Genomic DNA, 56,054 nt, shown 5'->3' on the forward strand with positions numbered 1-56,054 from the left:
CGCTTGCCACCCTACTGAAAGGAACATGCTCCTCCAAAATACAAGTACTCTCCTGATGCAGTTAATTACACCCCAACACAGAAAGCCAACTTTGACAAGAAGCAGAAAAGCTTGTGAAATGAGCATGCTGCAGAAGTGGCAAGAAGCAGGCTCTCACCCAAGAGGTTTCTTTAAGCTCTGCACACTGCTCTTTGAATAAAACACCAAGACCTTTTGCAGTAAAACAATAGCCAAAATGTTACTCAAACTTTATTTAAAAACAACAAAAAATATCCACTCAAAGAAGGGGGTTTTAGCAAGAGCTTGAGTGAAACAGCTGCGGTTCTCTCATGGCCCATAAGCCTGCAGATTATATACCCTCCTTGCTGTATATAATTTATAATTTCTTGTAACCTTTCATACTAAAGTAAATAAATAAATCTTATGATGTAAAAAAGTGATATTCAGAATCATAAAGAGTAAAAAACAGTCTGGCAAGTGCTCCACCCCTAAAGGTATAGCGTGGCATAGTTACAACCATAAGTCTAAAGCAGTGTTTTATATTTAACACAGTAAGCTAGAAATTTTATTATTATTATTATTATTTTGTATCTGCAATTCAGGAACCACACTGTAGGTAATAATAGAAGAGTGTTATCATATTTCTTTCTGCCCCTTGGTGATAGCACATATATACTGAGAAATAAGTCCCAAGTGTCAGCTGTAGGCCAGAAAATGGGTATTTTTGGTGACTGGTCTGTGAAACAAAGACTGTGGAAATTGAGAGAGACGATACTAGTTTCGTTACTATTAGAGCAGCTTTTCCTTTTTTATTTTTATTTTTTTTAAATAAAAGATGGGTTGGTGCACAACATATCTAGCAAAGAAAATGTCTGAATTCTGTCCCATCCCAGAAAGTCACAAACTCTTCCAGAACTATCAAATTCTAGAAAGGTGAGATCATAAAAACACGTAATAATACCTACCATGCATGGCCTGTGTGAAAGCATCGTTGTGTGAAATGAGGTGTCATATTTTCATCCGAGCCTCAGGCAGACTGGTCTAGGGTGTCTGAATAAAAGCTTGATGCCGAAGAGCATGTGCAGGGGCTACCTGACATAGCCTGATAAAGGCGGCCCCTGCAGCTGCTGCCCGCTGCAACAGCCTGAATGAAATACATCACTTCAGAGACCTCCTTGGCAGGTATGTGAAAACAGAAAAAAAAATAAAATAAAATAAAAGCATATTTCCAAAAAGGCTGCAAAGCTGGGGAAACGGTCCTCTGGAGAAGACGACTGGCAATGACATTCAGTGTTCCACTCCTCGTCAGTATGCCACAACACTCCCTTGACTGCACTGATAAAACAGTTTTTAGTCAGTACTGCCTAGATCCTCAATGGCTCAAAGCATCATGTGGTTTGTTGCTTTTTTAGCATCTCATTGGCTTGAATAGAAGTCAGGAACAGAAATAAGGGTAAGTCATCAGCACTGATGCGGACATGGGGAAAAGAGGTTAGACAATCACCTTCTTCCAAGAGGCCTCTACCATGCTAAACATTCCCCACGTCACTTTTAGCTCTGTGGAGTTAATAACATTTCCTTTTCACTTATGTTGATTCTCCTCCTCAACAAATTTATAAATGGAAATGCTCTTTGCATCTGTCTGACTTAAAGCCTGTTATTCGATGTCATGGTACAATTATTCATCTAGGGGCAAGCTTCCAACACATGCTCCCTGTGGACTTCCACCATCACCAAAAAAGGGAGTATTCATAAAGCACATTTGGTCATCTTAAAACATTTTCAGTCCTGTCCTGCCAACTGGCGTGCTGGGGGAACAAATGTCAATCGCGGACAGAAGACAACAAAATGCAGACCGCGCAGAGTTGACGCAACTATTAGGGACATCAGAGCATGAACAGAGCTATGCACTTGATACACAGTGCAAGAGCTCCCTCTCCCTGCTTGCTTTAACACTTACAAAGCGTTATTTGATCACATCCACCATCCCGGTAAGAGACAAATTCCCCCTTGCTCTCCTTCAGTAGCACCTGATGGTAGGGCTGTTGCTGTCCTACAGAAACAAATCTGGCCAGGATTTTGGCAGTTGTGACTCAACAATCTGCATGAAGCTACAGTCCTGAACCGAGCACATCCGCACCTCCCCAGGCAGGCAGATTCTGGGGCAAGCCCCTACAGGGCACATCAGGCTGGTTTCAGTACAAGCTCCTCAGAGCTACACCAAGCCTCCACTGCGCTGCCTTGCACACGGCAGCTCCATTTCGATACAGCTCTGTCCACAGCTAGTGGTCCCCACAGGGTACAATGCAAAGCAGAGCAAGCCCCAGGACCACCTGGACTGTTGCCTGTGGTATAACGACAGCACTCTGATTCAAGTGTATTATTTATTTCCAAAATATCCATGGAAAATACAAAGCAACTGCTTTTCTACCATTTGCTAATTTCTGCAGGAGCAGTATAAGACAATGCATACGTATACCTTGTGCTCAGTCCTGCAGTTCTTGGTTCAATGTACAGGCCAGCTATGTGAATTGTTTACATACATAACACCTGCAAATCCAGTTCTTAAAAAGCCTTATGTATCACACTGCTCCAACTGTATGACAAGGATGTGTTTTCAAAGAATGGTGCAGTTGATTAAAATTAATGTTAAAACTGTGAGAATTAAAAGATACCAAGATTTGGATTATTTCAGTTATTTAATTCAGAAGTGCAACTATCTTACCAGAGTTTAGTAAGTTGGAAAAGCTACTTTAGTTTCCCCCTTCAGTATTACTTGGATAATAGGTTGTGGTTTTTTTTCCTCTTCCATCCATAAGCAAGCAGCAAGCCAACAGTTACTTGTAATTACATACATCACTATGTTCTGCAGCTTTCAAGATGTAAATAATCAGAAAGAGGACTTCAAAGTTAAAGACTCAAAAATGAAAAGCTAGGGACAAAAACATGGCATGAGACAAAGAAACAAAATACTGCCAGATGAGTTTATTTTGCTTTTGCTGTAGCTCCCAGAAACTTTTCTGGAACAGACCAGACTAGTTTTACAAGGCAAAAGTAACATACAACACTGAGTACATGACAGACCACATTAAGATGCATCTAAATAACATTTTAGAATGCAGTGAATATACATTCTCATTATCTTTCACAATAAAATAAAAATTAATGCACTAATTTTCAGTAAAACCAGAAGAATTTGAAGTTTTGCATATCATTTCCTCCAGAATAGTTGAATGAATAGTAGCTTTTGTAATCTTATCCCTTTTATATAAGACCTTCCAAAAGAAGCCAGGTGATCTGTGCATGACTGGCATTTCATCAACCTCACTCTTGTACGACAATCATCTGTAGGGCAAACTTCCACTTCAAGGTGAAGGTTGTATTTATTTTAGCTATGCCAGCACCTGACACGTTCTGTGTTCTTTCAACTGAAAAAATTTTGAACACAGAAAGCAGAAACATAGAACCTCCTACCTGCTCCTCCAACAAGCGGAGAAGTGACAGCATAAATTTACTTCCACATACAGCACTGCCTTTGTGAATTAAAACCCTGATGATCTCCACAGCAGTTACCAATAAAGCTTAACGTTACAGAAACAGTAACATTAACAGACATGTAAGTTAGTGGGCATGTGGTGGTCATCTCCTGTCACTGAAGACAGAATTCTGTGTCAGTTTTGCATTCATCACCTATTGACAAACATGGTCTATACTGCTTTATCATCAAGTCCTGCTGCCATGATCCTCTCTAGGGGCTGAAAGCGGAAAAGCTCTTCATTTTCAGTGTAACAAATGTCTGGCTTCTAAATGCAATATTCATGTCTAGAAAAACCCCCAAAGCATTAGGAAACTTTAAATAAGCATCTCTCTTACAGCATAAAAACCATGGTAGATGTAAAATTCCAACTGCAAAAGAATTATACTGTTTCCTGAGACCCAAGTTTTACACAAATTGCTTCTGTGCAGCACTACAAAAATCAGTCAGGACACTGTCAGCTTACTGATGAATTTAAGTGTCTAGAAAAGTTCCTCGTTACTTCGGAGAGCACAAGTCAGCTCATGTCCTACTACAAAGCCTCACGTATCTTCTTAAAAGAAGAAAGTCTATAGCTTTTGCATTTCTATTCAGAGTAAGCCCTTCAAAATAAATTAAAAAAAAAAGATTGCAGAAGTTTCCGTATTTTTACTTTTTTTTTTTTTGTAACAAGCCATGCTTCCAAAATTTTTACTCATTTATTCTTAGAACGGAATCTGATATTTTAGTTCAGATGTAAACTTCTAAAACAAGGGTTTCAAGTTGTTGCAGATTTAATAACACAGATTTCATCATCATCCTGTTTCAAAACAGCAATGGAAACCTCAATAAGCACAGGTGTGTCTGCTAAAAATCTCTTCTTTATAACATAGTTTCTTGGCACATTCTGACTGGAATATTATAATGTCTGTCATCTTCAGTTATGAGAGTCACCACAGGCCAGTCCTCCTCTGGGTCATTGGGATAAAGTGTGATGAACTCATCCGTATTATACTTATACAGTCGATACACTTGGATGGTGTACTGCAGAGCATAAGCAAGGAGAAACATTTCCACCTACATCGGAAAAAAGCAGAAATACGGCATGTAAAAATCAAACATAGATTTACAAAATAGTGCATATAAAAAATACTAATACTGATCAGATGTCATTTTAAAATACGAGAAACGTGAATGCCTGTATGTGACTGCCTCTCAATCAGTATCTTGACCATTAAAGCCATTCATAACTTGGTGCACAGATAGCTGTACTATACATGCCTTTAACATAGCGCTCTTCAGATGCAAAAATGTCACAGTAAGATACAAGTCCTTCGGAAACACTGGTTTATACAGAGAATCCCATTTCCCTACTGCCATGAGCAGGTAGGAAAGACAGTCTCTCAGAGCAGTACTCATCCCATTAAGTCAATAAACCAGACAAGGACCAGCTTCAGGCAACGACCCTTCCCCCTGAAATTGGAATTCAGAGCAGGTACTCTGAATTTCTAGCCAATAAACAGCAGATGGAAAGCCCTTACAAAGCCTGTAGCTATCAAAGGGAATTCAGAAGATTTTTGCAGCTTCTTCCTCTATCTTCTCTACTACAGCGACAAGCATACCCTGTTCTAAATAACAATTTACAACAACAAATATTACCAAAATAAATAAGTTTAGTCAGCATGGAATTATGCAACATCACTTACTGACCAAAGTGGACAGCAAAAACATCACTGCTGACAAAAATCACTGCAGTTTCATCTTTGCAAGTCATCAGCTAATTTAACAGTAGTAGCAACCTGTCTCATCTATGCCAGGGTTACCAGATTTTTAAGCCAAGAACACAAATCAAACATAATGCTCCCATGTTCTTAGTGTTTTTAAGCTACTGAATTTAATTGATGTACCACGTGGATTTTTAAAACAGATGTTTCTACAGTCTTTAAGACTATTCATCTCATTAACTGCTAGGTTTTGTTCTGGGGTGCTTTTGTGATATGCATATCATTTCTGCAACATATGAGGCAATAAGTGCCATTAATTTATCAGAACCAGCAAGTCTATGTTCTGCACATGATCTTCATCACTTGAGTGTTAGCTTTTATCATATTTTTAAACAGCTAAATTAACAATTAAGAGACTAAGACAATAGCTACTATGAATAAATACCATACTTCCAAAGCATGATGTTACTTACCCCAATGTCATCAGCCACAGAAGAAAGAGCATTTAAAAGACCTTTACAGATCCTTAGTAAAAGCAAACGGTTCTACTATACTTTTTCTAATGAAAGATCAGACTAACAAAAGCTGGACAATTTCTTAAACCACTGCAAATTCCAAGCAGAAAAATAACACTAAAAGAACACTCTCTTCTTACTTGTTCAAGGCCTCCACTGTGACCTATTTGATTCAAATGATTATGCATTAACTGACAAGGGTTGCTGGATGTATCCCGTGCAAACAGTAACCATGAGAAAACAGGAACTCTCCTTCCATTTTTATCATCATTGTATAACTCAATGGCTGTGTTAAGCATCAAAAATTTCAGAGCTTCATACAGACTGTACTCCTCCTCTTCATTTTTAAACAATTTATCACATGCTTCTTGTTTCTCAATAGGACCCTTGATTTCACTTATATACTTCCACTGTAAAAACAAACAAGCAAACACAACATGTATCAATAGCCATCACTGTGCAGGAGCTGCAAAAAGCCACTTGTGAATCATCAGATGTTGAGCATATGCACTCAGAATTTAACTTGAAAAAGGCTCTGTACCTTTTTAAAAAACAATCTAGAGTATTTCCACAGCTGTAGCTCTGCCAAGGTCAAGCTGGGTTAGTCTGTTTTTGTGTTAGTCCTTAAGAGCAAAACGGGGGGACGTTGGAAATTGTTACAAGGTGGCAAAACACATTGTCAAAAGAAAAAGGCAACAGGCTTTTTGTTTCCTGTCATAAATCCTAGATTTTTCATACTCTTTACATTTCAGTTATTCAGAATGCATATTTGTATTGGGTTTATGTGGCAAGGTTTTGGCAGAAGGGAGGCTGCAGGGGTGGCCTCTGTGAGCAGAGGCCAGCAGCTGCCCCATGTCAGATTAGAGCCAGCTCCAGCCAGCTCCAAAAGGGACCCGCTGCTGGCCAGGGCCAAGCCAGGGAGCAACGCTGGGTGGGCCTCTGGGAGAGCAGGTTGAAAAAAGGGAAAACCCGCTGGGCAACAGCAGCTGGGAGAGAGGAGTGAGAAAAAGCCCTGCAGACCCCTAGGTCTGTGCAGGAGGGACACCCCGTGGTACGGGAAGGACGGCATCCCGTGGGAGGGACCCCACGTGGAGCAGGGGCAGAGAGTGACTGTGAGGGAGCAACAGAGACGAAGCGTCAGGGACTGACCGCAGCCCCAATTCCCCATTCTCCAGTGCCGCTTGGGCTGGGAGGTGGAAGAGGTGAATGGGAATAAGGTGGTTCTAGTTCTAATTGCTCTAGTCCCTTTTTAATTGGCAATAAGTTAATTTTCCCCGTGCTGAGTCTGTTTTGCCCATGACAGCAGTTGACAAGAGACCTCCCTGTTCTTATCTCAAGCCACAAGCTTTATCATATTTTCTCCCTGTTCTGAGAGAGGCCGTGTAGTGCTTGGCTACTTCTGCTTGTTAATCCAAAACAGCATTTCATTCCAACCCGCTTGAATGCAGCCTTCAAAATATTCTTTAAAAGTCTTTGAAAAAGAGAATATGCATAAACACTAAAACATGAACAACTGAAGAGTTTTATGTAGGCTCCAGAGTTTCAGGGGGCCATGGAAAGGAAAATGGGGCTAAGTAATACACTACTATCAACACAACCATTTTTCTTATTTGCAAGTGACCAAGAACAAACAAGTACTTTTCCAACCTTTTTCCTTAGTAGCATTAAATATTCTTTTATTTCATCACTTATTTCTCCCATCTTCCTGCCTAGTTTCTGCTTTAGCTGCCACTGCTTGATCCAGTCATATTTGCTCAACAAGTTCTCAGGAAGCTGGAAGTAGACAAAAGAAAAGGCAGTTTAAGTCAAAAAAATCTTGAAATAAATACTGCCTTACACATTAATATATACATATATATATTAAATGATTTTATACAATATATTTTTCACCTTAAAATGATCTGTTTTATGATTTCCTGAACAGATGTGATGCTATGACCACAACTGAACACAACTGGCTGGATAATACTTGCTGGCTAATGGTCAGAATACTGGTCTACTGCTTACTATTCCCTCATCTAAGCAATACATAAGCAACAGAAAAAAAAAATCACCTTAAGTTACTCAAGGTTTGATGGTTTTTAAACTCCAACAGCAGAAAACAGTGACTGTGTCTAAAAGTTTCCCTGAACCAAAAGCAAAAGAGGCTAAAGAGGTGATAACATCCACCAGATAAACCAGAATTCTTTGTAAATGCTTAATCCAGAGCATGAAAACTGTTTTGTTTTTTGCCTTTTTTTTTTTTTTTTTTCAGGGAACATTAATTAGAACACCATGGGACAAGGTTTCTTGTAAGAACAACCTGAAGATGGCTCCCCAGGGATGTGGTCACAGCACTGAGCCTGTCAGAGTTCAAGAAGCTTTTGGACAATGCTCTCAGACACATGGTCTGATGTTTATTTTCTGGTTTTTGGTGGTCCTTTGGGGACCTAGGAGTTGGACTCAAGGATCTTTTTGTGGGTCCCTTCCAACTCAGATGTTCTATGATTAGTTGATGCATGAGATCATACTTTAGCCTCAGAACGGCCTTTTGTACTGCTCACATGCTACACCTGCTCACTTAAGAGCTTTTACATTCCTCTTGAAGGATATACTGGCAGTTGCATGCCCAGTTTTTGGCCCTCATTTGTTATGCGTTACCATTTCACTGCTAGAGCTTGCACAGTAATTTGTGCCTCACATTAAATTAACTGCCTGGCTAGAGCAGCATGAATACCACCAGTCATTACCAGCCAGCTTTCATTTTATCCAGACTGCAAATTAATAGTATGTTCTCTTTAATGGCAAGCAAGTACTTAATGCCAGATACGCAATCCCCCCATTCCTTCTCAGTGCTACGCTAATTTGATACATGGAACTAAATCAAAGATTATTTGCCAGCAACTCCTATAGGTAGGTATATGCACATGAATCTAAACACCATTGTCACATTTTTTTTTAAAAGGTGTTGTATTGCTAGTTGTCACCACATGTTTCTCTTACATGCCCTCTGCTACTGCCTTTGATGCATTAACAGCTTATCTTAATCAGTGCCTTTTTATTAACTTGTATGCCTTTTCAAAAAGGTGTTAGTTACCATAGTATGACATACATTCCTTCTGTGAATCACAACAACAAAATAGGTGAACATGAAAATGTATGCAACTTCTTTGAAAGAGCACTGAGAAACTATCTTCTATAGTTTGACAGTGTCTAGAGAGTTGTCAGGAGAATAATTTTACAAAAAGGAAAACTTTTTACGATGTACTGCTGCAGTATGAAACATTTCACAAATATTTTTATCAGTAATTAAACATCTGACATTTTTGTAAAGATAATGATCACAATAAGAAATTTTAAAATAGCACAGAGTTATACAGGAAGGTGATAAGCGATAAGAATATTACCCTTTGATCTTGACCGCTGGCTACAACCGAGCGTGTCAGAGGTTCATCATTTATATATCTAGCAGCAACCTGGGTAACTGGAAACTTACTCCCCTGAAGCAGGCCGCTTTCGTATAGGCAGCTTCTTACATGTTTCTTCCATATTCAATTAGCACCAATGGACTTTGCTAACACAAGACAATTTTTGGAATATTTTTCTTCTATTCCTAACAAAACGCACTGTGTTTATCCATCAATGCTCCAGAAGGACTATTCTTCATGTCAGATTGGAGTTGCTCATATACTTATTTTAAGTAACATTTAAGACACAGGTTACACACATTCTGAAAAGCCTGCAGCATCCAATTTGTTAATCCAATTTCTAGAGAGAACGTCTATGGCACACAAAAATACATGATAATTTTAAAAAGATGTTTTTCCAGATGTGCTTAGAATAAGTTCTCTATAAATTTTTTACGGCCAGGTGTTTTAGGGGGAACCTTTCACTGCTGTATTACACGCACTAAGAAGAAATCAAAATAAAGACAAGTTACATTACATTCAGCATAATAACATTCATTCATTATACACTGGAAACTACGTTGACCTGGACTCAATTCCAGGTTGAAGCTATCGCTGTAAATCTACAACACAACCGAACACTACCACTTTTCAGTTTAAGCTATATTGAGGAGTGAGCATGTAACAGAGAAATAAAATGTTAAAATTATCCAATAGGTTAGAACCAACAACACCTACTGTCAGAAGATCTGTTTGACACATACCTTGGTAAAATCCTCACTCTGCAGCCAGGTTGGTAGCTGAGTAGCTTGACTTAGTGCCTGGAAGAGAGTTGCTCTGAGAGCACAATAGTTATCACCACGTACTCTCCTTATTGACGCAAATTTCTGAGCAACTGCTTCATATCCCTAGGAAAACACAAAATCCAAATAACATGAAAGCATTAATAAAACAATTCAAGGTACCAAGATATTTCAAGGCACTGGCACCGTAAAATGTATTAGAGTAGGAACATCCAAATGAAAATATTTTTAAAAAGATTTAATCTACTAAATGTTTTGAAAGTTTGTATGTGTTTATATCAAACTATGCTTTTTTTGCTTTTAGCTCTGCTGAATAACAAACAAGAAACCAATGAAACTGAAGTAGATAATTGGTTGTGGCATTTATTTGACTACACTGCAGAAACATCTTTGAAATGTAGGTAGCTAGCCTACTTAGATTTCAAATAAAATCCAAACACACACACAAGAACGTAAACCTAAAAACACAGCATGCTTACAAGAAGTTTCAGCAGTAGTTTATGCCATTTTACCCAATACATGTCACATGTGGCTTGCTTTTGCCTTAGGGAAAATTTGTGTTTATACTGAAATACCTTGACACGTCTCAGCACATTTGTCCCCTCCCTGCTGTTCCCAGACATACATGTGTAACAGGGCGCAACATTGAAATGCAAATTCTGAAGCTTAATATGTCTCTACAGCTCATTTACAGAGCTCTACATCTCTATTCTTACTAACCTCTTGAAGATGACACATGGATATTTTGATTTACACAAAGTATTTCAGGTTAATTCATACATACCGCTAAGTTCCCCACCCAACACCACTTCAAACAAAGAAAAGAACACCAAAACCAGTCTTCTTTATTTTATAACATTCTAGCTCAAAATTAATTAAAAAAATGTCCAAGACTTACAGAAAAAGAGATTCAGGAAAAATTAAAAGAAAAAGCCTGATCCTCATCAGCTCCCCATCTTAAAAATCAAGTCATTCACCTACTTCAGTTACTTTCCTTCTGCAAAAAAATTTTGGCCAACTGCTCTGCCATCTCAATAGTCCTTGTGATTACCATTTCACAGCAATAAACCAAATTTAAGTTGAAAACAGTAATGAAGAAGAGTCTAGGGTTTTTATTTTAATATTACCATGAGTATCCTTGCCAAAAATACATTTTGAACAAGTATGAACAAAACCATCTTCCAGTTGTTAGCCACTTCCATGACTAGACACTGAAAAATATTGCTGTTGCATTTCCTGTTTTAAAGGTCTTTTGCAGAGGAAACCATCTATGAAACATAGAAATATAAACAAAAAGCCCAATAAAAGTAAGAAAGTAGAACTTATACTTTTCTCATCCTTTTCGCTACTGGTGTATTTCCTCTCCATTCTTTTCTGCAATACTCCATGATATCCATTTCGGGTGCAACACTTGGTTTATATTCTGTCAATACAGAATAGGCAAGATTACACTGAGGAGAACTGTGAAACAGAACAACATAGAGAAAGCATTATTACTTAGACTTCTAAATACATGCTATCCCTTTAAAGTCACCTTGGTGCACAAAGAGACTGGCAGCATAACTTATAACTACTATGTAGCTATTAGTATTGTAGCCAGAAAAAAAAAAGCCATTTGCTCTGAGAATGACAAGTGAACAAAAAGAAGGACTTAGTTCAACAAAACAGAGAACACTCTGCTCCTGTCTTCCAAAAATATTAACTGGCAAAGAGAGAAATTATTAAGATACTCTTCATCATCTTAGCAGAGAAATCAGAGAAAAAAAATGTTCAACAGAAACTTCTCCTCTTCTTTCAAAAGCCAGACTATAAGGAAGAAAGACAACAGGTCTTCCTGAATATGCTGGGAAGAAAAAAATATGGTTCTCTTGGAATCCCAACAGCCTTTGCACCTAAACAAATAGGAGTAAGGTTATCAGGGGTGCTCAACAACAGATGCTTTTATAATGTATATAAATCAGTAATTCTCAAACACAACAGTCATAACATAGGCTGTATCACCGCTTTCCAAAGGATTCACATTCTCTCGTAAAGTAACAATAGAAACAAAAAAAATATATACAAAGAACAACTAGATTTGCGTAAAAGTGATCTTTTTGTGAATTAAAATTGTACAATGTAATCAGTCACGATAAGTAACTTCTATTGCACAGACATCCATGCACAAAAATCATTGGAAATGAAGGTCTTGAATTGTTACAAATTAGTGCTACAGTTAATTGTAATGCTGTAATTGAAATGCCACACAACGTTCAAACATACCTGAAGAGCTCATCTTGCAAACAAGTAGTATTTTCTCTCTCTCTATTTCTTCTGCATCGCGATACATGTCCTCCTCACTACAAAAAAATTGACACGTACGTCATGTAACAGCACTAATCTTATAGTCACTTACCTTTTACCCCTTTTTATCACCACAGGCAAACACTTATGTCTTTCTCCACGTACTATATCAATTTCATTTGATTTCCATCTTACACATTTGCATAAAACTCTTATTTATGACACCAATGGTAGTAATGAAACTGTCTGAATTGCTCTTCTGCCGGTTGTATGGAGATGACAGAGTGCTAAAGCCCCTTTATAATTGTACTTTTTATAAATTAGCAAACAATAAAAGCCAAAATGCCTTATTAATCTGTATACATGAATACTGCAACCTGTGCATGCAACTAAAAACATATTACCCACAAGAGCTTTATATCTTTTCCATAGGGGCTGAACAACATGCCTAATAACGAGCAGAATATGCAACAGAACATCACGATAAACAGCAGCCGGCTATCTTCAGCTGGTTTGAATGGTACCAACTTGAAACAAAATTCACAACCAGGCAAATGTTTCTGCTGTAATATAAGCTTTTGCTTTTTGGTCGAAGTATGCTGTCTTAAGAGTTAAGAGTCTCCATGTGAACCTATATGCACATATTCAGAACTCAAGTTACAACCACAAAGGAGGAAAAGATGGCCTGAAAGCACATGGTTTCTGTGCACAGCCCAGTGTTATCAAGAAGAGATCTCAAATCTGAGGTGTGACCATTACTGTAAGGAATGGAGGCCCATGCAGCATTCAAGAAAAAAAGACAGTAAATCACACACTCCTCTAAACTTGATTGGACAATAATAACACCTAATAAATAAACTTTTGAAAATCAGTTTCACAGCTAAAATACTTGGAAAAAAGTGTATCACCAAACATATTACTAAGCCATTTAGACTTACCACTAATTGGAGAAGGTTATATTGAAAGCTTGTATTTTGGAGAAAGTACATGTGCAAAAAAAGTGTAAGATTATTATTCGTTGCCCACTACTACTGGTGATTTCTAACATGTTACTCAAAACCCCAGTTTGCCTGCAAAAGACAAGAAAGAAATAAAGGCAGTGACCCTGCCTCATCTTACACAATGGAAGGAGGACAAGCAGTTAGGAAAACCATAAGGACAGGCTGTGTGTAGCCAGATGGTAAGTTACTCTCATTAAAGTTTAAATAATACATTGGTAAATTATGGCTCTGCGTTTCCTCTTCTTTATATCCAAATTAGCTTTTTTATGAAGGGGGAAAAAAAAAGTAAAGTTCCTAACCCATTTGCATATATTTCCCTCAAGAACAAGAAAAATGTTCAACATAAAGGGAAATATAGGTTGATACCAAGAAACTGTCACCTACAGTGCAGTCCTGTGAAGGTGCAGTTTAGTTTTTACTCAAATTTCCAACCTTCAACTTTCAAGCTGGGTTTCCTGGCTGCTCAAATAGCTGCTTGAAATCTGATGTGTAACAATACTAAAAAACTATAAATTAAAAACAGAAACAATAGATGTAGTCCCCCATAAAAGACCACTATCTGCTGAGAAGTCTCAGAGATACATATCCAAAGTCCTTATCCTTGTTACAGTGTGGCATTGGGCAAACCTTAATTTCTACACCTGATCTCATTTCTCACCAGAAATTTAGGGCCAACAATGCTTGTGAAGAGTTTCAAGAATACTTGATAACCTTGAAAACACAATGAAAAAATAAGAACTTGTTACCCAACAACAAGAGTGATCCCTAGCCTAGCTTATACACAGGCTAAATGCAGTAAGAAATATTTAAAATATAATGCAACAACCTCATCCTCTGAGCATGAACCTGCTTCTAGAAGGGATCCAACGGGACTTGGGGGAGCATTGCTTTGGGATACAGTCTTGAATACATTTAGATTACTAAGAGAAAACAGTGCTCATCTTGGTAAACTGAGTTAGGTCAAAGAAGTTTGATGTCAAATTAGCAGTGTGATGTTTCCTCCTGCAGATGATACTGTTTTCTTTCTGGGAGTTGATAACATAACAACATTAGCAGTTTACTTGACAGCTAACACCCAGCACAAACAAAGCACTGCAATTTACCCGAGCTGTTGTGAAATCAAGGTAGCTAAGAGGTGCAATCCATCTGCACAGACACTTTCATTTCAGAGAAGAGCTCACATCTTTGCATTGTTCTAGCCTAGTGATTATTCAGTTAAGTAAACCTGTGGAACCAAGAACACAGAAACTAAACCCTTTCCCATTAATCATCACAATATTTGACAATAGTGAAAATAACAGATGGAAAAGAACAATTGAATGAAAAAAAAATGAAAAAATGAGAATGAAAAAAGTTTGAAATAAATTTACATCTTTGACTTCAGCCTTACTTCTTGTAAGGCAAGAGACTTACAAAAACAGTTTGACTTCTGAATAAAGCTATAACACATTAAGTGAAACAACAGGAGGAGTCAGGAACAGAATACAGTCTTCACTATTACAGAAAACAAGCAGTGGTTAAAGCATTAGGATTAAAAAAGCCTTCTCCTGTTATCTGCACTACACCTTGCAAAGTGTCTGCAACATTAAAAACAAGCTACCAGAATACCCACCTTTACTTTTTACAGTTTCTACCCTCAAAGAACTTAGTACTGGATCAATTATTCCCTTAGACAGGGAAAGACTAAAAAGCACTAAAAAACCCACAAAGATTAAAACAATGCATCTGGCCGAAGGGTGAAGGTGGCCTTCATAAATTTCAAGATTTGACATTTAGACTGATTACACCAACTCATTGGAACCTCTGAAAGTGAATTTCTTAGCAAAATTTCATAAAGTGGAAGTACCCTTTTTTATGGGAAAAAGATTCTATATTAAACAAATCCTCACCTGTCCAGAGATAACTCCATTGCTGAAGGATTACAAGACACAGGTAAATATATTTCACAATTTCTTGAAGCATCCTCATCTGTCACAAGCGATGTAATCCTATTTGTCTCCTCAGATCCCCCAGTACTTCTGTATACGTATTCTTCTCTCATTTCCTCTGTAGATTGCCCTTTCTGCTCAGTAACTGCGTTTGCTGAGCCAAATTCATTAGAAGGAACACCAGCTTCCTTTTCATGCTTCATCATCTGTATCGCAGTACTCTTTTTCTGCAGCTGTTCTGCCCTGGCAGAATGGCTGAGTGGCTCTGTCATCCATCCCTGAAAGTTATCCTGGCTTTGAAGAATGCACACATAACGTGAATCTCTCGTGGTAGCGCAAAAGCACATGTTTTAAGAAAGTTGCAATATTTCAATAGTTAACTTATACTCTGGACATTCAGATGTTACTTAAATTATCTAAAAGAAGGAGCAACATCCAGAAGAGCTTGGTAAAGATAACAGTTCCCAAACTATTTCCAAACTCCTCTCCGCAGGAGGAGGAGATCAGTTCTCACTGAAGCAGTTCTGTGCCAGTTCCTCAAAAACTACCTGGGGCTCAATCACCTGAACACTTGATAATTAACAGAAATCCCAATGAAACAAGGATCAGTCTTGCAAGAAGAGCACGTTGACAAACTCAGGCGGTGCTCTGTGAAACGCCGTATTAAGCAATAACCCCGGTGCAATGCAAAAACCAGCGCTGGCTGTTGACCCCAGGATATTTCCCAAACCGCTGTGAAATAAGCTCCTGTGACACCTTCTAATAAGTTCTCCAAAGGCTCTGGATGTGCCCTCACAAGTATTTATGTCAAATTGTTACGTGCCCCCCCCCACCGCAAAAAGGAGGGTTGGTGTGCAGTTACCAAATTCACGCGGCGGACACCCCCGACCTGCCATCACCAGCCGCTATACTTAAAACTTTATTTAAGTCCTTCGGCGCCCAGCTCACAGGCCCCCGCCACAGCCTCTCCTTCCCCCCGCCGCCGTGCCCTCACGCCCCTTTCTTTCCGCCGCCACCCCCGGCACGGCGGCCACCCCTCCTCACCTTCCCGGCGCCCCGCAGCCGCGGAGCCTCCCGGAGCCCCGCGGAGGGCAGGAGGCCGCCGCCCGCCCGCCGCTCATGGCCGCGGGGCCGGCCGCGACCCAACCGCCCGCCTACAGCGGCCGCCGCCGCCCGCACCGAGCCCGCTCCGCCGCCGCTTCCGCCCCGGCCGCCGCCATCTTCCGGCCCGGCGCCGCTGGTCCCGGGTCATGCGGAGCGCCCGCACGGAACTCCGGCGCATGCGCGCCCCCCGCTGTGTGGCCGGCCGCCAAGATGGCCGCGGCCGCGGGAGGGAGAAGAGGGTTCCTGCTGGGAACCCGTCCGTGACGGGCTGTAGGGGCTTCCTCTCTTCCCCTTCCAATAAAGCGTAAAAAGAAAAGGCTTGTTGTTACAAGAAGTAAAAGGACTTACATGAAACCCCCAATCCTTGCTTACAGCGATAGATTATTTTAAATACATGGGGGAGCTGCTTTCCAGTTGTCAGATGCCCCCTGTAAAATGCCAGCACTGTAAAAGATAATGCACAGGTGACAGCCATCATATGGAGTTTGTCAGAGGCAGGAAACACCTCCTCCAGAAAATCAATCAATCAATCAATAAATAAATAGTCACCACATTGATTCAAGCCTAGGCCTTGATTTTAAGGTGTGTTTTTAATGATCCTCTCTCAAACAAAGCTGTAAAATATAAGAAATCCTTGGCCTTAGAGCGCTGCTGAGCAAGTTAAAAAATAAACCTTTCAAAGTTAAAATACATGTTACTCAGTTAAGTATACCCAATACTATTAAAAACAAGTAATATCCAGAACAGTAAAAAAGTAGAAAAATCATAGATTCATAGAATATCCCAAATTGGAAGGAAACCAAAAGGATCATCGAGTCCAACTCCTGGGTCCCGAAAGGACCACCTTTGGTAGAAGAAAGTCCATTTAAGTGAGCATTTTGGAGGGACTTCACCTTGAAATCAGGACTGAAGATGCCAGGAAAAAAAAAGTATTAATCTTTCAGCAATTCATTTTCCCTCACATGAATATACATTCTCTGTGTAATGCTAAGCTATGCTAAGACTGGGGAAAAATAACCACAAGCATTCTGACAGGAGGTTAGGTAGTAATTAAGACCTATAGAAAGACAAAATGACAATAACAAGCAATTTGCGATGTTACTCGTTTTTAAGTCACATAAAACTGATGGACATTTCTGTAAAAAAAAAAAAAACTGTTTCTTTTATTCTTGAGACACAAAGAACTATCATGAATGTTTGAGGGAAAGAAAAAAAAAGCATTACCTTATTTACCTTATTTACCTTATTTACCTTATTTACCTTATTATACCTTATACACTTCTCTTCTTTTCCCAGATTAAATCTGTGCTGGATTGCTCTTGACAATGATATTTCCTTTGAAAAATGCTTTTCTTTGAACAACTGTTTGATCTGCTGCTTTGACTCATAATGCATTCTTGTTTCACATTGGGCATTTGAGAATTACTCCTCTTCCAAAAGCCAGTCCACTTGAAATGTACCCATTTCCCGTGTTCCTTTAATGAAAATAATCTATATTCAGTAGCATTTAAGAGTCATTACAGTTGCCTGTCTTATAAGTCTTGAATTTATTTTGCATTTAGTATTTATCTACTTACAGATGTGATTTATGTCAATTACGTAACTTTTTCTTTTCTCTTCATCACAAAAAGACAAAAATTAAATCCCCAAAAGTAGTCATGTTCCTGATAAAACTTTGTGTTTGCATTAATTGAAAAAAAAATCCAAATGTAATCACTGGCTGAATAAATAAATTCAACAGAAAAGTCCACTCTCTCCACCTAATGCTCCCCCTACAAAAACAACTGGAAAAAGTTAATAATCTTCAAACTAGGTACGTTCTGTAGTTGAATTGATAAAGGTCATTCAAGAGAATATTTGTCAATTCAGTCTTTATGTAAAATACTAAGCATAAGGTTTCTGCCTCTTGTCAACAACGTATTACAAGCATATGTAAAATTTGTTATCTTAGCAAAGGTATTTTTAGGTTTAGCATAGGTACACAGTATCTGGAAGTAACTGGAATTTCCATGACACATTTCACAAATGTGTGGCAAAAGAGCTGTGTACTAGTCATTGCTTTCCAAGATCCAGAGATTCAAAGAATAGCTTTGTCTTGCATAAAGACCCCCTTCTCAGGGGCTGAATACATTAGCAGTTGAAGAGAGTGGAACAATACAAAATAATTTAAAGCTGAAGGAAATAAAAACTGGTATAATGAATCTGCAGTCCACCAAGTTGAAAACCAAAAGGGCTTGAGTGTAAAGTCATGAAGTTTTCTTCCATGTGAGACCCTTTTGTGTGCGTGCGGTGTTTTTTTGTTGTTTTTTCAGGATGCAGAGCCTCTACCTTGCAGGCACAATCATTTCTGTCAGCCTGTCCAAACAGGCATCCTCTAAACACTTTCTAACATTGTATATTTATTTTTTAACTTGGTGAAAACTCAGTATCTGTTATTGTTAGTGAGACCGATGCCAAGAAAAGATTCTAGTCTGCCTTCATTCAAACGTTCATTTATCCATTTAGATACCGTTTGTTTTCTTCACTCTAGCTCTCACGTTGTGCAGAAAATGCACTTTGTTCTTCTTAACTTTGGATCGTTTTACTGTATTATTTTTAACCTTTTTTCCTTTTTTTTTTCCCCTACCTATAGACTTGTTATTTTCAGAATTTCTTCACAATTTTACAGAATCCTTACAACTGCTTTTGTTTGAATTTCTGCATTATGAAACTTTTTTTTGCTCAAAGACAATTTGTGTAAATAACAACTAGTTCCAAAAGGTTATCCTAGAAGATGTTCTTCCTTTGAGGCTACTTGTTTCCATTCAGATTGGTTTGTATTCTTAGCTTTCTTTTGTTGCCAAGTCTTTCTGATCCCTTTAGCTTTGCATATTCACTTTTTATCTGAAACTCTATGAATGTGCACAGTAGGGTATCTGTCTATGCAGACATGCTCCCTACTCCTCACGTACTTGGTACTGTCAAAATCCACTTTCCTTGTTTATTGGTTCCTAGTTTTATTTTGAAGTCCATATTTTTAGCACTGTTGAAATGTACAACACTGACAATAATCAATGCAGTGAAATTTACCCAGTTCTGTCAGCTCAGAGCAAAATGCTACCAGATGACAGAGCTCAGAGTACGTTTTATAAAGCCATCTTTTCATGGTGCACTGATATATTCCCTCTGATGAAAGTCTGAGAATAACATACAAGACCCTGAGAGTATTATAAATTAATTTTGTAAGTCGAAAGTCTCTGTTTGGAGCACATAAACACAGTTTTGTCTGGATAAACTATATCTAGTAATTTGTTTCTTGATGAAACAGAACAGTATAATTCATACACCTGAACAAAGTAACAGTGCTTCACAGTACATAAAATGCTGTTCCTTATACGTGCTCTCCTTTCAGAGGTTTGCTACATCCCCTGTCATTAAGATAGTTATGACCCAATCACAAAGTCTGAAGATTTGGAATGTGTAGGATTTGAATTAATGTGCATGGCAGACAATTTACATTTTATTGGTGTTGCTCATTATCCAGACTGAAATAACATCAAATAACTAAATACCTTACTCCAGTACCTATTACAGACAACATAATTCATAAAATGTACATTTTTCTCCTATATATGGCACACACATCTGAAGGTACTATCCCTTTTCCTGCATTAGAATGTATGTTATGAATATATGTTATGCACTTCCAAAGAGTTGTTATTTTTTGGTGCCTCCTACACACACATTTTCAAGTTCAGTTAGGAGTTTGCATTGTTCTGCAATCAATGCATAAACATTCAGTTTATTTCCACATTTAATCTATTTCACGTTGTTACTTTGTTAGAAAAGCAAATGCTATATTTAAAATTAGAGTATTTATTTCATACTCCATTGTGTCCATTCTGAAGACGCGTAGTTTTGATCACTACTGAATAATTATGCTACATGAAAGTTTAATTGGTCCAAGTACATAATACAAGAAGAAAAACATAACAAATACAGTTATTGCTGGAAGATAAATCAGTGAGTTAGAGCTAAAATATTTATTATATGGGAAAAATTAATCAGTTGTGGGGTTCACTATTTCAGCTCAGGCATATCATTTATATATTTATGAGTGCTTCTCTGTAGAATTTTTTTTCCTTGAAAATGATTCGTTTGTTCAAAGAGATTTATTTTTTGACAGAATATTCTTTTGCATTACTGCAAATAAGTTGCACAGTTAAGACTGGAAATAATTTGCACAGATTGTACAGCGGTCCCTGAGAAATGCTGCAGGAGCACCATGTAAATTCTATGGTGCATTAAATCTGCAGACAGAATTACGTAAAAGAAACTGAAGAGTTTTCTTAGCGTGAAAAATGTTATGAAATAGCTTGGAGAAAACTAGTGTACAAGATACATGTAAAATAAGATATTTTAGATATACCTTTATGTTTTAATTATATATATAATGACATTTTATATATAAGATTATATATATATATATAAAATATATAAGTATTCTAAACTACAACAAAATTAAGAAGATGCCCATAGTCCCTGCAAGTTAAACAGTTTATGTCACAGCCTCTCAAGTGAATACTTTTTTGTAAGAGCATTATATTAATACACTTTCAGGAGTTACTTTCCTTCTCACTAAGGATGTTTAACAGAAGTAGTAATAACCAGCACAACACTAATTAAATACTTATATTTATTTTTCAATAAGACATTATTTTCTTCTCCATAGATGAATAAAAAGAATTGCTCGTAAGAAATCACTGAAAAGCTGTCAACATATGCTGCATATATGTTGAATTTGTTGCTTCTTTTCAAAGACAATCTGCTTTAGTATCATTCAGAAACATCACTGCTGCCTACAGAATAATTAACCTTTTTCCCAAACCTAAATATCCATAACAGATCCAAGGCACATAACATTGTATTAATTTCATTAAACAGTTTTAATCCAGTATTCAGTATAGAAATATACCACATCAAAAGGAATTACTATTTGCAGAGAAAGTTTATTAAACATAAAGACAGATTAGGCTGCCAGAAGGTGAATTGCTATTGCCAGAAGGTGAACTGCTCTGCTGGTGAAGATTATAGTTTTGATTTCCTCTGAAAGAAGCTGACAATAGCATTTAGACATTCATCAGATAACCACCTCTCCTTGAGTACTTCACACTCTTGACTGTTAACTGCATGGAGCTTCTCCTTTTCCATACTTCTTAACAGTTGCTTTGACACTGCCAAGGACTGAAGGAGAAAGAGGAAAATAATATTTGCATGCAGTGAGGAACATCAGGAAGTTATGTTCTCTATATATTAACTTAAGATTTCATAAAAAAACAGCACAATAAACTCATTAGAATTCAAACAGCTGTATTAACATTGCACCTTCTAGCTCTTAGTCAATCTTTAAGCTGAAAGTAGACTACTACATTTAATTACTAAGACTAATAATAAGGTGGAGGTTCACGGGGAGCAAAACAGCAGTCTACTTAGTAGGGCTCATAATCAGAGTAGATGAACATAAGAAGTGAAACCTGTTCGACTATCTGCAGTGTCAAATGTTAACTGACATTATCAGGAGCTGGCATAAGTGTCTCCTCTTGTCCCACGTAATATAATACAATTGTGACTCAAGTAGTCTTGCAAAGCCTAAACTAGTGAGCAGGATGACTGAATTCAGCAAAAAGCAAAGTCAACCAGCTTCAGCTTGAGCATCCACAGTGCATGGAGTTAGTACAATAAATATTGTAGAATCAGTGGTAAATTGATTAAACAAACTAATGCTAAAATAAAAAGCTAAGATAAGGAATCCAAGCTGCACCTAGCCTGCAAATGGATTAAACTGCTAATTTTTAAGGCTTTTCAGCCATTGAGTCTCTGTGTAAAATGCATTGTATTAAATTCAGCCAGAGTAGAAGAGAAGTATCTGTCTCCTGGCAGCAGAGGGACAGATCTGTGCTTGAAGCAAAATACATTCAGCTTTGTTATTTCAATTAAGGATGATGGGATAAATTTGGCAGGAGGGCTGGGAATGCTAGAAGCTTACAAGATAGAGAAAAATTTAAAGTACTGACATTTTTGGGGAGGCTTGCATAAGCTTTTAACCTTTCCCAAACTTCCTTCTGGAAGGTCCCATCGGGGAAGACTTCAGTCACAAGTCCCCAAGCACAGGCTTCAGCTGCAGTCAGCTTTTTATTGAAAAGCAACATCTCATTTGCCTAAATAAAGAAAACAGAATGTGAGTCAACAGGACACAAGACTTGAGGAATGTGACAGGAAAGGTACAAGCTTCCAAGTCACATTTGTTTTAGTCTCTTGCTTATTACAGTCTGCCCTCTGACAAGGGCAGAGAATCACAGATGAGGATCGAAGGGATCTCTAGTTGAAACCTCCTGCTCAAGCAGGACACAGTCCTGGGAAGCCTATTAAGTTTTGAGCATCCCCAAGGATGAAGGCTTCACATCTCACTGAACAGACTATCCTTGATACCTTCACATTTATGAAGCACTTGGCTCTACTCCTTACAGACTTAGATCCTACTCAACAGAAATATGTTATATTAACACAAGCAATGATATCAGGTAAGTTTAAACCACCTGGATTTTATTCTGTGGGAACAAGAAAGCCTTATTTCTATAGCAGACAGAAAATAAGACTATGAAAGAAAATAAGAAGGCCCGCGTACATTACAAAAAAATAGATGACATCAAAGGTCTGCAAGTAAATGACTAAATCAATTGCATCACACTGATGTCTGGAGGAATGGCTGAATACACTAACTTCCCACAAGGCTGGCAGAAGCTATTTCGGCAGTTGCTCCCTTGCCTCATAAAGACAGCCTACCAGGATATTTCTTATGTGCACTCCATTTTCTTCCCCCACCCCACCCCCCCCTTTTTTTTTAAGCCTTCTTTACCTCATTTCCTCCTATAGCTGGAAGAAAGATACAACCTTTCACTGTATAGAAACAGTCTCAGAAAGGTGGAGGACGCCATGAGAAAGAAGATTTCCATCAACATCACTGTACAACTTTAGAAGTGTCCAGCACACTGTTAAGGTGCCTGTGTTGATACTGTCATTATATTTTTTTTTGATCTTTGGTTCAATAGATGTGAACAGGAGTTTTCTTTGAGGACTCTTGCTATGACTCCACTTGCTCTAACATTTGGAGGATACCAACTCACAGAGGTCAGAAAGTCCTACATATATTACAGATGTCCTTACCTTAGCCAAGCCCATGATTTTTGGAAACAGGTAAGAAGAACATCCTTCTGGACTCTGTCCAAGTTGACTAAATGGGGTATGAAATGTAGCCTGGAAAAATAAAAAAAAGAACAAAACAAAGCAAGCCTTACAACTTAAGCATGACACTAAAGTGCTAGGATTTAGTTTTCATTTGAAAGCTTTACTGTAACAGAATTCACCAGAAATACATTTGAACCATTACCATAGTAGGTTTTAAATATCATCTGATAATACAGCTTCATCTCTCAAAGCACACAAGAACTGACTTTGTCTGTATAACTCAATTTCCTTAACATTCCCATTGATGAAATTACCTTATTTGAATGAAGTGCTTGGAAAAGTTAATCCACACGTGCAAAATCTTTACAGAAAGGATGTTCATACACATCTGCCCTAGAAGTTATTAAATGCATAGCCCACATAGCTTAAGATGTAAAAAGAGTTTTGCTTTCTGAAGGCATACTAAGTTTATTCTACTGCTGAAAAACTCAGGTCATTGAATCTTCTCTTAAATTTTATGAAACTTTGAAAAAAATCTGTGCCAGAAATGTGTCATAGGCTCACACAAAACAATACCCTAACTGCAAGTTAAAAACTTAACTATAAAACTTCATGTTTTGACAATTCACATCAGTTTTAAGCAAGGAAGACAAAAGGCTTACCATTTTAAAATATGAACTGATACATGAAAAGCACACACTGCTAATGCAGCTTTCACTGTAATAGAAGGAATAATCTTGTACTGTAATGTGGGTGGCTATACGGTAGGACAGATCAATAGGCTTCCTAACAAAAATCGGACATTGTATCATTGAATGTTTGTAAGAAAACTTTAGACAACATTTGCAGGGATACAGGCTAGTGTAACTAGTCCTGCTTTGGCATGGGGTAATAAAATGGTACTCTAGGAACTGGAGCCAAATCCAGTGCAGCAGGCATTCTCATCTGACATTCACACCACTCCACCCCCCAGGATGACAGGCTGGGCTGTGCACTGTCCTATAAATGTGGCTGCTTTGTGAATACCTGGCTGGGAATAATACCAGAGCCTGGACATAAACTTGGGCACTTCTGGAGTAGGCCATTTATGCCTAAACCAAACTAGTGGAGAATGTGAAAGTAAAATATAATTTGCACAAGGCTGACCTTACTGTATGGAGTTCATAATCCTGCAAATGGAAGAAGATAGAACAGTCATCTTTGAGAAGACCTCAATAAACCTGTACATAGGAAAGCTTAGTGAGACCCTATGGAAATCCTCAAGCAAGAGCTGTCCCTGTGCAGATAGGAAGGTACTAACAGATTGTCCCAGCTAAATCACAAGTTCTTCACTGACTTTAAATACAAGTACACAGGAAGTGAAAACTACGTCAAATGACCAAGGATGAGACTAATATAGGCATACAGAGATTAAAAAAATATAAATACAAGGTAAAAATAAGATGCATTTACCAATGATTATGCACATGAGTAGTAAAAGGTAGTTCAAGTATGAATCTCAAACTATTCAAGATCGAATGATGCTACCAAGAGGAGAAAATATTTAATGATTATTTGGATTAAATTTTAACGAAATCTAATCTAATTTATGGATGCAGGAGATACTATGCTGAGAGGAAAGTGATTAAAATTCAAAATAGCCTCAATAAATCAGAGAAGTATGAAAAAGGTGTTACTTACTATGGACAAGTTTGGCAAGAATAACTGTATACAATATATGATAGGAACAACTCTTTAACTGGCAACGCTACAGTGAAGAATCCAGGGGTTACAGCAGATCACAAGTACATAAATCCAGTGACATTCTGGGATGTAAAAGCAGAAATACAGCCTGCAAAATGTGGAGAAGTTTTTCTGCTCTACTTTGCATCGGTAGTACACGAGCTAAAGTGATGTGTCCAGTTTCTATTATCATCAATACAGAATGGTTTGGGTTTGAACGGACCTCAAAGCCCATCCAGTTCCAACCCCCTGCCATGGGCAGGGACACCTCCCACCAGACCAGGTTGCCCAAAGCCCCATCCAACCTGGCCTTGAACACCTCCAGGGATGGGGCATCCACTGTTTCTCTTGGCAACCTGCTCCAGTGCCTCAGAATGCCCTCAGAGTGAAATTTCTTCCTTGTATCTAATCTAAACCTACCCTCTTTTACTTCAAAGTCATTACCTCTTGTCCTATCACTACCTGCCTGTGTAAAAAGTCACTCTTCATCTTTTTTGTTAGCTCCCTTTACATAGTGAATTTATTCTGCTTAAAGAGAGACATAGAACAACTGGAAAGAGTACAGAGGAATACAACTGTAGGCCTGAGAAAGTACATGAGGAAAAACCTAAATGAACTGGGGCTGTTCGGCTGGAAAAGAAAAAAGATCAAGACAGTGAATGTAAACCTGAAATATATCTAAGTACATACTGAAGGTTACTGCAAGGGAGGATGAAAATAGTCTGTCAGACCCAAGAACAAGAATCAGTATGTTCATCCTGCAGCAAGAAAAGATCAGATGGGAAGGGAGGAGGAGGGAGAATCCAACAACCTCCTGGTAAAAGAAGAGATCTAGGGACTGGAATAGATTGAATAAATTACGTACATTATGCTTGTGCATATTTCAGGAGTGACACAGTCATAGCCAATCCTGTTTTAGGGCAAGTGGGACTTAGTCCCTTGCAGTTCCATTTTCCTAAGTCTCATAGTGACAAAGCCAATCCAGCAGGAACTTTGAGGAAAAATCTGACACAGTGCTGAAGCTGGAGTCGAAGTACCACCCATCACAAACACTTAAGCAAGCAATAGCTTGCCTAAAATTAACACCTTGGGTTAAGATCTGTTTAATAACCATATATAGATAAACAACAGAGAGCATTAAAAATAAGCTATATAATGTAATTCTGTACTATGCTCTGGTTGTATATTTGGCAAATTACCTTAAAAGGAATCTAGAGATGGATAAACTGAGCTATTTATAACACAGATTAGATAAAATGCCAGATACTGCTCTTCCATTCCATAACAATCTTTTGTCTCTCCCTTCCACACCTGAGAGGGGCCCCTAAAATTATCATTTCACATCAACTACACTTTACTGTACCCAGTGATATAATAAAGAACACAGTACAGACTTTTTAAACTGGAGTCAATACCTCGATAACCATAGGTTCAGCAGGGAAATTCCATGCATGTTAAGCACTGGCTGATGCACGACACTATGCTGGTAATTAATAAATATCCCTCAATGTAATAGAAAAAGCATTTACATCTGTGTGCTCTTTTCTGTCAGACCACCCTGTACCAAATAACATTTGCTACAGAAGAAGCCCTAGAGACCTTCTTGGGATCAGGAATGTAAAGTACTCACCCTGTCAGAAGCATAGACAATGTCACACAGTCCAAGGAGTGTTACAGATATTCCAATAGCTGGGCCATTCACCACCGCAATCAGTGGTTTAGGAAAATCAATAAAACAACTCACAAACTCCCTAAGAAGAAGGAGAACCAGAATGTAAGAGTAAGATACATTCTTGTCTCTTTCATAAACCACTTTCAAAACAGTCTTAGATACTGCATAACAAAAACCATAAGCTCTGTTCTATACAGCACATGTTGTAGACCCTTTCCCAAATAAATACTAAGAAGAAAAATAAGAACTATTTGAAATACCCGTATCTCCTTTCTAACTGAGAAAGAAAGACATACATGTACAGTAACTTTTCAGTTACTGCAGTCAAGTTCTTAAAATGCTGTTTTCTTTAGTGTTACGGAATGCAACTCACAAACTAAGCAGTCTCTGGCTCCATCTATCCACCTGCCTATATATCCATTCCAATTCTACTCTTGCAATAGCCTTTCCTTCACAGATTCTGTTCTGCACCAAAGCCCCAGCAGGTACAAAATTGTGATGCTAATACAATGAAGAATTCCCCAGTGCTCTTCTGAAGAGGTTTGAGAAACACTGCTTTGTTTCTTTCGACAGCTACTTCTTCGAAGAAGTGCAAAATATATTCCCAAAAATATAATCTTTTGCTTCTCCGGCATCTCTGTGCATCTGTTGTAACAAAGCACTGTGCTTATGTAATATTAACAGCTTAAAAAAAACCAGTCTTCTCACAAAAGTGAGATGAAAGATCATAAACTGCATGTGAGACTATGCATTGTATTAAATACCCTACAGAACACTGCAGACTGGAATGCTTGCCAGATACTGCTAATTAATGTTTTTGCAACAGATTCGGATTGCATCATTATCACTTTAACAGGCAGCTGTGATCCACAGCCAGCTTGCCTAAGCAAAAGACGCAAAACTGAGTACTTCACTTGCAGTTTATATTTGAATTACAAATCTTAAATATTATTTGCCTTTCTGTGTATTTCAGATTTTACATCAATTGCAAGTGCTTGAGAAAGCAATCCAACTTGCAAATATCTTTCAGATATAATAATCACACACAGAAATAACAGAGAAGATGAAATCTACTTAAATAGAAAAGGAAAAAAAGTTGTTAAGAAGTACACAGTCAGAAGTATGTCTTTGTCAATGTATCTGCATGTACTTTGGGAGTTTTAAAAAAATTTAGTCTATAGCATCACTGTACTTAAAAAGATTACTTTACAAGATTTCTAAAAAGCATCTCATTTCTTCATTTATTTCAAATGATTAATGCTACTTCTCCCACATGTTTTTTTGTTTATACACGTGGTGAGCTTTTAGGCACAGTCATCTAATTGGACATATTGTAGCATAAGTAGGGCCCCGCTGTCATGTTTTCTAACAATGCCTGCAAATTATATTTTACCCATCGCAGTTATTTATGTGTATATAAAACCAAGAGGTTCTTGAGTAATTCTGCTCCAATTACTTAAGTAATTCTGCTCCATCTTTTGCCATCTTCTCCATGTCATTGGGTTGGACATTAGCAAAATTATTCAGGTCATTTCCACTAGTATAGTACTCTCCATTTCCTGCAGAGAACAGATGTACATAAACGCATCAACAGTTTCTGAGTAGGTAATAGAAGAAAAACTTTCATTTTCTACATTTACAAAATAATTTAATTCAATGCATCTAATGTTATTAAGTAATTAGAGAGAGCGGCTCAAAGTATAAACAGTACCTTAAAAGGACATCTACAGTATAAAATGTGTTGACTAACATTTCACTGTAAAACAAAGGGTTAAAAAAAATTAAATTCAAAAGATTTGAGAGGAAAAAGTTTTCTATTTTCTGTAATATTATCAGTTGAGAAATACACATCTTTTCTTTCCCTGCATACTTGCTCAGTTTTTTTTCTGAGCAATCAATTCACAATCATTCTCACAGTAACAAATTACAAACTTTTCTTTTTAAACATGAAAATGGAAATGTAATTTTACACATCTTCCTTCATCCCCCTTCAAACTGACAAAGGGCTCAATATTACCCTTTTAATATGTTGTGCAATATAACCCTTTTAATATGTTGTACAAGTTTCACCTTCATTATGACCCACTAAGAAAATGCCAAAGCGTTCTAAGGATAAGAATGACAGCACTGCATTGAAATCATGGTACTGAAAGATGTGTTTTTCAATAAGAAACAGATATCCTACCAGGGAATGTATAAGAGTTTGAGGCACCATGAAAATGCAAGGAGTATTTAAAAGCTAGACTACATGATTTAATTGTCCAAATAATCCTAGGTTCCGTAAGGACATTCACAAGATGGGACTTTTCATTGTTTAGCACATCCACTACTTTATGCTGCAGTGCTCTTACTGATTACTTAAAATGGGACAGAAATGTTAGGTGTAGGGGTGTGTGCAGTTTACTCCTAGCTACATACTTGCTAGATAGGTAGTTCACACAACTAGAATTTTTCATTCTGTAATGGCTGTTGTGCCTAGCCATCGCTACTGAAGGAAATTCAGCATCCTGGGAATACAAGGGCATTGGTAAAGACAACAGTGGATAAGAATACAATGCAATTACCTCAAAAGTAACTAAAGTAAGTGGTCTCAAGCCAAAATTCAGCTCGTGTCCCCGCTACTTAGCTAGAATTTCCTACACACCTATCTGCAATGAAGATGGGCCAGACAGGCAGCGCTTGCCTCCGCCATTCTGTCCCTCCTGCCTTCCCACCATGTCATGCAGTCAGCGTCAGACAGACAGACTAAAGGGTTCGCTACAGAATTCAAATGCTATGTCCCTAGAGCTGCTAGATTTCACAGGCAGCATGAGTTTGGGCTTCCCTTTCACATCATAGCGGCAGTCATCTGGCTGTACACATCACACATCTGGTGACTGGGATATATTTATCAGCTAAGCCAGGTTGCAGCTTCCCTGGTAAATCCTTTCCTATGGCTGCCACAGAAGAATCAAAATGAAGTATCAGTTTTTCTGATGGTCATAGGTAAATATGCAGTGTAAGCTTACTCTTGGGCATGCCACAGCAGGATTTGAGAGGGCTTCCTTTTAATGTTCCAATGTATCACAGAAGTAGAGAAAATTGACTAACCCCATATGAATGAGCTCCAAAAGCAGTAGCAAAGATGCTGCAGAGCAGATGTATTGGCTACTCACAAGTAATAAAGACCTCAGGAGTATTCCATGTCTATCTTCTCATCTCAGAAGGATGTTTTGATGTAACAGCAAGCTTGCTAAAGTATCTTAAACACCATCTTGAAAGAATTTTGCCAAAACACTTTCAAAAAAATCTTTTGTCTATACTAGAGGAAAGAATTTCCCCACTTATGCAATTCTGTCTAAATCTAAATGTAAGATAAATAGTTTGTGTCAGTAGTGCACTTTGGCATAAAACAAATCTAAGAAAGGCATATTAAGTATTGTACCCGTAATAACTGCTATGGTAGAATCATCTTTGCCAGCTTCTTGAAGTGCTTTGATAATTTCTCTGTACATCTGCATAAAAGGTAAATCAAGAAATTACAACTGTGATGCTGTAAAAGACCATAAAAAAAAGATTCACACTGACAACAAGGAACCTGAGTGACAGTTTAACTATGGTCCATTTAAGTATGAAGAAAATTTCCATACATAGAAAGTTAAGTATTGCATTTGAGGTATTATTTCTGACCATAAAGACATGCGTTTGCAATACTCAGACTTCAAATGCAAATCTCAAGGTCAAAATAAGGTCCCTTGGAAAAAACACATTCACATGAAACAGATAATTTTAAAACCCGGGAAGTAGACTAAATGGGTAAAATAATATATTAAAGAATTAGCTGCAGTGGGGTGAAATCCCTTTTCTGGTATCTTTGCGGTTCTGAAATAGGATGACCATGTTATTTCCAACAGGATAAATTTCCTCATGGAGATAGCAATGAGAACAGGACTACTATCTAGACCTACACACGACACTGCTAAGCCAAAGTAGGCTGCATACATGCTGTGTTACAAGCAAGGCTACAGTCAAATGTTGTCTCCATAAAAGAAGCTAGCCTTCTTGTAGTTTGCCATTTTAATTTAGCACAGACTATAACGTGCATTAATTAGTCTTGGGTAGGAAGGGGGAGGGAAAGACGTAAAAAAAGACACAGAAAAACCCAATTTGTAAAATATTAGCAGAGTAGTTTGATTTTGTACTGGATCTTCAGTCATAGGAGTCATAGGAGTTAACATACTAAGCCCTCATAAAACTCAGACCATCATGCTTCAGTCAGTTCTGCTAAACCTGTAGCAATGACTCTTGAAAAACTTAAGTAACTTAACCAGGAAAGAAAAAAAAAATCAATAAGCCTCCCAAATTCATTTCTTTACCTGATGATTGATAGCATTTTTCCTTTCAGGTCGGTTAAACATTATCTTTGTGATATTGTTTTTGGTGGTAACAATTATGGTTTCATAGCCATCATGTCTGCTCTCTTCTGGAGAAGCATCTTTTGTCTGGCCAGCAGATTCTGCAGAGATCAGACTTGAGACAAGTTCAGTATATTTCTGTCTAGCATTATCCTGTAATAAAACAAAACAAATAAAACAATACACACAAAGTTATCAAATGCGGGAATGCGAATCACTTTGTTATGCTATTCATGAAATGAGTACCTATGACAATAAACGGGGGGAGAGTGCACTTCAGGGCAAAACAAAAAGAAAATCTCCAACAGAAAATACACTAATTGAGAAGGGGAGAACATGTTGTATTTAAACACTGCAGACCGTGCTTAAGACCAGCTGGAAAGCAGCAGCAGCAACAGATCTGCAAAATGAAAGATGCTGGGATAATGACGATATTTGTTTTGTTGGAGAACTGTGTCCATCCATGCCAAAGATTACCTAAAAGATGTTTGTCCCTTTGTCATAATCCTCATAGTTACATGCTTCTGGGGATCTTTTGTTTCTGCTTTCCAATTGGACATTACTCCAACAAAATCAAAGATATTTTTTTTTTTTAATTTTAGAACATGTGTTGCTGAAATGGGTCTGTGACATTTTTAAATTGTTTGAAGATACTAATTATGATTTAACACAAACATGATGTACAAAAGTTTAAAGTATTCTGCCTCCTTATTTCTACACTAAGCAGTGATTTAAAGGAACTTGTTTTTTCAACCTATTTTCTTGAAAAGCTAATATACTTTGAATACTTCTGTGATCTCTAGCATATGAAATTTATTCCCTCTCTACAACAACTTTAAGAATAAGTTCTTTTCCTTAAGTGTTTCTTGGCTATTACTAAAAGAAAACCAAACCAAACAAATAGAACAAAAATGCAAAACACACAATCACAGAATCACAGAGTTGTAGGAGTTGGAAGGGACCTCCAGAGATCATCAAGTCCAGCCCCCCTGCCAAAGCAGGTTCCCTAGAGCAGGTTGCCCAGGTAGGCGTCCAGATGGGCCTTGAATATCTCCAGAGAAGGAGACTCCACAACCTCCCCGGGCAGCCTGTTCCAGTGCTCCGTCACCCTCACTGTGAAGAAGTTCTTTCTCATGTCGGTGCAGAACTTCCTGTGATCCATTTTTTGACCATTGCACCTTGTCCTATCCCCACAAACCAGTGAAAAGAGATTGGCCAAATCCCACTGTCTCCCCCCACTGTCTCCCACACTTAAGGTATTTGCAAATACCCCCCAAAAAACTTTTGTAAATACCCCAAAAAACCCTATTTGTAAATACCCCAGAAAACACCCCCCAAAAAAAAAAAAAAAAGATTTGTGAGGGCTTTTTGAACTTCTACTCTTTCTCAGAAACCCTCCCCAGTAGATAGCCTGGCCTCCCTGAATTCCTCTCATACAAGAATGTTACGCTCATGAAATTATGCAAGCACATTTAAAACAAACAAATGAACAAACTACACACACACACCCAAAAAAAAGATCACAAAAAAACCAATCCTGCGTTAATTAATATCTTTGACTGACCAGTCAGTCAAACTATTCCTGAACAGCAGACGTAATGCAGTAATGACAGAGCTGTTTTATAAACCTTAAGTTTCCTTCATTTACTACTAGATGAAGAAACCGTGGTAGCTATGTGCAACGTCAGACTTATGCGAGTCTGCATAGAAAGAGAACACTTATTTTTCTTTTCATTTATGTTCTTCCTGCTTGCTTCACTTGAAAGATACTTTTCTAAAGGTATTAAGGTATGAAAGGTATTAAAAGGGTATTATTAAGGTATGCAAGGTATTAAGAACGTCAGGATATACTGAGCAAGCATGAAAAGAAGCTCTCAATACATCATTTTTATAGCCACTTTTTTCTAGTCTTAGTCGGCGGCATAAGAGACCAACTACTTAAAATGACAAAATTTTCAAAATCATACTGGATTCACAAATTTGTTCTTTGTTGTAAGAAGTCGTAAGAAGTGAGAGACTCAATCCATTTTTCTTAAAGGGAACAGCAGAATACAACATAATGTGAAAAACTATTTTTTATTAAAGTCACCATATATGTAAGTCCTTTTATACTGACATAAGCTGTTATTGGTAATTTAAATTTTGCAGTAAAAAACCCTCCAAACTCTTTAGTATTGAAATGACTGTAGTCCAAAACATTGTGGTGTCTGAAGCAGAGTCACTCAAGTAATGTGATATGTTTAGACATCAGCCATTCATTCACAGATCAGGCACTTCAAGACAGAGTTCAGCCAAGTGAAATTATAGGTATTGTCACCTGAGACAAATTGCCAAGAGAATTCCATGCATCCCATTTGGCTTTCTTGACAAAGTCCAGCATACCTGGCTTTGGAGAATTGCAGGGACCCTCAGTAGCCTGAAAAGAGAGTGAAACAAACTTATTTAAACCTCTGGTTACAGTTCAGGTGACTTGGTAGAAAGAGATGATGACTGTTAGGACTGTTACGTGCTCACAATACAGAATTCATCTCTGAGACGGAAGGAATTCCTAGTGGCCAGGCAATATTCAGACAGTTCACATACCACGAAACAGCCACTGTCTGCTATTTCCTAACACCTGGTATTAGGCCTTCAGATGTACCTAACCAATATGAAACATGGGTTTCCAAGATGCCCACACATGTAAATTCTCATCAACTTATTTCAAAATTGTGGAATTTTTATATTTAAAAATAGAGTTAAAAACTTGTAAGTTTGTGTGAACAAAGAAACCACTGGATAAGATCTATGAAGCTGGATCCCACTTCAAAGTTAGCCTTACTATGAGCAAAAGCATTGGAGCAGTTGACCTGCAAAGGTTCCAGTTATCCTGAAGTATTTTAGGACCCATTTTCCTGAAGTGAAAGTACAGTATCAGAGAGGTATTTAGAGTGGAAGGTGAAAAAGAAAGGACACATTTATGAGCTCACTATTATTAATTAGTGAAATTACCTGGAACACTCTACTGTCTCTAAGTTTTTATTTTAAGGAGCAATTGATTGTCTTCTTCAGCATAAGAAGCCACAGGATGTATTAACCCTGATCCACAAATGCTTCCCCAGATACTAGTACAAATACCCTTACGAGCAACTACTTCTACATAGGTCTGCTTCCATGGGTAGTAAAGAACAACCTTCACTCAGGATCAATGTGGGAGAACAGTTTATTGAATTAAAAACAAAACAGACAAAAAAGCTTTCCACAACAACCAAAATCAACCTTCAAATATTTACATCACTGTAGTATAGGACCAGTTGACTGACAGTAGGTCAAGAATTTAAGAGGAAGCATGTGGCATTATCTTTTTTTTTTTTTCCAGGCACAAGCAGTTTTCCTGTGTCGTTGCATCAATATATGCTACATTGTATGGAAGACATCACAAACTGGATGTAATTTGGCTCTATTTCTTTGAATAACAGTTTATATTCAAATCATGGTTTATAAGATGTAATAGCTCTGGCCGCATGTAGAATTCAGGCAGAGTCTGAGGGACTAGCATTTCAAGAATATAATTTGAGCACTTGAAGAAACTGTTAAGACAATACATTTGAACAACTTGTATTTTAATCATATATTTTATAGGTCCATCCCCTCAGCTTACAAATGCCTCTTACAAAAAACAGAACTTAAGCCTACCTGTTTAAACAAAGCATAGAGTTTCAACTTAGTTTCATTCCCTGGATCCTTTTTCAAAAGCTTCAGTTGTTCTTGAGCCTTTTCAAAGTCTTTCTGGCTGACTTGCATGGTGGCTGTAGTCATGTGCAGGTGAACTGCTGGAATACAAACAGCTTGTGCTTGCCTGTTAGTAAGTGGGAAAAAAATATCATTACTTGTTTTTTGTTTAAGACTAGTAGAGAAACAAATATGTTTCTTTCTAAGGCAGTTAAAATAAATGCAGAACAGCAAATATTTTACCTACACTGATCAAAACAACAACAAGAAAGCTAAGTATTAGAAATTACAAGCAAGTTGCTTTAGTTCAGCTTCAACATAATTAACCTTTGGAGATCACCACACTAGCTCTCTCTGGTATGAAGAGTGCTAGATTCAATGCTGCCAGATGACAACGAACAAACCCATGCAGTAATACAGCAGATGATCGTATACTGCCATTAAATGGCAGTAGCAGTAAACTAATGCTTTGCTGTTTCTAAAATAAATCAGAGTCTACAGGTTATGTCCATGACAAATGAATACAGAATTAAATATATATTTAAATCTCTGCACACAACAGTAACAGCTTTACATGTCTACGAATTAGAGTATGCAGCTTGTCTAGTTTTTGTCATGTTTTCAGATTTGTGTGCTTCTATCTCCATGTACTATAATCTAAAGGCCCGGTTCTCCAACGAGGACAACACAAATGAAGACTAATTTCAAAGTGTACTTCAGAAAAGGACTGGCTGTAAAACATCCCATAGACTTATGAAATAAGAATAGGCCTGAATATTCTCAAAGAAGAGCTTTCCATCAGGAAAATGGTAATTCCACCATAAAAAAATAAAAATAAAGAATCAAAAACAAAGTAGTCCAAGAATTTTGACTTGTTTCAATATGTCAAAAGCACGCTGTCTCAGCCTTCTTTGGTTAAGTTGCAACATATGTAAGTATATTTACTATTTTAAAATTGTGAGCATTTTATGTTATCAATGTTTCTTCTCTATGTTAGTAAAAACAAAAAAAATCTTTTCCCATTCTGTTTTATGGACACAGCTATCATGCTAGAACATTGTACAAGACAGATTTCATAAATAGTTGCATTCAAAAAAGTAATGATTATCTCAAATGCAGACTTACAAAACGCTTAATCATTAATTTGTTAGCATTTCAGTTACAAATCTGAACTTTAAAATCATACCTATCATGAAAATTCTGCCATTTCATAAGCACATAATGAGAATTTTAGAGAAATTTAAAAGTGCTACCTATTTGCCAATGAGGATGCCAAAGCATCCTCATTGCTCTTATAAATACAATTTATTTTCTGTTGCAAGCCAAAAAGTGCAGGCAAGAAGTGTGAAGAATGGCCACTATGTGCAATTAATTTTATTATTCTTCCATTTCATAAAGATGCAAGGTTTTGTAAAAATGTTTGGAAGACCTACTGGTTTTATTACCTATTAGAGCCCTTCTGTATAAACGAATCCTAGGTTCCCGCTATTTACCTGTCTGGGGCTGCTGAGTTTGAATGACAGAAAAGGAAAGAATACTTTGTATTCAATATATACAGAATACAGCAATATATACAGAAAACAGCAATACAAATCTACACCTTCAATGAATAAAAAGAATTATAGTTAACACCTTCAAAGTCTTATGCCATTAAAAAGAAATATATCTGAATAACTTAAAATGGAATAGGCTACCAAAAAAAAAAGGCAGTGGGCACAGGAAGTCTGTTTACTTCAGTTGATCAGACTTTATTAAAACAGACAAATGTGGTTTAACCATCTGCCAGTTCAACTGGCATTCAGGCACACTGGCGTGCTCAAAGACAGTGGCAGGATTTAAAAATTTATCCCTTACCCAACGGAGAAGCTATTCCATTAGCCTGTGGACTTCACGTTGAGCATCAGTACCAGCACTTTGACAGGAAAAAGCGTGCCCACATGGATAGAGACACAAGTTTTTGAATACTAACTTTCTTTGTGTGGTCTGTCCTGAAGTCACAGAACACGAAGTTCACTTTCAGATCCTATCCCCAAGTGTGTTTTTAAAATCATGTTTACAGGAAGAACAAAATGAGAGTGCAGAAAGAATTTTTTTTTAAGCCACGTTTGGAACTATTTGAATGCTACTGCTCTCAAGATGATCTGTGTATGTAGTACAATTTTTTTTTGATTTAGGTTTACACCATGTATGACACTCCTGACTTCACTGTAGCTTGAGTCCAGTCACACAATGCTTTAGATATTATAAATAGGCTTTAAGAAGCTGTTTAATATACAATCTGATAGTGACCATGTTTTTGTGACCATAAATGAACACAAGTTGAGAATGGGGGGAGAGGGAGAGGGCAAAGGCACAGCTGCCAGTCTGAAAGTACGTACACACGTATGTTCTAGGTTAAGGGAATTTCGGATTTGGCTTCTTTATTAAGGACACAAAGTGGACAAGTTAGAAGAGGAGAAGCAACCAACTGGGTGAACAAAAAAAACCTGGCTGGGGAGAAGTGGAACTATCTTTCAATGAGTCTAGACTCAGAGTTACACTCCTTTGCTGTTTTGGTTATATCCAGTTTTACTTCTCAGCAACAATATTTTTGGGGGGTAAAATAAATAATCTGTCCACCTCAAAAACTCTATCTTTCAGTGCTGTTTTTTTTATTTCCTTACCCACTGGTTTGCAATAGGAGATCGTGCAACTTAGCTGTTTATTAAAGTATGGCTATAAAAAAGCCCTCTTCTTTTTATCTCTTTCCTACTGCTTGTATCTCAGTTCTCTGCAGGGTATCCATGATTCATTCCTTTCTCTATGCCTTCTGATCTCAGAGGATGCTCACCATACATCAGTGACAATCACCAGTTTTCAAAATGTTAAGGCTAAGCTGACTGCTACTGTTTCTCTATTAAAATAACAAAGGATGAAAACACAAAGGAAAAATCAAGTTATTTCACACTTTACTCGTCTTGGGCAGGCCCTCCTTCCTCAGAGCGCCACACAAATGGCAGGAACAGAGCTCCTGGGCCCCATGCAGATGATGCGAAGACTGGGGAGATGACTGGACCACCTGCCAGCACCCAGCAGCACGGCCGTCACTGGGACCACACAGCAACGACCACAGGGACAGAGGAGCAAGAGGCTGCTCAAGCACGCCACAGACAAACTGCCTGCCTCCATCCACTGCTCCCCTGCTGGGGCACTGAATCCTTCCTACTCCCTCAGTGAGCAAATCCGTGACTCCTTTTAGTGTCCTAACTGTACAAGACTTCGCTGAAACAACTTGAGGCAGGTGGAGAGAGCCAGCGAGAGAGAAACAAGGACTCACAACTTGGCAGAGCAGCCACACAGTCCACTACAAACGCCTCCGTGCTCCTGCAAGATGATTCAACTGATACTTCGCAAGCTGTATATTCTGAAAAAAAAAATAAATCCTGAGTAACACTGCCTGAACCTGCAACATCCAGGCTGACAATCATAAACTTATTTCCTTGCCTCGAATATCTGCTTGTTCCCATTCAGTCATTCATATCTTGCAGTCCTGCCATTCATACTGTTCTCTGTATTTTTCATGTACGTGTCCCTTACCCTGATAAACATTGAGACATAAGCTCTTAATTAAGACCTTATATGTCAATTACACTGAAAATCATTTCTCACTGTTTCAGTGATTAGCCAAGACTGCAAAGCCTGTTAAAGAAAGAGCCTCTCATTTCAGTATAGTTTTGTTACTTGTATAAGGACTTCTACAGAGTTGAAAGTGCCAACTTTTTGTAAAACATTGGCTGCTCACTTTCTAACTTTGAAAGCAACTCAGCAGTTTACTCATTAAAACACTAAAAACGGAAGCTCAGAGACCTTTTTGCATAGGAAACATGAGATACGCTCAGCAAAACAAATGAACGGATATACCTGAACTCCATCTTGCCTTTCCTTAATAAAGGTGTTCTTTTAAATGGTAGTAGTTCCTGGGGAAATAAAGCACAGGCAAAAGCAGTTAAAAATCCTATTAGGATTAAAAGCAGTGGGTGGTGCTAGAAACTCACAGATTTTAAGCTCCTGACAGAACTAGAAAATGTTCATTTCACATTATTGTAACTAGCTTTAGGGAGAGAAAGAAGAAAAAGAATATGACGTGTTATCAGACAGAAGTACGTGGTACATTACACTGTCACTGGGATGAATCCTAGAACATATGTTTAATCTAAAATATGTCTCTCCCCTCTATATTATGTGTAGTACTTCAGATAATGTATATGACATCTCTTCTTTGCCATGATTGTTATCACAAGGTGCTGCGATCCTTTGCAACATTCTTTCCACACATTTATCACACAGAATAGTACCCACCTCTCGCCATTTCATCCACACCTAGTGTTACCCCATCAGAAAACGGCAATATTTCTACCAGTGTTCTTCCCAGGTAGAGAGGAAATTGAACAAAATACTGCTTTGCTGCTGCTGCCACTACAGAAAGAGTTGTGTGGGTTTTGTTTTTCCAAATAAATGAACAAAACCACCAACAAAAAACTGAACCAAGGATCCAAAACAATCCACTCCAACATTAGTTCATTGACTTGAAGGGAAGCAAGAGCAGAGCTGGTGGGAAAGGTTGCAGTTGGAAACAACTGCAGCAGCTGTTAGAAGTGAGGCTCGTGAAAGGAACAGAAACCAGTATTTAAACTTGAACACTGAGAAATCAGTAGCCCATGTGGAAAAAAGAAATTCAGCCTGAGACACTGACTGCTCTCGTTCTTGACGCATCCCCCCCCCCCCCCCCCCCCCCGAGATTTCATTTCAGCATCTCTGAAAGAAAGGTTCAAAAAAGCAAACAGAAAGGTTGATAACCAAGAATCAAATGATCAGCAGTGCCACTCTTTTGTAGCTTTCTTGGTAACTAGGAAAATAACATTACTGTTTTTCATGTTCGCTTGCAGTAATTTCTGCATGCAATAAAATTAAACTGTATTTCACTTTATTTTGCTAAGCAAAGGAAGCTAATGTCTATGCTGTTAACAGAAAAATCATTATGGATTTTAACCTGGAGGTTGCCCATATCACCATTCATCCTGCCATTTGTTGCATACTACTGAACCCAAACACATTTACCTACACAATAATGTAACATTAAAGACTGACAAATTTGAACATAGCCTGGGTGCTTACACAGCAATAAAAGGGCTTTCCCCATATAGCCAAAGGTGGACAGGGGTAATCTCAAATTTCTGACATATTTCTCAGTCTTCCAAGTCCTCTCTCACTGGGAAAAGAAGTGGCACCTGACAGTGCTAAACGAGAAGGCGAAACTTGTGACATGGCTGGAGCAATCACTCTTCCTCCTCCGCTTCTGGAGGAAAAGGGACTGCTGTGTGTGGGGTGGATGGTTAATACATGCAGAAATCCTGGGCAGAGGTTCTTCTGGATGTAGAAGCAAAGCAACCCTCTTTTTCTTTATCTCACCCTGTTTGTTACAGGTTTCTATGCACACTCCACATTTATTTTTTTTTTGTCCCCTGTGGAATGACTTTGTTTCTAAATTTATAGGCCTCACCAGTGTCTATCAAAGGAGCATCAACTCTGCTACAGTATCCTAACAGACTTTAGGTAGGAAGTGGCATCACTTCAAGTTGTACAAGCTCTTTCCTATAGGTAGGAGTTCTGTGGTAGGTATTACAATGTTATACTAAAGAAACCTCAGCTTGACCATTTTTATACTAACATAAATCACATAACTTCAGCTCTTAATTTTTAGTCTTGCCCTTCTAAGTTTCCCCTCTTACACTGGGAGATGTGGAGTAACTGTATCTGACACATGAACACCTTCCTTTGCAACTTCTGACATCTTGAAAAAGCCTTCCTCTGCTTCCACAACTACCTTGTGTAAAAACTTCCACTTCCCCTCATGTGTATTCATCTCTTTCAGTACCCTCTGTATTGAAACAAAAAAACAATTCAGAGCACAGACCCATGGAATTCAGCCTCCATTCAGAAGGTGGAGAAGCAAAGACTGTCTCAAACAACTCTGCCTGCTCAAATCTCAGTAACTGGTACATTTTCCAGTATCTAGAAACTACAAAAGAAGGAAACACAATTAAGTGAGTTGCTGGTTCAGCCCTACACTGCTCACACCTGCTAGCAGGCACCCTGGCAGCAGGTTAGCAGGACTCCAAGTTAGTAGGTTGTAGCAGATCAGCAAGCAGAGCTGTTCCGTTTCTTCCTGCAGCAAGAAGCATGGCACAGCTGTGTTTGGTAAAGCTTTGCTACCGTTCACCAGGCTCCTGCAGAGACCTATTGGAACAAACTCATCACCTTTTGGACCAAAAACCAGCAGCCTAAAAAAAGTCTTATCACTACCAAAGCTTCTCTCACAAAATCAACACATTTGATTTACTTCGTGAAATAAAAGGTTTTGTTAACCATGGTGATAATACAGGTGTTGATGACTCAGTAGGCAGAATTCAAGTTCAGTTTTCCTAAAACCCATTAAAAAAACCCTACCCTCCCTGTTCTGCCATCACAGTCCTTGGTAATCCTCCATTACGCTGTGGCTAACGTGGAATTACTAAAATGCATTACTATCAGATTATAGGAAAACTTCTAATGCTCTGGTATTTCCAGTATATCTAGTTAGCAGGAAAGATCAGTGCAAATACTCTACAATCAATTCACTTACTGTTGTTTTAATAAACAAAGAAATGGAAGACAAATTATTTCCTCCTTTACATCAGAACATTTCAATAGTTGTTCTAAAGACAAGTTTGGTGTACAAATCCTTATCAGCTTTTAATATTTTACCCTCCTATACTATTTTGACATACAAAAACCAGAAGATAATGATGTGTCTGCTGGCAAACTGAAGTACTGAATCACTGTTGTTGAGTGTAAGTGGCTCAGCTGTGCTTGATAGGATTTTTTCAATCTTAAAGAATGGCTGAGAATCAAAGATCTAGATTACCATTCACTGAGACCTGAAATGGGCTGTTCTTTGCACTCTGTACAGGCACAGTTAATATTCTCTCATCACAGCTGCTGGGAGGGAACCTGGGATCATCTCCTGAAATCTCTGTAGGAGCTCTTTTTCTATCCAGCAGACTTTATGTTAACTGGACGTGGTGGATGACAGAAACACCAGAGGATTTCTTGTACATCCTCAGACCACGTGAAACATCTCTCCCAGCAGGAAGATTTACAGACAGATATCCTCTGAAACACATTTGAAAGTCATAAACGTGAATGTTAGCAGAAAAATACAAAGCTGGATACTCATCTGTGTGACATTGGGTGAGAATCAAAGTTTATCGCAGTATTTGGAGACCAACAAACTCAAATAGGTTCTTTGTACATCCAAGGTGACTCTCTAACAAAACAAACACTCAAATAATTTTGTTGCTAATGGAGAGAGGAAAAAGCCATTTTTTATTTGGCCTCTGGGGACGAATCTTGCTGACTGTGTAGAAAGCAAGAGAGTGTGCTCATTGGTGTTAATACCTTTTGGCCAAGGCAGCTAGGTTTCTGACAAGGACACAGCCAGCTACTGAAGCCCCCCCTGCATTACAAAATCCACCGACACTACTGCTAGCTCAGCTGAACCAGTGTATGAAGACAAACTGTTTGTGTGAAGCTTACTTTCCCATGTGAATCCCTGACACCTAGGTACAATAAGGACAGACACAAGCAATACTGAACAAGCTATGTGACGATAACAAAGCAGTATTTGTCAACAGCTTATGCTGGACGAACTCAGGATTCTTTCAGATAATTTAAAACCAAACATATTACATCTAAACACAAGATAGTACACTGCTTTTGGTTCTGGCATTATTTCTGGAACTCAAAACCAGACAAACTTACGGGTGTCCCACAAAGACTCAGAGAAATTTACCTAATAAAAATCCAATAGTCAACTGGATTTAGAGCTGGAGCTCTCTCAATATATCTAAGACTTGCACATACGTTTGTCACAGCAGAATTTACAGCTTCTCAATGAGTAACAATGGTATTGGAGTCTTACCCATTTCCGACTGATAGGTTTCTCTTTAGATATCCTCTGTAATATTTACCTTGCTCTTTCTTTGTTTTACCAGAGAACCCGATGAGCTTGTAGATATTACGCACAGCTAATTCTTGTGTTCAAAATAAAACACGGAGAATGTTAGTCACAGTTAGAAGTGAAAATGATCTACATTCCAAGTGAGCTCAATTCACGTCTCACTACAGCTCTGTAACAAGCTTAAATCACAGCATTTTGAAGACTGCACCTACAGCAGTAGCTCCCAGCAGTTACTAGTGGGGACGTTACTAACTCTCCTCCCAGCAGTTACTAGTGGGGATGCAGCGTGCCGAGTCATATTGGCTTGTGCTATCATTATGGGGATTGAGGAAAACTATAGGTCTGGAAAAGTAGCTGACAACCAAAATAGCTTGGAAGTTCTCACCCAGAACAAAAGTGTTTGATCAGACATCTTATTGACAGTTAAGAAAAACAACACAAAAACCACCCAAAAGATTCTTCTGTTTCAGGAACAGGGTTGCTATACTGATGTGTTGAAGCAGGAAGCATTTTACAAGCATATTTATCATTGTATAGAATGGCAGCATATTCGAAATGAAAATGTCACTCCATTTTAATAATACACAATGAACCTAATCCTCAAGAAATCTTTTTTAATCCCAATTAAGAATTGAATCCCCTCTGCTCAGCACTGGTGAGGCCATACCTAGAGCACTGTGTCCCATCCTCAGTACAGAAGAGATGGAGCTAATGGAGAGTACAGCAACAGGCCATGAGGCTGACAAAGGGACAACTCTTGGTATAGTTTCTTTCTCCAGCCTAACCATATTTTCTGCACTGGAATAAGATCATTGGGGGAAAGGGGGGGGGGGGGGGGGGGGAGGAGGTGGAAAAGGGAGAAAAAAATTGGAAGCGAAAAAAAAGAGAAGAGAAAAATGCTTTTCATCTGGTGAGCCAGATGCCAATAGATGACACTTTTGTGAGCAGTTTAAAAGGACAACCATAGTCAGAAAAGAGAAATGTGGTTGTTGGCTTTTTCTTTCTTGGCAGGGGCGGGTTGGAGGTTGTTTGCTTGATTGATTTTAAATACAGCATTGCACTATCACCATCAAAAAGCTACCATGAACTATAAATGAACTATACAGTCAGATAGCACCAAGGGCAAAGTTGTGTTTGTTTCTAAACCAACACAGTGATAATTTTTATTTAATCTCTGATTAAAGAGACATTAGTCATTGACTGGATCACAGAAATTTCTACCTGGACTACTCCATGTTATCAGTTAAAGAGGTAGCTTTTATACACATAGGAAAATAACAACATGACAAAACTTTACATAAGTTCTTTGGATATCAGCACAAGTGCAATCCATCTATCTACCAAATTTACTGCTGTCTAGTATTGTTACACTTTTTGTATGTATTTATGAAAGTCAGTACCTTATGAGCAAAATGACAAAGTTATTTGTTCTGTAATAATGCTTATGGTCTCCTTTCCATGGCTGCCTAATCTGCACTACTTAAGACTGGTCATAATAAAACCACAAACTGATTAAATACTATTCTGATGATTGTAAGAATGATTTTTTCTTTGATATCATTGCTTTCAGTGAGAAAAAACTACCACCAGGGTATTTTAATAACCAGGATGTTGGCATATTATCAAGTTGTTTCACATTGCTTTTACATGTTAATCACTGCCAGACGTCCCCAAAGCTAAACAAATAGCACTATTTATTCAGTGACTTAAAGCCTGAATTTTGATGGAAAATAGAAGCCTTCCAGAACCCATTCCAAGAGAGCTTTTCTTTCCTCTTTTTGGGGGAGCATATAATACCGAATTACTTGGCAATGATTTCTGTTCCTTTGTGAAATAAAGGATGGCTTAACAAGACCTTTAAAATCTCAGCTCACAGTTTTTGCTAAGTTTTCTGATTACAGTCTAAATTTTATTATAACGAACTTCCAGGGAACCTGAACAATGTTCACTGTAATCAGTGTGTGAGTCACAATAGAAAGACTCCATCATTTACTACATCAGAATAATGAAGAAATATCCGATCTGAAGTGAATATCAATATATTTGATATTTGGGCAGATTACTTCACATCGATCATCGTTTAAATTTTGTTCGTTTGTTTTTAATAGAACAGCCAGGAAAAATGAAAAAAACAAATATCCATACAGTGAATACAGTAATAAAGTGGAAAAGAGAATAGACTGACATAACCAGTTTAATCTTCCATATGTATTTACTCTAACGGCAAAACATCTGGATTTTACTTCGGCGTTATCGTAAATGGAGGGGTAGCTGTAAACAAGGCTCATTACAGTGAATTAAGTCTGTATATTGAGCCCAGGTAGAACAACATATTTTGCACTAAGAAGCCTGAATTCCCAACATTCAAGTATTTTTCATTCCTTACTATGTGCAATGTTCCAAAAGTTTAGTTAGAAATAAACAGACCAATTTCCAGACACCTTGGCTTTATATTAACTGTGAACTCTCAAATCTGGCTCAGTTACATGCAGTTAGTAGACCTAAGTTTGTTGAGTTTCTTTTCTGGACAACTGCTCAGTCATTTCACCACTACCTTTTGTCTTTTACCTTGTATTTATAAACCAGCATGTGCAAACGTACAGTAGCTCATAAAATTAATGTTGGGATTTGCAGGAAAAGCATCATTAAGAGATCCCCATGCAGCAGCCTGTGGGTGGGCAGCTACTCGGGAGGCTGTGGGACATCTGCTGCCTGTGCCACGCTCAGATCAGGGGGAAACGGCATCAAATGCAGAGGAAGAAAAACATCAGGTAAAAAGTTGCAGGCACAAAAGCAATTTCCACTGCCAGTAACAGAGAATTCTGGTACAGATCCGAAGAAAACTCAGGCGTGTTAGCAAACTGGGGTTTTAAGGTTTTAAGGATACATTCTGATATATTGCTGAGGGCAACACCACAAAATTCCAGTCTTCCTCCCCGTGTGAGTGAAGAGGACTGCACCAGGGAGCAAGGGAGGGCAGTAGGGAAGCAAGTGAAAGCAGCTGCTGCCACACAGAAACAATGTCTGCCAGCAAGAAAGAGGGTGGGAAGGAAGGGGCGATATTATCCGAACGAAGCTATCAAACTGTGTATGGCCATATCCAACCACAGCTCTCTGAGTAGGACTGGCAGAAAGGACTGCCACTAAAGTGACACAAGGCAGTCTGCCTCTGAGGCCAGCAAGCTCCCTGTGGCCAAACCTGGGAGACCAAAACAGGACAGAACAAGGGAGGCCACCACGCTTACAGGTCACCTCCCAGATGGTAACATGCCTCAAATGGGTTTTGCACAAGGTGAGGCTTGGATGTGCTCTGGGTGTACTGACACCTGCAGTTAGCCCCAAATTAGCTCTCCAGCCTCCTCACTGGAGGAGTTTCCTCACAGCACATGCAGTCCCAGGGTAAAGACAAAGCCCCTGGACCTCTTCCCAGAATTTTAAGACTGTCTGGCTTAGTTAACACGATAGGAGGCAGGGCAGAAAACAGCCATGAGGACTGCAGGAAGAGAAAAGGAAGAGATGGCACCTAAGCCACTGGTGAAGGGACAGCTTTCAAGGGTTGTAATATCCTGCTTTGCCATAAATGTATCAAAAGGCCACTGATATAACAATCAAAGAACACAACTGTGCTACCAAATAAAGGACAAGCAATTCAGAAGGCAGGTTCAGTTAATTCCCAGCCAGAAGTAGAAGAGGGCTGCAGAGACCGAATAAGGACATTGCTGTTATGCTGGGACTGTCAGTATTGTGCTGCGCTGCGGGTATGTGTGCGGGTATGTGTGCGGGTGGGCTGTAAGCCCGCAGATGCCGGGTCAGAAGATGATGCTGGGAAGCAGAGGAGAGACTTGGGACACTGTTCAAGAGCCAAGATGGAAGTGAACTCTAGCCCTTAGACTGCTGCCTCCTAAGCTGAAGAGCAGATACTGTAGTAAAAGCGGATTTACTGGAAGAATTAAGTATTCCAGGCATCTGCAAAGATCAGTAAGGCCACACAAGCAAGAAAAAGCCAGCAGCTTAAGGGTAAATTAACTGTTTTTCAATCCGCATTATTTGAAACACTAGTACTTAATAGCACTCCTTTGAAAAAGGCTCTTCAGTGTTGCTGAGAAATGAAAATAGTATGTAGAAAGCTCAGTCTTTGATAGACCCTGACCTCCTTTAAAACTGCTGAGAGAACCGTACCAAGGAACAGGGCATGTTGTTGGGGTGTGTCTACATTACTGTCTCAGTTTGGATCAGGAGGCTCTTCACAGAGTAAATCTACGTTGTTTCCAATGTCACTCCCCTGGTTTCTGTTGCAGAGCTGTCTTACACATACATGACAGATTGCTTCCAGATTAAATGATCTCAGATGTCCTCCAGCTGCTAACAGGCACTCAGTGCTAGGACTGTAATACAACTAGTATGAAGTAAACCCTCAAAACAAGGCTAGCACAGATGCAGGTTTCCTACCAACAAATGTTCAGCTCCTACTAGTCTACCCAGCAGTGACTGCAGATAGACTCTCACAGAGTGTGTTGTGGGGCCTCCAACCTTAAACAGCTGGATGTGAAGACTGTTGGATGTGTACAGCCTCATGTTCTGAGCATGTCTGTGTCAGCTTCCCCTCCTCAGACAAATTCAAATTGGAACACTTTCATATCATGATGGAGAAGGACAAGAAGCGGACAAATGGGAGACCTAGCCTGTGGAATGCACAACTCTGTATCTGGAATGATTAAGAATGCCCTAGTTAGAATAAAAAAAAAAGAATTTAAGAAAAATTCTTGCATTTTGTCCTTATATTTGTATGACTGTTCCTCTCCCAGTGCTCTAAGGATATGCCTTGTTTTTATAGAATCGCTAAAGGATTGCAAAAAGGGTGTCCTAGATTCTCTGGCATGGCAAGGCTGTAAATGTCTTTGATATAATTCTTCCAGTATGCCCATCTGGTGTTTATGGCCAGATATAATGCACCTTTTCTCTGTATTGCCAAAAGCATTAAATCATTATTAATATTTAATTATATGACATTTCTTCACATGCAGAATCTTGCTGCTTCAAACAAATACTAGCCTAATAATGTCTAGTAGTCCATATTTTTGTTTTAAAATTTAGGATTTCTTTCCCTCTCTCTCATTGTAACAACTCAGCTATATTAACATTATTTGTCTGTAGAAAAAATGCCTAAAGAGTTGTTTTTTATTTTTTATTTTTTAAATGAAAGCAGAAGTCACATTGCTCGCACAATTTGCATTCTGTTTCTCCCTGTATCTTAAGATGTTCATGTACATACTTCAAAGAATTTCTCACAAAGCTTTGGGAGAAAAATATCACAATTCAATGGCCAAACTACATAAATGACTACAGTTTCCTGGTCAAGATGCACTCATTCATAATTGAGATGCTTAGATACTTGAGTAAAAGCATTCCACTCACAAAAACATGCGTTATAAAAGTTGAATTTGTATGTTGTAGCAAACACTGCATCAGTCTTTAACCTACTGTTATGATCATGTCTGCTTCACTCTCTTACTTCTGAGCTCTCTTACCCAGTATACTTAACACACCTAATGCGTACTTCTCTTTAACTGAGTATTTATTAAGCTATTTTTGATAGGAAGACGAAATTCTACAAATTAACTTTGTTTGTGATTCTTATTCATATACAAGCAATTTAATAGTGGGCTTTCCCATTTAACCATTTTCAATAAAAACAAAGTGTAAATTGCGAAATTTTAAGTCTACTTGCAAGTCAAGCCAAGTTCTGCTTCACACTGGCCAACTAACACCAAAGATGCACAGCTGCCGCAATGCGTACTACTGCATGTGACACTTTATTTGGAAACAAGTAAAAGAGATATGTAATAAAGGCACACAGCAGGCAACATTACATCAGTATTTGAAAAGCTGTGCTAAGCTGGAGTATTCCCAGCAAGGAGCCTTAATTAGTTGGACACACAATTGTGCTCGTTTTTAATAAAAAACACAGAATCATTCATTATTCTGCATATTACAATACAGTTTCAGATGTGTTACCACCAGCCTAACTGGCAGTTTCTTTGGTAGTTGAACATTTGCCACAGGAGACAGAAAAATGAGGGCAAAGACTCTTTAAGAGAAAAGCATCAAATGTAGGTATTCCACTTCCACTGGGTTCAAACACCTAACCCAGAAGCACCTCCCTTTTTAAAGGAAAGTGATCTCCCTGGACTTATGATGAAAGCAACATCTCATCTTGTGCATTAACCATGTACATACAAGTCAAAGAGAAAACTACTCAAGTTCATTAAGTAGCACAGCTTAATGGCACCGAGTACCTGACCTTGGCAGGTGAGAGATGAAACTGCCCAGAACTGAGGAAATGGCAAGCATTTGAAGATGAAGAACTTCACCAAGCTTTTGAGCAACGATGGGAGACACTCAGAGTTCAGACTTCCACATACAGGCAGCAGTTTCACAGGGGCATCTAGATCTCAGTTTTGTATTTAAAACATATCTGGTAAACATATCTTTCAGACTGTCTACAGATTTTAAAAGTGGCAGTTCACAGTATGTGAGGACTCTGACATGAAAATTCAGAAGCAGTTTTGCTTATCTGGCCTCATTCCTACAACCTAACTACAGAAAGCATGTACACTTGCACCAAAATCCTCATTGAGTTTTTCAAACAAAAATCCTCTGCTGTTGGTGAAAGTGCACCTGAGCTTCTCAGCCCAGAAACCTACACAGAAACATAGAATCATTAAGGTTGGAAAAGACCTCCAAGATGATCTGGTCCAACCATCCCCCTACCATCAATGTCACCCACTTAACAGTGTCCCTAAGCACCACATCCAACCTTCCCATAAAGGCCCTCAGGGATGGTGACTCCACCACCTCCCTTGGCAACCCATTCCAATGCCTGACTACTCTTTCTGAGAAGAAATGTCTCCTAATTTCTAACCTAAACCTCCCCTGGTGCAACTTTAGGCCATTTCCTCTACTCCTATTGCTACTTATCTGCGAGAAGAGGCCAATCCCCAGCTCCCCACTGGGGAGAGCAATAAGATGTCTTCCCCCAAAGCCAACTGGTTTACAATAGTTTTGCAGCCCATACATCAAAGTGAGGGAAGTGTTGTGAGTGACAGAGATATCCTACCTGAAGGAGCTCCTAAATAGTCCTGAACAAGCGGAGGGCAAAGGACTGAGGGGTCCTTCCCAAGGGGTCCTTGCACTTACTCCATCCCTTTTCTTCCCCCACATCAGGCCAGCACCATCGATACCTTACACACTGAGCAATATGGGTGTGGTGTGGCAGTCATTTCTCCTATGGACAGGCCCACGGGCCTACCTGTGACCTGCACCTGTGGGTCTGTATGTACACACACACAGCGACCACAAACCCTATGGAGAGGAGCACCAGCTGTACACAAACCCAACCACAATCTCTCAATACAACCTTTTTCGCCCTCACATATTTTCTCCAAGCTTTTCCCTCTGGATTTTCCCAGCAAGGCCCAGAGCCTCAGGCTCGGCCCCAACCATAGAGGAGGTCAGCCCACTAGCATCTTCTGGCCTCGGAAAGTCACCTACTCCTGAGGTAACCTCAGAGCAGAGACAGCTTCGAGATGAAGTTACCAGGGGTCCTGTCTAGCCGAACTAAATAATCCTGAGAGAAAAAGTTCCACAGCCTCTCTGGCACTGTGATAGTCTATTTGCTGGGAAATAGTCCAAAATCTTTTAGAAGGACATTTAGAGAGAATCAAGTCACGTCCAATTCTGTGCAGGTTTTAAGGTTTTTCCATGAATAACTAACACAACAAAGATTTCTTCTGGAGTTGTGGTAAGAGTCTCCGCCACCCACCTTATAGGGGGCTTACACAAGCACTGCTCAGTGGCACTGCCTGCACCAGAGCCTCAGCACTTCCTTGCTGCTTGGCTCCCTTCTCCTCTGAAAGCAAGACCACCAAGGCACAGCTGCTCAGTACTTGCAATATCTATTGCTCTGGTTTTAAACTAACATACCTGAAAGATGCCACCAAACTGGACAAGAGGGAACTTTTTAAAGGACAAAGTGGAAGCAGACAAAGTAAGACCACTGTTCAGAGCACTAGATGTACAGTGAGACTTTAACAACAGTTTTAATGAAGTATTTCTTACGTTGATTCAAGGTTTTTCAATATAGTGAGAAGATGTAGTGTTGTTTTTGAGTTTAGCATTTGCACATTTGAAATATGCAACAACAAAAAACAAACAAACGGGCATTGGGGTGAGTGAAGAAGGAGACAGTAAAAAAAACAGCAAAAGTTAACTTTTGTATTTTGATATGTACACAGATTCCCATAGGAGAAAAGCTATTAATTATACTTATAAGCTATTAATTATACATAAGAAAAGAAGCAAGAGAAAAATCAGCCACTGAAATGGTGAATAACTTCCCTCAGAATTTCCAGCTCCAGTGTCTCTTATGTCAAGAAATTCAAAGGACAAGTTTGAGAGCTTCTCATTTCTGAGAGTTTCATGGCCAGTCTGAAGACAGAGACAGAATTCTAAAAAAAGACAGGATGGATTAAAAACTACAAATCCAACTGACCTCTGCATAAGCTATCAGTTAGGAATATTATAATAAATATTGCTGGGAAAGACCTAGGTGTGCTCTGATGATTCGTGACCAAAGAAAACACATCACAAATAAGTGTTTTAACCAGTTCTCCATCTTCATGCAAGATCCAACAAAGGTGAGTTTGGACACCGTCCCACTGCTGGAGCTGTGGTGCTCTGTAAGTATGCTAATCACTGTTTTATTATCAGGAATGGTATTTTGTAATGCTGATGAATTGTGCCAAAGGTTACAAACAGCTGAACTGCACTCCTTCTGACAAGCTGCCACAACTGCAACAGTACTATCATTTGGTGTTAAACAGTGGTTTATTTTAGAAAAGGGGAGAATCTGCAGGTACCACAGCCAGATTTTTATGTGAATATTCAGCAAAGCCTTTCACATCATAAGCGTGTCTAAGAATATAACATCTTAGTAACTCCCAGATCAACTGCCAGGCATACCAGTAAAAGAACTGATCAAAGCAGCACAAACTTTAACCCTGCTTTCACACTTCCTAGTCACACCTAATATCTGTCCAAAGCAAGACTAAAGGAACTTTCCAAGAGATTTTTGCACAGATGTGGGTCAAGGAAGTCAAGTCCAAGGCTGTGCCTCTACTTATTTTTAATGTAGTGATACTATTCAGTACACAAGCAACACCAGTAAGTAGGTTTTTTGTCACAGCACACTAACAGCAGTATTATTCTGCAAGCTTATCTACAGCGTACTTTGGAGAAAAGCACCTTTCTTAAATGCTTCTTGTCTTGGCGTTAAAGCTGCCTTTTCACAGTGACACGCAAAAACAGGAGTCCACCATTAATGCACTCCTTTCTAACTTAAGAAGTTTGGAAGAGATTTTGTGCAGCTTTCTCGGCATCACCACGCCGAAGCGGCTTCAAGGCCGTGCAAGAAACACGAGTGTCATCAGGAGCTCTGTCCTATAAACTTCGGAAAGAAAAACCAAAAAAGGGGGCAGGAGCGGCCAAAGGGGGCTGCAGGGAAGGGCGCAGAACACCACACGCGGGTTCTCCCCGGGATCTCCCCGCCCTGCTGGCCCCTGTGAGGGAGCGCGGCGGGAGCACCGGGCAGGGAAATGGCGGCGCCAAGCCCCCGGCTGCAGGGCTGGTGAAAGAGCGGCGGGGGCTCACCTTGCTTCGCAGAGAGACCGCCAGCACAGGCGCCGGAGAAAGGTCAGGGCCGGGGCCGCCATGACATATGGGCGGTCGGGCGGGAGGAGCCGGCAAATACCGGCAAATGGTGGCCAACACCGCCTTACCAACTCCCTCCCTGCCCGGGCACGGCACCGCCTCCAGCGCGGAGGGGAGGCCGCCCGGGAGCTGGGATGGGGCCAGCGGGAAGCAGAGGATGGGAGGCGGCGGCGGTGGGCACGGAGAAGGGAGAAAAGGGAAGGGAGAAGGTTGGGACGACGCCACAAAACCGAATCGAGCCGATCCTCGGCTGGGTCTGGTAGCCCTGTGAGAGGAGGTGGTGGTGCCCTGCCGAGCCCCCAGAGCTGCGCCTCAGCGTTCTGTGGCACTCTGAAGCGATGCCTGCAGTAGCTGTAAAAAATGCAGTTTTGATAAAAACAAACATAAAACCAAACAAATGAACACAAAACAAATAAACCAAAACATGTACCGCCAGGCTGTGATGAAAAAGTGTTGTGCTAAGAGACCGAAGCCGAGCAGTGTGGTAACTGGTGCACGTCCTGTCAGCCATCTCACTCCTAATGTTGCAATGCAACATTATGTGGTTTATGAACAATTATGACCGTGAAAGCAGAATACTCAACAGGCAACAGTCATGGGCTCAAATCAGCCCCCAACAAATCACCTCGTACCACCTATGGGCCTAATCTGACCCCAGTGCTTCAGGAATAGCTGGTGTGGTGCAAAGGTGGGATAAATGCTAGTGTCACCCTGACTAACTTCAAGGCAAGAAACATAAGTATTTATTGCCAAGGTTTTGTTCTTTCAGCTTCAGCTCCTGACAGTATATTTAACTTTTCCTCACTAACATATCTGCTCAGTGGAAGATGTTTCTGTGTTCTGGCAGGTGCTGGAAAGATCTTCCCAATTTGGAGACAGCTCTGTCAGTCTCCTTTCATAACACGTCCATTGAAATCATCTTTTAGTCTTGCTATTTTTTTCTCCTCCAGAGTAAATGCATTTAAGACTTTGAGTTCTCCCTCAAAGATGAAGATTTCAAAACCATTAATTAATTGTGGGGTTATGGGGTACAGTTTTCCAAAAGAATATGTAACTATTTGGCAACTGTCTGCTACACAGGACTGTAACGTGAAATTAATTCATGTTTGTAGAAGACATTGAAAGCATCCTCCAGAAGGTGGTGTGATACATGCTATCGATGCTAAATCCTTACTTAGCCATAATCAAGAAAAACTCATGGTTTTTAAGTGTGTACCTCATTTGACAGAGAAAGGGTTTTGGATTCATAAAACCAAAAACTATGGGTTAAATTTTGCTCCAAGATATAGGAATGAGGCTTTCTGTGAATAAGAAAAATGAGAATTTGACTCTAAAATACCAGCATTTGCTTTGTCAAATAATAACACTTTTCTTCTTATACATTTTTGATCTTGTAGTTTGAAAAGGCCAGAAAAATCTTTATGGAAATGTAATATAATGAACTTCAGTTCAAAGTTTACTGTAATAGTGTTGTTAGCACTAATGTAATGAAGCTAGAGAGGACTCCCTAGAGAACTCATTTGGTAAGTTGCTTCAGATTTATTGTTTGACAAACAAATCCCTAATGACAGTGCCTTCTCTAGTATTGTATTGTTAATGGTAAGAAGAAGGGTTTTTCCTAGCTGCACTTTTATCCTTGTATAAATTTGAATACTCTTTTCTTTAGTTCAAAATAGTGCAGCTTCACATTTTATTCTGCTGTCTAGAAGCTACATGAGAAAAAAATAATATTTTTTCTGAAGTCTCTTGCTTCTAAATTATTACCCGGTTAAAAGCGTAAGAGACTTTTATGTATTTGCTAAGTTAGAGATAACTAACAGTAGTGAAAGAGACCCATTAGACCCAGTTCACTCATTTAATAGTCCCTTGTGATATGTATTCCAGTGCCTCTGTGTGGGCAAATAGAAAGCACAGCAGCTGCACTTTATTTGTGAGGTTTCTTCTCACCCAATACCACTCACTTGCAGAAAGCTTTTGCTGTTAAATATCAGAGATAAATATCTTAGATTTTATTTTTCTTATTTTCATTCTATTGAATATATGTGTGTTTAAATAGATTTGCCTTTGTAATAAAGTCACGTTGGTACCTTTGAAAATGAAAGAGCATTTTCAAGTTTAACCTGAAAACAGCAAAAAGGCATCATTGGGTTCAGTCAAAGATGGATTGTATGCTATAGGAATGAAATAAAGACATTGCTACTATGCAGTCCTTACCAGATAGGAGCACAGAGAGACAGTAACCCTGGTGACTTGTTTTTCTTATCACTACTCTAAGATACATGTCATGATCCATATGTTGTGTCTACAAGAGTGCAACTTGCTGTATTTGTCTCTAGAAGCCTATACCTTCAGTTGTCTTCCTTCATTTTTTCTTTTCTCTCTCCTTCTTTTCTCTTTCTTTCTGTCTGCTTAGGTGAGCTAAAATATTAAAACAGCATTTTGTGAATTGCATGTTACAAAGATATCTTCCTATTCTATTGCTGTTGTTACCTTTTCCTCACATATGTGTTATTACTTATTTTCTTAGCATGCTTTTAACTTTTGTTCTTGTTGTTGTTGTTGTTTGTTGTCGTTTGTTGTTGTTTTGTTTTTGGTTAGTTGGTTGGTTGGCGGGTTTGATTTGTCTTTTTTCGCCATGTATTCTTACTCTGGGAAGCAGTACCTTGGAGGAGCTAAGTCACACACCTGTTAAAATGGGATTTAAATGTGATATAATATTGCATACCATTTTTCTGGTCCTTTGTATATGTGCCTAAGTGCAATTTACCGTATATGTCATGTCATAATAACTATAAACTATGTGTATGCCAGAGAAGCTGTTGCACGCTTGTTATGAAACATTTACTTGGATCCAAGGCAAAATCGCTTGGTAAGTTTTCAGACCACTGGATCTTGATGTTTTGATTGCGGAATGAGTGGTTCGGCTATTGTAATCTATACCTATGTGCTGTGTATTTCAGTATAATTGCAGGTTCTTTGACATGCTGATACAAGCCTGAACAAAAAGTGTTTTGCGTACCTTCTTGTTGAAGGGGGAACGAAGGGGGAACGGTGCTATTATCATGGGTGATGGTTCTGATACACCAAGGTGATCAGTGCATCATCAGCTATATCACCAGTTTCTTCAAGATTGCAAAGTATCTCACAATCTGATCAGCACAATCATCTTCTTAGCTGTAATGGTAATTCCTGCACTTTTGCAATAATTTCTGCAGTCTTTATGTCACGTGTTTGCCATTTTCCCCATAGATTATCTGCAATATACTT

The 56,054-nt window shown here is 38.8% G+C and overlaps 2 protein-coding genes across 5 annotated transcripts; both read right to left on the reverse strand.

Moving 5' to 3' along the window:
- Positions 1–2,970: 2,970 nt before the first annotated feature.
- Positions 2,971–16,629, reverse strand: OTULIN (OTU deubiquitinase with linear linkage specificity). Of its 2 annotated transcripts, none has more exons than XM_083826136.1 (8): positions 16,607–16,629; positions 15,116–15,448; positions 12,205–12,281; positions 11,271–11,365; positions 9,904–10,047; positions 7,401–7,526; positions 5,894–6,163; positions 2,971–4,591 (listed from the first exon to the last, which is right to left on the reverse strand). In XM_083826136.1, the coding sequence occupies exons 2-8, from the start codon at positions 15,424–15,426 to the stop codon at positions 4,397–4,399; spliced, it is 1,218 nt and encodes a 405-aa protein (XP_083682262.1). In that variant the 5' UTR covers positions 15,427–15,448; positions 16,607–16,629; the 3' UTR covers positions 2,971–4,396. The 2 variants fall into 2 exon arrangements, with proteins under 2 accessions (XP_083682262.1, XP_083682261.1); XM_083826135.1 differs by lacking the exon at positions 16,607–16,629 and adding an exon at positions 16,199–16,391.
- A 4,287-nt stretch (positions 16,630–20,916) lies between these two features.
- Positions 20,917–52,884, reverse strand: ECI2 (enoyl-CoA delta isomerase 2). 3 transcript variants are annotated; one of them, XM_083826166.1, is made up of 11 exons: positions 38,882–38,937; positions 38,298–38,384; positions 34,946–35,108; positions 33,588–33,686; positions 31,232–31,423; positions 30,301–30,370; positions 28,333–28,435; positions 26,835–26,955; positions 23,462–23,551; positions 22,312–22,455; positions 20,917–21,481 (listed from the first exon to the last, which is right to left on the reverse strand). In XM_083826166.1, the coding sequence occupies exons 3-11, from the start codon at positions 35,066–35,068 to the stop codon at positions 21,326–21,328; spliced, it is 1,098 nt and encodes a 365-aa protein (XP_083682292.1). In that variant the 5' UTR covers positions 35,069–35,108; positions 38,298–38,384; positions 38,882–38,937; the 3' UTR covers positions 20,917–21,325. The 3 variants fall into 3 exon arrangements, with proteins under 3 accessions (XP_083682292.1, XP_083682291.1, XP_083682290.1); XM_083826165.1 differs by lacking the exon at positions 38,882–38,937 and adding an exon at positions 38,465–38,542; XM_083826164.1 differs by lacking the exons at positions 38,298–38,384; positions 38,882–38,937 and adding an exon at positions 52,728–52,884.
- Between the last annotated feature and the right edge of the window lie 3,170 nt (positions 52,885–56,054).

This window comes from Anser anser (assembly GCF_964211835.1).
Source record: "Anser anser genome assembly, chromosome: 2".
Lineage (NCBI taxonomy): Eukaryota > Metazoa > Chordata > Aves > Anseriformes > Anatidae > Anser > Anser anser.

Excerpts from the sequence above, each read along its gene's own strand:
- ECI2 (XM_083826164.1), bottom strand. The coding sequence starts at position 52,789 with ATGGCGGCCCCGGCCCTGACCTTTCTCCGGCGCCTGTGCTGGCGGTCT. Across the intron at positions 35,109-52,727 it reads CGGTCTCTCTGCGAAGCAAG|GCAAGCACAAGCTGTTTGTA; the intron begins GTGAGCCCCCGC and ends ACTTACTAACAG. Across the intron at positions 26,956-28,332 it reads GATGGAGCAGAATTACTTAA|GGAGTTTGTGAGTTGTTTTA; the intron begins GTAATTGGAGCA and ends CCTTCTTCTTAG.
- OTULIN (XM_083826135.1), bottom strand. The coding sequence starts at position 16,275 with ATGAGCGGCGGGCGGGCGGCGGCCTCCTGCCCTCCGCGGGGCTCCGGG. Across the intron at positions 11,366-12,204 it reads TTGCAAGATGAGCTCTTCAG|AATATAAACCAAGTGTTGCA; the intron begins GTATGTTTGAAC and ends CTGTATTGACAG. Across the intron at positions 7,527-9,903 it reads AGAGTGAGGATTTTACCAAG|CTTCCTGAGAACTTGTTGAG; the intron begins GTATGTGTCAAA and ends GTCTACTTCCAG.